Source organism: Silene latifolia, unplaced genomic scaffold, assembly GCF_048544455.1.
Source record: "Silene latifolia isolate original U9 population unplaced genomic scaffold, ASM4854445v1 scaffold_224, whole genome shotgun sequence".
NCBI lineage: Eukaryota > Viridiplantae > Streptophyta > Magnoliopsida > Caryophyllales > Caryophyllaceae > Silene > Silene latifolia.
In genome coordinates, this window is record NW_027413178.1 from 155,436 (window position 1) to 227,524 (window position 72,089).

Genomic DNA, 72,089 nt, shown 5'->3' on the forward strand with positions numbered 1-72,089 from the left:
CGTTTATTTAAGGGGATTGCAAGAAAGATAAAAAATTACAGAATTATTCTTTCACATACACTTTTTCATTACTTTTACCTGCCATGCCCTTTTCCTAAACCTAATATGTCGAGGGAATCGAAGGAAAATGTGTATGTCCATTCAACCACAATCTTTTTAGTCTCTTATCAAGATATCATCTCCTCAATCCTCACCATCGGCTCCTTGTAATCTTTTGTCATGGTATGTTTAATATCAATCAATTTACACATTATACCACTGGTTTCAGGAAGGTGACTTTAAGTAAGACATGTAACTTTCGCATTCTTGTCTATATCAAATCAACCAATAACAAGAAATGGAAAAATTTGATGTACATAGATCTGAAATAATACGACTTTACTGAAATTGGTGTAATTCGACTCGTATTCCAAATGACAAACTCGTATATGAGTAGAAATTTGAATTTACCCGCTTTAATTTGCGTTCCAATTGCTCTAAATTGAACCCTACCCTTGCTCGGAGCATAATTGAATCAACATCATCTTAATCTGATACAATTCGACCCAAACACTAAGTGATTATACATTCGATTGGGTGAGGGAATGAAAAAAAAATAACAAGGGCGGCCGGAGTGAGGTTGGCTGGCGACTGGATTGACCGGAGGTGTTGAACGGGGGTGGTGTTGGTGTTGAAGGGAGATGAGTGAAGGGAGAAAAAAATCAATTGGGCAAGGAATGAAAATAATGTTAAAGGTATAATTGTAAGAGGCGTATGTAAAAGAGTAAAATCCATATCCTAACTCTTTAAAAAACCCAAAGATGGGTTATTGTTACCACAACAGTAACTTTGGGTATTTCTGACCATTATACTCCTGGCTCTTATTGTTACTGTTTTTCGCTGCGTTCTTTCCTCTATATTTGTGATTTGTCATACCCTCGTTGTTCTGATATATATATATATATATATATATATATATATATATATATATATATATATATATATATATATATATATATATATATATATATATATATATATATATATATATATATATCTCCTCCTACCTTTCGAAGGTTTCTTTGTTCCATGGTTTTCGTCTTCCATTTCCTCCACTCATTCCCCATTTCATTTAAAGAGTATAGTTTTGATACACTTGATTCTCGATATTTTCCTGGTTTTTTAGAAGAAATCACCCAATAAGGTAAATTATTTAATTTGATTGTTTACTAGATTTCCCTATAGAATATTGATTGTTAATTAAATAAGTTAGGATTTACTTTTTGGGTGTAAATTGATTGCATGCAATAATCCATTGATGCTTATGTTAGATGTTAGTGTTAGCTATTGGGATAGAACATCGATTGTAAATTAGATTAGTTGAGCTTTAGTTTCTTGGTTTGAAATTGATTGCATACAATAATTTTGGGGCTCAAAAGAAAGTGCTTGATTATGTGCTTTTTTCTTCTTTTTTGTTAAGTTACGATGGACGATGCTATTTGTACCTCTGATCAAGCTTAAAGCTAAGTTTGATAGCCCCTTTAGTCTTCATACTGTTTGGTTAAATACTGTTATTTATTGTTCACTAGGGTCAATTTAACTATGCGTTTTTGGTTGAGCTGATGAAGGTAGGAACAGCATAATGAGCACCAATGTGATTGCTTTTACATGCGATCAAGAAAATTCTTTTGTACCTCTTCGTCTTGCTTAGTGAAAAAGGACTGGTAAACTCCCTCTCTATATTAATTTGCAATTTCGTGGTTTCTTGTATTTTCTGTCTTTGTAATATCCTCGTGTTTTTTTTATTGTTGAATGTGATAAATTCCCGTAAATTACGTTCTCACCCATCGCTCCCAAACAAGAACTTTGTATAGAACACATCGGTAATAAGTTATGATATGTGCTGGTCTTTGTGTAATGCCTATAGAACTTTGTATTGGACACTCAGCCATCGCTTGTTGCTCATTTATTTCTTTCCTTCTCCTGATTATGAATTATTCGATTTTGCTAACTCACACCAAATCATTTTGGGTTTAAGGCTCTTGATGGTTTTATCTTTAATACTGCACGTGCAAGATTTTCACATGATCCTTCTTATAAATATTGAAAAAGCAATCCTCAAGTTCTTAGTACTCATAGAGTCGTAATATAATACTGTTTCATATCACCCTTCGCGCCTTCAAGCCGATAACAAATATACACCGTATAAACATTATTGTATTATCATCCGCCAAGAATAAGTTCCATTAGAGTATTAGAAAATTGCTTTAAAATGACTTGAGTTATTTTACTTGAATAATCAAGTTGCTTATTCTCTCCCAGTTATGTATAAAATGGTGCTGCCGGAGGGAATATCATACACTCATATTACACAACATCTCCTTCATATATTTCAACTAATTATATATTAATCCCTTGCTTTCGAAATGAAACACGTCATGATGATACTAATAGTTATCACAATATTCATCCTACTACAATGTTAAACGCACGCAAATGGGCAATCCCCAAATTTGTGGGGAAAATGTTGCGCACCAACCAGCGTACTTCTTGGTAGAGAAATCGCCTTTGCCCAAAACCTCTCTTCAGCGTTTTCAGACATCACCACCATGGCGGGTCAAAGTCAATTGGATGGGTTCATGTCATATGGGTCAGGTCTGGTCGAATACGCTCAAGCCCTTTACTATTATCGGGGCGAAGGCTCAGGAATAACCACAACCCAATGCCAAGGATGTGTGGCTGACGCACAACTCCAACTCTCGGCCTCTCGGCCTACACCACCAGAACTGAAGCCATTGTATGGTACCAAGAGTGGACAATCCAGAAACCGAGACTTGCGTGGTATGCTACAAACGCAACTTTTATACCTCGTATGGGGTCTTGAAACATTTATTCTTGACCCTACTGATAGGCTCGTATTTTTACTATCTATTTAGCTTATTTTATGCATAATAAAGCGGCATTGAGACGTGGTTTCACATGAATTACGTCACATTTACCATATTCTTAATGTCGGGTTAGTAATGGAGTTTTGAGAAATGATTGGAAGTAAAAGCATATCTTGAAGTCTACCATGGTACAAAACATTTACAAGCAAGAAAGAAGACTAACTAAGACATGAAGAATTGAAAGGATGAAGCAATTGAAGATTTGAAGCTTTGTTTGCATAAGGATCGACTTCAAATAGGTATATCTTGAGTTCTAGAGCTCCTATAGATGCAAGGCTGATTGGAGGTGAAAGCTTATGTTTTTACCTTTCCAACGATAGGTCACACGCCTCATTTAGCCAAGTAACGGGGGAGATATGATCTTTTGAAAAAGTGTTGTCCAGACCAAAAACCGCACAGTGCGGTTTTCTCAGTCCCAAAACTCGCACGGTGCTATTTTCTTGCTGCCCTGTTTTCGCCAAACTGCACTAGCTTTGGTATTCGAGGCCCACTACTCCCAATTAGGTTTAGGCTATAAATAGGTGATTACATTAGGTTTTCACACATCTCTCATACCATCTTTGGCATTATTAAAGAATTAATTTGTAATTTGGAGAATTATCATCTTTTAATTGGGTTTAGATCTAGCATGGAGAACTAATCTCCTCTTCTTAATCCGACTCAAAGGTGTAATCTTTGGTTGTAAGACTCTTTAATCTTTCCTTAATTATTATTATTGTTCTTAATCTCTTGTGTTTAATTGCTTAATTTTGGAATCCTTGTTAGATTATGGTGATTAAGTGTGACTTCCTTGTTACTTAATCTTTCCAAGTTCCTTAATTTACATGTTGTTGGGTTTATTAAGTGTGATTTCCTTGTAATCTCATGTTGCAACAACTTGTTATTAGACTAATGAATGTGATTTCTTCTTGGTTTGATTAACATTTGAGAGATTAAGTTGTGATTGCGCATTAATTGTGATTTCATTGTGAGTAATTGCACCTATTAGATTCTTATTGCTTCATCTTCTTGTTAATTAATGTATGTGTGTGATTTCCACTAGAGGAATTAATAAGTTGAGTCAATTATTAAGTGTGATTTCCTTGTGATTGGCTTCTAATTAAAGGAATTTGGAGATTCAATCTCACTAATAGGGCAATAATATTGATTAGAAGGATTGATTGAGTGGTTGTATCAACTAAAATGCCTCACTTTATTGAGTCGGATTAAGGCTCTCTTAAACTTGATAAATTTCCATCTTAAAACTTGATTGCTTGATTACTTGTTGTTCACTCTTATTTGAATTTCATTTTGTCTTTGAAAACCAACCAAAACAAACCCCCCTTTTTACATACTTGTTGATTAATTTGTCACAATTGTTCTAGTTGCTCTTTTGATTACACCATTGCAAAACCCCCCTTCTCTTGGGTTCGATCCCATTGCTTGCTACTTTGCTAGTTTATAATTAGTATTAATTAGTACGTATTGTGGTATATAAATTGTTAATTTGGCCGTCTTAAATAGCGACGTTTTAGGCGTGTCAAATTTTGGCGCCGTTGCCGGGGAAGGTAACGGTTTTGTTAGTGTTTTTAATTGTGTTTTTAGAGTAGTTGTGTGTTTTGTGTGCTTTGTACTATAGCTAGTTTTTATAAATATTAGGATTAGTTTAACTAGTTTATATTGCTCTCCTGTTTGATTTAATGGCTTCTCTTGATTTTCCTCAACTTAAGGATGAACCATTTCACAAGTATTTTGATAGGTTGGGTGAGTATGTCTCTAGATGTCGATACCCTTATCGAACTTGGGAGCTTTGTCATGTGGTGTTTAATGGTTTGAATGATGAAACGGTGTTACATGTTTATCATTTAAGTGAGGGGAAATTTAGAGATATGTTTACCTATGAAGAGAAGTGGAAATTTTTTCATTAGTTGGCTAATGAAACTTATCATTGGGAGTTTCAAAACTCTCAACAACCCCCTACTAAAACTTCAACTTCTTTAGAAGATATAATGAAGACTCTTGCTACAAATTAAATAACAATGCAAAAGGAGACTCAAAGTTTGCAAGCCACCACTAAAGAGTTTCAAACCGCCATGCTTCAACAAAATCGGCTCACCAATTCTAGGATTAGCAATCTAGAAACTCAAGTGGGCCAAATTCTTAACACTCTCACCAACCAAACCGTTCAAGGAGGGAAAATTCCTTCTCATACTATATTCCCTCCTAAGGAGCAAGCAAAAGCGGTCTCTTTGAGAAATGGTAGAGAATTGGAGGAGCACCCAAGGTTCCTACGAAGTCAAAGCCTCTTCCGGTTGTTCACGAGGTGGATGATGTGATTGAAGAGGAAATTGAAGTAGTTGTGTAAAATCAAGAAGTTTCTACACCCGAGCAAACAAAGAACATTGAGCCACTCCTTTTTCCGGAGTATGAGCCACAAGCTCCATTTCCAAGTGCTCTCAATGATACTAGGGTGATGGAAAAGAAGACCTCAAGTATATATGAAATCTTCCAAAAGTGTGAGCTAAACATTCCACTCCTTGATCTTCTTAGTAGTGTACCAAAACATGCAAAATTTTTGAAAGAATTGTGCACTACAAAGAGGACCAATAAGGCAAAGAGCATGAAGAAATTGAGGGCTAATAAACATGTCTCGGCTATGTTTCAAAAGCGTTTACCACAAAAGTGTGGTGATCTGGGCATGTTCACGATCCCTTGCAAGATTGGTGAGTTTGAATGCTAAAGAGCCATGCTTGATTTGGATGCATCTATTAATGTTTTGCCTAATTACCTTTATGAGTCTCTCAAGTTGGGGCCATTGAAATCGACTCATATAGTCATTTCATTGGCCGATAGGTCCAACATCTACCCTAAAGGTATCATTGAGGATGTTTTGGTCAAGGTGGGTGACATGATGTTTCCAACCGACTTTTATGTGATTGACATGGAGCCCGAAAAAGGCTTAACACCAATCTTGTTGGAAATACCTTTCATGAAAACCTCCAACACTAAGATAGATGTGTCTAGTGGGTGTCTTACCATGGAGTTTGAGGGCCAAATGTTCAAACACAACATATATGAGGCAATAAAATACCCTATCGAGACTTCTTCTCTATGTTTTATTGAGATATTTGAACCTATTATTCAAACCATTTATGAATTGTGTGGAGGTGACATTTTGGATGTTGCCTTAACTAATGGAATGGTTGGAGAAGATTTACGGTATGTTTTATCTTGTGATTTGGAGACAACCTTACAAGATTTGGAGGCAAATCCACTCATGGAAGAATTGGTAGAAAACGAGAATGTTGTGGTTCTTGAGGATGTTGGTTGTGACCCTTCTTTGGCTAAGAAGTTAGTGAGTATGAATTTTAAAGAGAATGTTAAGAGGGTAGAGAACATGATGATTGTTGAATTTTTGCCACACACAGAGGAACCTCCCCTAGTTTACATGAAAGAGCCATCCATTCTAGTTCCTAAAGAACTTCTTGTGTCCTTTCACTCTTACTTGATTTTTACCAAGTCCAAACCCTCTCTTAAGGAGCCTTATCGTGACATTAATTTGTTTTTTGAACATGAAAGCTCAATGAATCACTTGTCATATGCATATGTTTTCATTGTTCATGCTTGGTATGTCTTGACTTTCTATTATTGTCACTTTTCTTGTTTGTGGGCTAACATGTTTGATAGGTTACTAAGAGCATTGAGTTGCTCCGCTCTTGACCATTGGTAGAAGATGAAGCTTGAAAAGGCGTCGAGCAAGCGACGGAAATCAAAAGCGCTTTACGGGAGGCAACCCGTACTCCTTCTAAAATGTTTTTATTATTGTCTTTTCCTAATAATGGATTATGAGTTATTACTTGTGTGTAAAACTCAAGTTCTTGAGTAGTGCACATAAGGTGTTTGTGAAATGGTGCAAGTGATTTATTAAAATCTTTTGATAAATCCTTGCTTGAGAGTAAAAAGTATCATGCTTGACAATTCCACCAATGCTCCTTATCAAGCCCATTTAAGCTACCCTTGTGCCCCATTATTCCCAAGCTCACTTTTTGACACAATCACTACATACATCACCACTCATATTTGCCTAAATGTCTAAACACCTTATTTCCCTATCATTACCTCAATCATGTGGAATCACCTACAAAAGAATTCTCACTTTCACTCCCCCAAATCAAACAATGAAAAAGAAGCAATCAAAAGTTCAAATATGGAGGAGTTTTGTTGGAAAAATGGTGAAGTATGTTGAGTTATCATTTTGCCCATGATTTGTGCTTGGTACACCATGATAATACCAAGTTAAGTAGATGAAGAAGAGGATGTAAGGTGTGAATCTTTGAGCTCATCATCGAGAGTCGAGGGTGTTGGTGGTGTTAGTGAGCTTGTGAGATGGAGTTGAACTTGTTCTAATTTGAAGAGAAAGAGGGTGCCTCAAGTCATTTCATTGAGGTTGATTGTGATGTTCACCTTCACTTTGGGGGCAAAGTGAAAAACAAAGTGTGGGGTGGACATGAGTTGGTAATATCTTGTACTCCCTCCAATTTCATATGTTGTTCCCTTTTGTTTTTGGCCCAAAAATTAAGGGAATCAATTTGGACCACACAATATACATGACCCCACATGTAGTTGATTTTTGACCACACAAACTTGTCCAAATAAGGAAAGAGGGAACAACAATGAAATTGGACGGAAATGGAAAGAAGAACAACATATGAAATTGGAGGGAGTATTATATTTCATTCCATGCATTGCAAAAAAAAAAAAAAAACAAGAAAAACCCGGCTAGGATGAAAACCCGAAAGGGCATCCTAGGCAAAAATGGGAAAGTGGCCGAGGTCGGAGTGAAAACCCGATAGGGCATTCCGGACAAAATGAAAAAAATGAGTGCGAGCCACGAGAGATAGAGTGAGGAAAAATGCTAAACTGAAAACTCGGAAAGGGCGCGGTTTAGGCAAAATGAGAGAGTTAGGAAAAGAAATGAAAATGAAAATGTTGTTATGTGGATCTATTGTCACATATTATACTACTTCCTACAAAGTATTGGTGACATAAGAGGAGTCAAAGAAGGTTAGAAGGGTAGGTTAGAAGTGTGCCAAGGCTAGGAGGGGGAATTGGAGGCCTATCTTATGACTAGCACTTGGTGCATTTGGTGTTTGAGTTGTTTGGATGATATTGTGGTGTTGTATGATTTGTCATGTATTGTGTTGAAGTATTTTTGAAGGATTTTGAGGTTGTCTAATTATTGAGTTTGGAGGTGTTTGATGCTAAATAACCTTCTGTTTCAAATGGATAGAGTGATAAGGGGGAGAAATAAGGAGAATGTTATGTTGGATTGTGAAAATGAGAATGAATTGGTGGATATTAGGATGATTTTAGATGAGGGGAGAAACAAGGAAGACGCGTGAGAGAAGAGGTTCATTATGGAGGCTTTTGGTCACTTAATTTTGTGATGATGTTGTAACGAAATAGTGACCATGTTGATAATGTGATGAGGGTGACATAAGTAGGATGAGGTGTGAGAGAAGAGGGATGAATCGATTGAGCTTACCCATACTTACTTTGTGAGCCTTTTGTTGATTGATTAGTTATATAATAGTTTGCTCGGGACGAGCAAAGGCTTAAGTATGGGGTATTTGATAGGCTCGTATTTCTACTATCTATTTAGCTTATTTTATGCATAATAAAGCAGCATTGGGACGTGGTTTCACATGATTTACGTCACATTTACCATATTCTTCATGCCGGGTTAGTAATGGAGTTTTGAGATCGAAAGTAAAGGCATGTCTTGAAGTCTACCATGGTAAAAAACATTTACAAGCAAGAAACAAGACTAACTAAGACATGAAGAATTGAAAGGATGAAGCAATTGAAGATTTGAAGCTTTGTTTGCATAAGGATCGACTTCAAATGGGTATATCTTGAGTTCTAGAGCTCTTATAGATGCAAGGCTAAGTGGAGGTGAAAGCTTATGTTTTTACCTTTCCAACGATAGGTCACACGCCTCATTTGGCCAAGTAACGGGGGAGATATGACCTTTCGAAAAAGTGATGTCCAGACCAAAAACCGCACGGTGCGGTTTTCTCAGTCCCAAAACTCGCACGGTGCTATTTTCTTGCTGCCCTGTTTTCGCCAAACTGCATTAGCTTTGGTATTCGAGGCCCATTACTCCCAATTAGATTTAGGCTATAAATAGGTGATTACATTAGGTTTTCACACATCTCTCATACCATCTTTGGCATTATTAAAGAATTAATTTGTAATTTGGAGAATTATCATCTTTTAATTGGGTTGAGATCTAACATAGAGAACTAATCTCCTCTTCTTAATCCGACTCAAAGGTGTAATCTTTGGTTGTAAGACTCCTTAATCTTTCTTTCATTATTATTATTGTTCTTAATTTCTTGTGTTTAATTGCTTAATTTTGGAATCCTTGTTGGATTATGGTGATTAAGTGTGATTTCCTTGTTACTTAATCTTTCCAAGTTCCTTAATTTACATGTTGTTGGATTTATTAAGTGTGATTTCCTTGTAATCACATGTTGCAACAACTTGTTATTAGACTAATGAATGTGATTTCTTCTTGGTTTGATTAACATTTGAGAGATTAAGTTGTGATTGCTCATTAATTGTGATTTCATTGTGAGTAATTGCACCTATTAGATTCTTATTGCTTCATCTTCTTGTTAATTAATGTATGTGTGTGATTTCCACTAGAGGAGTTAATAAGTTGAGTCAATTATTAAGTGTGATTTCCTTGTGATTGGCTTCTAATTAAAGAAATTTGGAGATTCAATCTCATTAATAGGGCAATAATATTAATTAGAAGGATTGATTGAGTGGTTTTATCAACTAAAGTGCCTCACTTTATTGAGTCGGATTAAGTCTCTCTTAAACTTGATAAATTTCCATCTTAAAACTCGATTGCTTGATTACTTGTTGTTCACACTTATTTGAATTTCATTTTGTCTTTGAAAACCAACCAAAACAAACCCCCCTTTTTACATACTTGTTGATTAATTTGTCATAATTGTTCTAGTTGCTCTTTTGATTACACCATTACAAAACCCCCCTTCTCTTAGGTTCGATCCCATTGCTTGCTACTTTGCTAGTTTATAATTAGTATTAATTAGTACGTATTGTGGTATATAAATTGTTAATTTGGCCGTCTTAAATAGCGACGTTTTAGGCGTGTCACCTACTCAGGACTTTAGCGGGCCTACTAGGACCCTTGCATTCGATGTAATGGACAAGGCGTCAAAGGACACTAAGCAGGAATATGCAGATGTGTACATTTATATTTCATAATTTGTTGCCCGTTCATTCTTCCAGTTCATTTGTTATGAAGATTATACTCTGTTGAATTTTTTCCCGTTTGCATGTGTTGTTGTGTTAATTGAACTTGCGAGTTGGGATGGATAAGTCACTCAATAGTGTCAATTGATCTGTGATTGTGGGTGGAATTGCGGATTTTACGCTTTTTTCCTGGATAAAAATGGTTCTGGGTGTAGTTAGTTTAGGGCTTTGGTGTTATGCTTCTCGATTTGTCTTCACTTTTTGGGTTTAGATAGATGCTTATTATTATTAGTAGTGTTGTTATTAGATTATTATAAGTAGTGTTGTTATTAGATAGATGCTTAATTCAATCCTGACATACCTCCATTTGCAATTGGTCCATTATGCTCCATATCTTCTTTCTGTTTAGTCTTCAATGGTCCATTTTTTGGTGGAGTTCAGACGCATCTCTCAACATCTCTTTAGAATGTTGGTACTAAGGTCAAGTTCAATCAAACCTTCCCAAAGATCAAGCTTTGAAAATTTAGTATTGTGTGCACTTCCTATAAGTGATACATAGTACGTCATGCGTTCATCTGAATAGTACACATTTTTCAATTTCTGGAGCAGAGGAAGTACGAAGTACTTTGTAGGCAGATTGAAGCAGGTGAGCATCTGCCCTTGATTGTGGCTTAAATCGTAGTCGTGTTAACCAGGTACACGCATTTTCGCTTATTGCAATAATTTCCGCCAATTTTAATTTCTGGTAGCTATTAGTCAATGGCGTTCAAATTTTGCAATTCAGGCGTACAATTTTTGCAATTTCCCATACAGATGTTGGGACTATGTCTGGTAAATGAACGAGAAGGTTGAACAAAGTTTTCAGGGGTTTTCTTTTAATATTCTTCAATTTTCATCTAGGTTTCCTGGAGAGATAGCTGGGATGCCATCACTGAAGTGATTTTGAGAAATGGACTAGCAGCGGGCTGAACATATGAAAATGCATTGTCCAAGCCTATGAGAAACCAATAATTGATTTCGAAGCTATTTTTCATTGATTTTATAGTTTCCAAACTCATCCTTGCCGACCAGTCAGTCGGAACTGGATTCAGCTACACTTCTGATGACAGTGATCTTTGCCACGATGAAAGCGGCGTTAACAATGATTTGTATGAATTCTTGAAGGTAAGTTCGATTTGGTTATCACATTTTAGCAAAAATAATACTCACCACTTCATTCTCAGGAAAACTATGATGGTAAGAATGAATACTGGTAATTGGAACGCATTCTTCAAAGCACATTCTGAATATGCAAAGAATGATTTCTTCATAACCGATTAATCGTAAGAAGGACATTTCATCCCTGCATTTGCCTCTAGAGTACACCATGGAAAAAAGGCTAAAGAGGGAGCTCTTTTAATCCCAAGGTATAATAATCTTCTACTCTTCTCTATCGACTTTCTTCCCCATCTCTCCTTGGTGAATTTACGGGTGGAATTTTTGCCTGTGATCTACACAGGCTACGCTAATTGGTCGGTATGATGACATGACACACATGACTTGGTAAATGAGTAAATGTATGACAATAACAAAAGGTGATAAGTCGGAGTAGAACTGTTTGACAATCTGTTTCTAGATTACGGAGCATTTAACGGTTTGTTTGAATAAGATAGTAGAAGAAAGGGAGGGGAAAGGGATGGAGTTATGGTCTTTTTTTCAATTTTTTTCTCTGTCACAAGAAATTAAGGGGTTAATGACTTAGATTTACCTCCTATTAGGTAACATGGTAATACTTGTAGGTTTATACTATAGTTGATATAATGGGGCATAGATTCTTTCTTTTAGGAGGCTGACATGGTTTTCTTGTAGATTAATATTCGGTCTTGTAATGATTTGATTTATTCATTAATAAGAACGACGACCTTTTCTGCAAAAAATAATATATAATGGGGCATAGAGTATAACTTTGTAAAATAAACAACAAATCATTCGCGATAAACTATTATCATTTTGAAAACAGTAACATCAAGGGAGTGGGGCAGCGCCGCAGCGGGAGGAGGAGCAGGTGCAAGGGAAGAAAATGAGACAGTGGGGAGGAGGAGGATGAGGAATAGGGGAATATTTTTAAGTTTGTCTATTCTTTGGTCATAATATTTGTGATGCTTGATGCTTTTTATTGGCAATCATTCACTTTCACTTGGTGCATCATATGTGGTGTCGAAATTTAACTCCTTTTTCGATTTCTCTTCAATGGTTTTTTGTCCTCTTACCTATTACACAATTGATATACTCTAATAAATTTCTAACTAGATGTTGCACGAGAGCCACATTATCTATGGGACATACACCAGTTTATAAGACAACATCACACTGAAATAAGAAATAGTTGTTGCATGAGAATGAACCGCGTTACCTGTAGTAAATTTTATGAAGCTTGCATATGACATACTTTCTGACTGTGTGGGATCATCAGTACATGCTCTATGAGCCTTTTTTAGCCGATAAAAGATTCAGTTAGTCTTTTACTCTCCCAATAAACAGTCTCGTATTAATATATTGGGAGCCCAAAGTATGTGACCAAAGCATCATGACCAATGTATTGTATTGATTAATTTCTCAGAGAAAATTTTTTTGCTCCTTCAAAGCTTTCGTATCATGAACTTCGTGACTCTTAAATATTTATGTGCTAACTGTTGTAGATAGCTGATACTAAGGAAGACGGTAATGTAGAATTCGATGATGGGTCATACGTTCAGACCAGCATAATCATGCATTGCACATGGGAATTTTGTTTTAGAGAGTGATTTGTGTATCTCAGTTATTTAAATTTTGTAACCTTAGCATGTTTGCCTACCTGATTTATGGCATCAGTTGTATGTGCAGCGTACTTTTACATGCAAAGGTTCACAACAAAGGTAGAGTTGTTTATCAGGTTTGGTTTTTTACAATTTTGACTGCATTCTTTGTTTTTTGTTTTTATGTTAATTGCTTTCAATAAAATTAGTCTATCTTGTGTTATTCCTTATTCTTTTGTCATATGGGATTAAGGCTCTAATGCCGTTGTTGTCATCGTCATCGTCCTGAAATGCAGAATTTGTTTGAGACGGTCTCACGTGAAAATCCAACTTACAGCAGTCTCTATATATTTTTCATTTAATTATAGGATTAATGAGTTGGTTTTAGAGGTAAGACTGTCTTGTATGAGTTTTTGCAATGTGAGAGGAGTATTAGGAGTAGATGAAGTCATTTGTGCTATGTTTTCATTGGATGTTATTTTTTTCAAGTGATGTAGATTGGTCAAGGAACATACAACAGTGTTTTTCGAGCACGTGACCTTTAATTAGGGAAAATATTTGCGCTAAAGCAAGTTCGTTTCGACAATTTGGTATTAGAATGTCTAAATTAGTTATGATATTAGTATGTGTACTTGAGATGGGTAGGCTGCCAAATAGTTGTCCGACAAGTTGTAGTTTTTCAAAGTGTTCCGGGCGTAATTCCAGAGCAAGTATAGTTACCACCCGTGGCTTGTTGAATGATGTCCTGAGTTGGATTCTCCCTTGGTCTTAATCGTTCCTCTCTGCCTCTCCTGCAACAATGAACGAAATGAGGGCTTGGCTTTGAGCCAAGCGTACCCACTCCGACGCCCAAGTCAGTAAACTTAGATGTATAAGTTGTATGCTAATTGGCTAGGAATATATTGTAGAGAGATAAGGAAGATTATACCAGATGAATAGTGTATTTAGGTTAAGTTGTATATTTCTGGATTGGGATCCTTTCCTCAATGAAGGTTGAGGAGTATTTATAGACTTCACCTTTTGTCACGTAGTGGCCAAGTTGCCAAGTGGCTAGCAGGTGAAAAGACTGATCTACCCCTCGGCCGAGGGACCTATGGCTGGCCGGCGGGCCATGTCGACTCACCGCCGAGGGGTCTTGGATATGAGTACGCGGATATGTGCCCCGGTGACAAAGGTTGCCATGCGGGAGGACCAGCCGACAGCCGATACGGTCGCATCGGCTAGTCATTTGTCTAAGATGTTGACTTGCTGTGGATATCTTTGACCTTGTCTAATGTGTTGACTTGGTCAGCGGTGCAGAATATGCCCCATCAATTTGCCCCCAGCGTAGTCTATGCCGTGGTATGGGCTCCGATGTACGTCTGAGCGTATATTCTGCGCAAGTAGTTTGTAGAAAATTTTCTGCATCGGCTTCTTCTGCGGCGGCTTCTTTTGCCTTTGCCTGGTCTTTCTTAGGCCGTACCACATCCCCCCTCCACATGGATGTGTATTGGGCATCCGATGTGGATAAGAAAGGGACGCTGGCCGAGACAGGGGTTGAGGCTCGGTTATTTTTATTGCCCCCGCCGGCGGTGTCTAGCTTGGTTGATCATGTGGCCGGCGGAGAGCAGATGCTTGGGAATTTGTTGAGGAAGGTGAATAGGCGGAGAGATTTGAATAGGCGTGTTGAAGACGTTTGGTCACTGTTGCATTGATTGACACAACTGTTGCAACGATTGACATCCCGTGGTTGCATGTCCGACACGTGTCTGTACGCTGATTGGTTGACGCTTCATGAGCTGTTCTCTGATTGGTCCTGCTTCATGGGCTTTTCCTTATAAATAGGGCAGTTGCTCCGTGAAATTGGTCACCAATTTCATTCACCAAAATTTTTCCTTCTCTCTAAACTTTCAAGGGCTCCTGTCTTCTATCATTCAGAGTTGTTATTCCGGCGAGTGTTTTTCTTCAAGGTAAACAAACAAACTTCTTCACTTTTTATTTCGTTAAATAATTGTTGCTATTATGTCCTGCACTCGGCGCCGGACTAGTACTTACGCGCCGGAGGATTCCCCGTTGCGTCTTGATGGGGAGGAGATATTAGACGCCATTCCGATAAGGTTTGGGGGCCCTAGGTCTCCTTCTCCCGTAGTCGATCCACCAATTACGGAGGGACGGGAGGATGAGGGTGAGGATCGATGAGGATGAGGGACCCCTTCGATGGTGGGAGGTCGTCTGTCCCGGATCATGGCGAGCCCCGCACGATCGGTCTTGAACGTGGCTGGTCCCATAAGTTCGCCGATTGTTCCGGCGAGACATATTTCGGGAGGCCATTTCTCGTTCGGTGAGGGGTATAAGATCGTTATTCCTAAAAAGGGTCAGAGCGATCTGTTGCCCTCCACCGGTCACACCGGCGTGTACATCGGCATCCGGAGTATGGGTGCGGTTTCCTCGAATAAATACGTCGTGGCCATTATCGAGCTATGAACGTCGCGGTGGCCCAACTACATCCGTGGCCATGAGGACGATAGTTGGCTTTGTGTGGCTTTGTCTCTTTAGGGGGAGATCCCGACAGTCAACTTATTCCGCCGACTCCACAGTCTTCGACCGTCAATTGCCGGTAAAGTGGGGTGGTACGGCGTACTGACGGAGCTGAGCTATGTCTCCGTGAACAAGCTTACTTCCCGCAAAGACTCCGGGGTAAGGTGAAAATGGACGCTTGAAGGTTCCTCTTGCGAGGATGAGGAGCGGGCGATCTGTTGCTCGATCTTTGAGAAGGGATGGCTACCCCAACTCAGATTATTCTTCAAGATGAGCCGCTCTGTCACGTCGGCCTCATACCGGCCCTCGGCCCGGGGGTGAGTGGGGTCGGTGTGAGGCCCATTTTCACTGTTATGCTCCTGTTTTTAGAGCTATGTTCTATTCTGTTGTGTAATTCTTGTTTGGTTTTTGCAGACCGGTTTGGCGTGGTGTCCGAGAGTACCTTGAAGAGGTTAGGCCTTGATCGGGACGGGAAGGTCGTTGAGCGAAGATCCTACGGCTAAATCGCGCGATCGTAGACCGTCCCCCAACGAGCTCATGGATAAGCAGTTGAAAGGGGTAGATCCGGTGGCGGCCCAGGCAAGGGTTCTCGGAGGCGTGCCAAAGAGAACGAAGAAAGCGCGTCCGTGTCTGGGGCGGCGTCGTGCGGCTCCTCTTCGACCTTGGTGGTTCGAAAGGAACCGGTGGAGGTCGTTGATATTCTTGGGGGTCGGTGACCGTTGCTAAGGAGCCACCGCTTGCTTCCCCGTTGTCGGGAGAAGAGGAAAGATCCGCCATCTACCTCCACCGTTGGCGGGGAGAAAATCGGCCCTTGAGCGAAGAGGGTCCAAACGGGTACGGATCTAACTTATGGTTCGGATTTAGCCGGTTATTTGGATATCCCGGATGACCGGCTTTACGATGTGTCAATTCAAGGTGACATGGATGCTTTGTGTAAATTTTTTGTAGATCCTCCCTCGGCGACCGTCGTTCTTATCGAACGGCAATCGGGAAGCGACTCGAGAGGGCTTTCGAGAAGGCGGTGACGGAAATGTCATTGTTGACTCCTCCGCTCGGAAGATCTCTCGCCTCCGAGCTTGTGGCGGAGGGTGTGAAAATGTATAAGAGGCTGGCGAAGTGGACCCAACAAGCCGGCTCCTATATCGCGGAGCAGGAGAAAACCATGGCCCAAGCCGCGCCGCTGATGGCGAAGCTTAAACTTGACCTCTCCGCCGCGAAGGGGGAAGCCGCGAAGTTTAAATGGATCTCTTTTACGCCAAGAAGCGCGTGGAGGAGGTTGAGACGCCGTTTGGGGGCCGAGAGGGCCAAAGTTGAGGAAGCGATGGCGCGATCGCCAAGATGATGGAGGAGCGGGATAGGTACAAGGGTGCTTATGACGCCGTGGTTGCCAAGAGGGATCAGTGGAAGGATCGTTCGACAACCAAAGCGGAGGCGCTCGTGGACGCGCAGCCGCCGTCGCCCAAAAGGAGAAAGACATTGCAATGCTCCAAGATGAGCTTCTCCCTAAAATGTGCGCTCAATTAGGGACCAGGCCGAGGAGGCGACTAGGGAGGCAATAAGGAAGCTCGTCCCCGAGGGCTCTTTCCCGTGGGATAAATTTGAGCGGCTTTTGGACGAGATGGCTGAGGCTGCGGAGGCGGCAGGTGCGGAGAAGGCGGAGGCGGCGAAGGCGGCTCGATTGCCGAGGCCAAGGCGGTCTATGATGCCAAGGTGAAGGAGGGTGACGCGCTAAAGGCACTTGAGAATGTCGAGCCCTCCTCCGAGCGCCCACCGAGATCGCGCGCTGCTGGCGATGGAGGACAAAGAACGGGCATAGGGAGACGGGCGGTCGTCACCGGACTCACTGGCGTTTCGGATAGCTTTAGTCATTCGGGGCCAATTATTGAGCCTTCTCTCTCCTGCCATCTTTTGGCGCTTCAAATCCCAAGTCCGTAACCTTTTGTTTTTTTGTGTTTCCTTGCTTTTTGTAAAGCTTTGGTAGGTAGAGTTTAGGCTATCCTCATGGGGGACGGCCGTCGTCCGTACTCTCCTTGCAATCATTTTTAATAGAGTTTTATCTTTTGGTCCTTGGCTTTGGCCGGGACTTTGATTATCATTCTTCACTTGTCTCTTTGCGTTATTTAATTGAGTGCCTTCGTTTTACCGTCGGCATGGCGAGGCGATTAGAATGCATATCTCAACCGTGTTAACGTCTTTAGCATTTCTTCTAGCATACGGTCATTGTGTCCCGTCGCTCTCGGCTAAGGCCGAGGTAATCGGGTTATGGCTCGATAGCGCGTATCGGTCATTGTGTCCCCGTCGCTCTCGGCAAGGGCCGAGGTAATCGGGGTTATGGCTCGATAGCATTCGTAGAATCGTAGGCATATTGACCGCCGGACTTGCGTCTCAACCGCACCGAGTATATGTTTCTTCTAGCATATCGGTCGTTGTGTCCCCGTCGCTCTCGGCTTTGGCCAAGGTAATCGGGGTTACGGCTCGATAGCGCGATCGGATCATTGTGTCCCCGTCGCTCTCGGCTAGGGCCGAGGTAATCGGGTTTATGGCTCGATAGCATTCGTGAATCGTAGGCATATTGACCGGGCTTGCGTCTCAACCGCACCGAGTATACGTTTCTTCTTCGGGTGGTGACCGGTAGCAACTTATGGAGGGGACAAGCACTTTGATGGAAAATTTAGGTGATTCTTCATTTGTTATGATTACGCATTGGGGTGTCCACAATGGGCTTGGACACCTCCGCCGCTATACAAAGTACTTTCTTAAGTTGTCGGTGTTCCAATGGCTCATCAAAGGCACACCCTCCATGTCCGTCACCGCACGCACCCGGCCTCATCTCTTCAACCACTTTGTAGGGACCTTCCCGGTTGGCCGTCACTTACCGTGAATGTTTCCCTTGTTAGTGGCGTGACTTTCTTAGGACTAGGTCTCCCACTCTTAGGTCCCTTTTGTGGACTCTTCGGTTGTAGGCTCTTTTCATCCGGTTTTGATATACCGCCAAGTTGAGGCGTGCTGTATCTCGGCTTTCTTCGACTAGGTCTAAGGAAGCTCTCATGCCTTCCTCGTTTTCAATCGGGTTAAAGGTAGCCGTTCGAATGTGGGCACCGTCGCTTCAATCGCGGAGGATCGCCGGGAACCGTAGACTAGGTGGAAAGGGTGTACCCCGTTGCTTCTTTCTCCGTGGTTCGAAGGGACCATAGACGAGGGTAGTTCATCGGCCCACCTTCCCTTAAGGTCTTCGACTGTCTTCTTCAAACCATTGAGGATCGTTTTGTTGGCCGCCTCTGTCGTGTCGTTGCTCGTGGGTGGCGGACGGAGGAGTATGCAAACTTGATGCCAAGCTCTTCTAACCAATTCATTATCGGTCACTCCGAACTCGGCCGTGGTCAAATACTATAACTTGGGGTAATCCAAAACGAGTTATAACATTTTCCCAGATTACCTTTCGACGACGCTGTGGTCTTCGCCGCATCGCTACGACTTCAACCCATTTGGTGAAGTAATCAGCGACGATCAAGAACTTCCTACCTCCGGAGGTGTTGGGAATGGCCCTAGCATGTCCATCCCCCACCGTGCGAAGGGAAGAGGGCTAAGCACGGTTGTAGGTCCCCGGAGGGAGCGTGTATTACGGGGCATGCATCGACGATTCGTGCACTTCTTGGTCTTTGTTCGGAATCTTGAAGCATGGTGGGCGAAGTAGCCGGCTCGTAGAGCTTTGTGGGCTAGCGTTCTTGCCCCCATGTGGTGTCCACAGATGCCTTCGTGAATCTCTGTCGATGATCGCTCTGTTTACCGGACCGACACACTTCAAGAGTGGTCTTATTAAGGACCTTTCGTACAGTTCTCCTTCGAACACTAAGTACCGGCGCGATCCGTTTTATTTTGGCCGAGGGATTGCGGCCCTCCGGTAATTCACCTGTAAGTTTGTATTTCATTATTGGAGTCATCCACGTTGTCTCGGCCTCTACATTGCCCACCATGCCGTCGATCTCAGTGATGCTCTTCGCATTCCTGATATCTACCAGCACGGTTCGGCTGACGTTCTTGATGGTTGAGCTAGCAAGTTTGGAGAGGGCGTCGGCCCGGTTGTTCTCGGATCTGGGAACGCATTGGATTTGGAAAGACTTCAATTTCGCTATGTCGGCCTTTACCCTTTCTAGGTACCTTACCATTCCGTCGTCCCGAGCCTCAAACTCCCCTCTGATTTGGTTAGTAACCAACAATGAGTCTGTCTTCAACACAATGTGCTCTCGCTCCAGACTCTAGCTAGCTCGACCCCAGGTTATCACCGCCTCGTATTCGGATTCGTTGTTCGAGGCCGAGAAGGTGAATTTCAAGGCGTACTCGAACTCGTCCCCATTTGGGCTGATGATGAGGATGCGGCTCGAGCCGTTCGTCGTGGAGGAGCCGTCGGTGTAGACCTCCCATACGCCTGGGTTTGGCTCTTCTTGATACGTGCATTCGGCCAGGAAATTTGCAAGTGCTTGCCCCTTTATCGAAGGTCTTGGTTTGTCCGAATGCCGGCCGGAGAGTTCCACCGCCCACTTGATGAGCCTCGCCGGATTGTTCGAATTTTTCCAAAGCTTTCTCTAACGGCTGATCGGTTAGGACCGTCACGGGGTGCGCGTCGAAGTAGGGTTTTAACTTCCTCGTGGCAAACGATTTACGGCGAAAGGCGCTTTTTCGATTAGTGGGTAATTTTTCTCTCGGCGGGCAACAGCGTATGGCCGACAAAGTAGATTGGGTGTTCTTGTTTGTCTTCTTCCACGATGATCACCGCACCGACCGTGGCCGAGGTAATCGCAATGTATAGGTATAGCGTCTCCCCAAAGATCGGCCGGGACAGAGTTGGGAGAGTCGAAGATGAGCTTTCGAGTTGTTTGAAAGCCGTGCTCTGTTCCTCCCCCAGTGAAGTCTTTATTCCCTTTCAACACTTTGAAGAATGGGGTGCTCTTGTCGGCTGACCGAGAGATGAAACGGACGAGAGCCGCCATTCTTCCCGGCCAAGACATCATAACCTCTTTTCGATTCCTTGGCTCCGCAGTCTAGGATTGCTTGGATTTTGTCCGGATTTGCATCGATGCCTCGCACCGACAAGTACTCCGAGGAATTTTTCTGCCGGACCAAGTTGCATTTCATTGGGTTGAGCTTCATCTTGTATTTCCTTAGTGAACAAAATGTTTCGTGTAAATCGGCCAGTGCTCATTTGTCGGACTTGCTTTTCACAATAGCATCGTCGACGTAGGCCTCAATGTTTCGCCCTTTTTGATTTTGGAACACTTTGTCCACCAACCTTGTATACGTTGCGCGGCGTTTTTTCAAACCGAACGGCATCATTTTGTACATGTATGTGCCGTTAGCGGTGATGAATGCACATTTAGGCATGTCTTCCTCAGCCATGAAAACCTGGTGATATCCCGAGAAGGCGTCCAGCAGGCTCAGCATGGTGTAGCCTGCCGTGGCGTCGATTAAGCTATCTATCCGAGGCAGAGGGTAACAATCTTTGGGGCATGCTTTATTAAGTTGGGTAAAGTCCACACACATTCTCCATGCCCCCGATGATTTCTTTACCATCACAACATTGGCTAACCACTCAGGGTAAGTGCAAGGCATAATAAAGCCCGCCGTAAGCAGTTTATCTACCTCGGCCTTGATGGCCTCATCTTTCTCGACTGAGGAGTTCCTCATCCTTTGCTTGACAGGGCGAGCGGTGGGGAGTACGTTCAGCTTGTGAATAATTACCTCCCGGCTCACACCTGGCATCTCGGCCGGCCGAGTAGGCGAAGACGTCTTTATTTTTCCTTAGTAGGTCCAGGAGTTCGGCTCTGAACTTTGGTTCCAGGTTGACACCGATGGTTATGGTGCGGCCTGGATCAATCTCCACCTCCTCGGTCTCTGCTCCTTCGACCATGCTGATGGTTCGGTCGCTCGGGCCTGGGGGAGTATCTTTGTATCGGAAGGATTTTAATTTTGAAGCGCCGGCTCTCACCCTCTCTAGATACCTTGTCGTCCTATAGTCCCGAGCCTTGTACTCTCCTTTGATCTGGTTGGTCACTAGGAGCGAACTGCATTTTCACTACGACGTGCTCCGCCCCGGCGGTTCTGGCTAGCTTGACTCGGTTATTACCGCCTCGAACTTGGATTCGTTGTTTGAGGTTACGGAGGTAAGTTTTAAGGCGTGCTCAAACACGTCTCCGTTTGGGCTAACAATAACGATCTTGGCTTTCAAGCTACCCGTCGTGGAAGGGCCGTTGGTGTGTATCTCCCATACGCCGGGTTCCTTCTCTTTCTTTGAGGCGAGCTTATCGCTTCCCCGGTCCGAGACGTATATCAATGTCAAGGCCCGGATGGAAATTACGGCGTCGGTCTCACTCAAAGTGACCCGGCCTATGAGCACGTTGTGGGCAGATGCGCCGTCGATGACTATAAATTCAGACATAACATTCCTGGCTGCAGTTCCCTCGCCGAACCTCACCGGCAGATCGACCGACCCTGTGGGTACCAGCCGACCCCGGAAAAAGTCAGTACGGCGGGTTAGTGCGGGGCTCAAATCTTCGACTCTCGAGGCCGAGAAAGCATTCTCTGTACATAATGTTTGTGTAGGCGCCTGTGTCAATCAGGCACCTCTTCACCAAGTGGTTGGCTATGTCTAGGTGGACCGTAAGTGGGTCGCTGTGAAGAGCGACGACTCCCTCGTAGTCCTTCTTCCCAATGGTCATATCGGGGATGTTGGAAGCGGGGGTGGCTGTGTTGGGCACAAAGTTGATGGTCTGGCATGGTTCATTCAGGTGCCGTTTGTGCCCATGAGCGGACCCACCATTCCCGTTGCCCTCGATGATAGCATGGATTACTCATATCCGTTCGAAGACGGATTTGCTGTTTGACCCGCCGGCATTCGGTTTCTGGCCTTTGGCAACATATTTGCCGAGGCTCCCCTTCCGGATCAGCTCTTCAATGGCGTCCTTCAGATGTCGGCAGTCGTTGGTTAAGTGTCCGGTGTGGCCGTGGTACTCACAGTACTGGCTCGTGTCACCGTCACTCCTCGGCCTAGGGGGCCTTTCCCACTTCTGGCCTTCGCTCTTGCTCAGAGCGAATACCTCGGCGGCCGACACGACTAGGGGGTGTGATCGTTGTACCGTTTTTGACTAACGCTCCCGAACTCCCCCCGGCGCCCGTCGAGTCCTGTCTCCTGGCAGATTTGTCAGACCGTGGCCTATTGTTGACACGGCGTCTTTCGTCGGACCGTGACCCGTTGTTGTCACGACGTCTTTCATCGGGGCCGTCCTCCCGACGGCTCTTCTTTTCTGAGTGCTCGGCCTCGTTGGGGCCTAACCACGTCTTGTGATAGTCTTCTATTTTGATGGCCTGTTCGGCCATTTTCCTGGCGGCATCCAACCCCAGGCCTCCGCACTTGATGAGCTCATTTTTTAAATCTCCCCTTGGGAGGCCCTTCATCGCCGCCACAAGGCCGCCGATTCGGGATTGATCTCTCGAACTGTTGGACCTTTCCGTCGAACCTCTTCATGTAGCTTCGTAGAGACTCGCCCCCTTCCTGTTTGATAGTTAGGAGGTCCGATGTCTCCACGGCCCTTCTCTTGTTGCAAGAGTCTTTGGGCTAAAAAGGCGTCCCTTAGGTCGGCGTAGTAGTACACCGAGCCGTCGGGAAGCCCCTTGTACCAACTTTGAGCCATCCCATGCAACGTTGTTGGGAAAACTCGGCACCACACTTCATCGGGCTGCTCCCATACCGACATGTGAGACTCGAAAGCCTCAGCGTGGTCGGCTGGATCACCTTCCCCTTTGTATGATATGGGCGGCAACTTGAGCTTAGTTGGCACCTGGACTTCTAGGACGTAGGCGCTGAGGGGCTGTCTGATCACATGCCGAATGACACGTGGCGATCGGCTCCTCGCATTCCTAACCCGCTCCTCTCCTCGTAGCGGGAGGGGCTCCTTCTTCGACTTGGACTTCTTCTCCAACTCTGCTGAGTCGGGCTTATCTGGCTCCTTTGGGGTAAGCCTCGTTCGTCCGCGGGGACGCCTGTCCTCCCGTGAGTACGGGAAGGACTTAGGTCTACCACGCCCACTTTGGGCTCCCCGGCGACTTTCCGGGTCGCTTCTCCTAGTGCTCCGTTCAAATTTCTCGGAGTCACATTTTGGGACCCGGTCTCCGGGACGGTTTCCGCCGCTCTTGTCGGCGTGACGAGTGTGAGCGGACGTATTACTAATTAGGTCCAGGACCATTTTCGGTTTTTGCTATGTCAACCACATGCCCCATGATGGTGACTGGTTGGTTCGGGTAGCGGCGTGTATGCGGTATTATCGGCATCCCGAACTCCGGTTGGATTACCCCGCCGGTGGAGGGCTGCACGACTCCAGAATTGTTGAAGGTATCATCTTGGTGGAACGCGGTTTCGTCGGTCACGACTGCGTCTTGTTGTTTCGACATCTTCTTAGCTTTTTGGGTGGGTTTTTGTGTGTGTTTTTTTTTTTGTTTTGGGAATGAATGTGACTAGCTTCTAGTGTCTTTCCCACAGACGGCGCCAATTGTTCCGGGCGTAATTCCAGAGCAAGTATAGTTACCACCCGTGGCTTGTTGAATGATGTCCTGAGTTGGATTCTCCCTTGGTCTTAATCGTTCCTCTCGGCCTCTCCTGCAACAATGAACGAAAGGCGAGGGCTTGGCTTTGAGCCAAGCGTACCCACTCCGACGCCCAAGTCAGTAAACTTAGATGTATAAGTTGTATGCTAATTGGCTAGGAATATATTGTAGAGAGATAAGGAAGATTATACCAGATGAATAGTGTATTTAGGTTAAGTTGTATATTTCTGGATTGGGATCCTTTCCTCAATGAAGGTTGAGGAGTATTTATAGACTTCACCTTTTGTCACGTAGTGGCCAAGTTGCCAAGTGGCTAGCAGGTGGAAAGACTGATCTACCCCTCGGCCGAGGGACCTATGGCTGGCCGGCGGGCCATGTCGACTCACCACCGAGGGGTCTTGGATATGAGTACGCGGATATGTGCCCCGGCTGACAGGTTGCCATGCCGGGACCCAGGCTGACAGGCCGATGGGCTGCATCAGCTAGGCTGTCTAAGATGTTGACTTGCTGTGGATATCTTTGACCTTGTCTAATGTGTTGACTTGGTCAGCGGTGCAGAATATGCCCCATCACAAAGGATTATGCAATTTGACCATCTCAGCTCTTAGATGAATATATGCACTGCAGGCTGTTGAAGTTTTACCTGCTTCTAATAGTTGTCCGACAAGTTGGATATGTTTTTCTCAGAGTAATTGCAGCACTAGCAAGGACTATGGTTGTCTCAAACACATTCAGATCCTTTGCCTTGCTCACATTCTTCACTTTCGGTGGTTTCGTTCTATCGAAAGGTAAATCTTATACACGATTGATACAAATTTTTCACAACATTAAAATCAATTTCTTTTACTTCAATAATCTACCGAGTAACCACAATATATTGTGAAATAAACATCACTTGCTTTTGAAACAAGTATAAACATAATTGTACCATGCAATTATAAACCATACAACTACCATACGTTAAAATAATCAATCATGATAATAAATGAGCAAAAAGAGAGAAAAACATATTGCGAGTTTGCAGTCAGATGATACAATCTATTCACCGTTGATGATGTTTGTCCCTTTTGTCATACCTTCAACTCTAATAACTATACTGATATCATTAAAGTTCAGAACTTTGACGCACCACACTTAAGTACAATCTGTTTGTTATTGGTAGCAGAAATTTGCAATAAGGGTCATCAAAATGTAGTCGTAGAATCATCAGCCGAAATGGGTCCTAAGAGAAATCAAAGGAGAAGAGGACACTTAAGGTGTGTTTGGATATCAAAAGTGGAGGGAAAAGGAGGGAAGGGTATTCTACACTTTTGCCGTGTTTTTGCTTTTTGATACATTAGTTTTTCTGAATATTTCTTGTTTCTTACTTCCTCCATTTCATTCAATTCCATACGTTTGCCTTTTTGAACACTATTCATAAGCATGGAGAATTTTCGATACAACTTCTAATCTATAGCATAAAATATAGTCATGTGAGATCTTGTTTTAATTGTCTTCCCGAGTACATTGTAAATAATTTTTTTTTATAATTTTTACTAATATGTAATTAAAGATATGAACAAAAGAAAACGAGCATTAATATACGTGTATAAAGCAAATGTATGGAATTGAATGAAATGGAGGAAGTATGTATTATTTCCTTTAATTTTCAGCAATGAGTTTTTGGTAAAAATGGATGTGGATTTTGAAAGGAGAAATGGTGTAAAGGTGCTCTGGGTATTGACTAGAGAATGGGAGAAAGTGAAATGTGACGGTAAGTTCCCTTTTAAATATTTTGAAGGGGAAAACTGAAAAGCATTGCGGAAGCGAGACAGCGATAACATGCCATTTTAGGCTTTTGAGTGCATTTTGTTTTTGGGAGCTACCATCATTTGAAGGAGAAACTCTTATTCAGTGTATTCTTTGCACAAGATATTGCAGGCAATTAAGATTTCATTGTATATTTCGGTGCTTATAGATACAAAGCATCAACGATGATTGGCAGGAAGAAAAAAACAACAAACAATAATTGCCCACAGATTCAGGATAGCACACCTTGAAAGAGATTCAATCATACTCAGTATCTTGGGTTTATCTTGCCAATTTATATGTTTTGCTAAAAAGATAGATTTATTTGAAACTTTGCATTGTAATTTTATAATGATGAGTGAATGAGAAAAATTACTGTAAACTTTTGTATAACTAAGTGAGGTAGACTAATTTTAATGACATAGATCTAAATTTTACCGTCTCCATGGAGGGAGGTCGGGAGGGACAAGTAGAACTCTTTTAAGTGGTGGAAATTATGAAACCTCTTAGGGTTTATGAGAATGTATTTTTCATGCTAATAAGCTCGAGTATAGGAGAATCAAGATGACGATTAGATGCTCCCTTCATGTCGGATAATACCACGGAAAACCATCACTCACTGTTGCTATACTTTCGATCTACTTTCGCTTAGCATTTCACCAAATTGAGGCACCGCACCCGATAGACTGCGGTGCAACAACTAGTCTGAAAAAGCACATACCAAAATTTAAAGTTAAATAACGGGAAACAAAAACAAGGAAATGAACCTGAGAGGCTGAGACCCATTTAGTTGCGCGCCCAATAAAGTTAACTCGACAGAGTCGACACTGCACTTTCCACAAAACCCTTTCCCTCAATTTCCTTTAAATTAAATTATTATTATTACTAGTCCTCGACGCCGACGACATTTACCGGCGAAACTTTCATGTTCTCCGTCCAATAACTTCCCAAATTAGTACAACAATTAGGGTTTGACAAACCCGATTGTCAAAATGAGTACGGTTGACAAAATGCTTATCAAAGGAATCCGGAGCTTCGACCCGGAAAATAAACATGTCATCACCTTCTTCAAACCCCTTACCCTCATCGTCGGCTCTAATGGCGCCGGAAAAACTGTATCTTTTTTTTTGTTTCTCTATCCTCTTTTTTTTTTTTTTTTTGTTAATGGCGTTTTTAAGTAGTATAGTACTCTATCGGTTCGGTCATTTGTTTACCTTTGATTGAGGAATAAAAAGAAGTATACAAATGATTGAGACGGCGGAGTATATTGTTTTATAGTGTGGTTTAGTTGGTTAATTGTGGTTTTGTTTTATTGATAATAATGTAGACTATAATTGAGTGCCTGAAGCTGTCTTGTACTGGAGAGTTGCCCCCTAATGCTAGGTCTGGTCAGAGCTTCATTCATGATCCTAAGGTTGATTTTTATTACCTGAAACGATATTTACTGTTTATTCATGCAATTATCAATGCAATTTTCATTTTGGTCACTTGGAAACAACCTTTTTGGTAACGTTGCGGACATTTGAAGCCGTAATTTGCAATTTGCTGGTTCCTTTGCGGCATTTGGGTGACCTTGTAATTGCTGTTGTAGTGTGGGTTTGGTTAGTTTTTGTGACGAGGGGTTTTGAATTTGGACAATAGGTTGCGGGAGAAACTGAGACGAAGGCGCAAATTAAGCTGCGATTTAAGACAGCAGCGGGGAAGGATGTAGTGTGTATAAGGTCATTTCAGTTGACTCAAAAGGCTTCCAAGATGGAGTATAAAGCCATTGAAAGTGTGCTTCAGACTATTAATCCAAACACTGGGGAGGTAATGCTCTGTCTTTTGCTCGTCCTCGTTTGTCACCGCTTTTGTTTGTTTGTTTGTTTGTTTGTCTGCTTGCTTGCTTTGAGTTCCTTAGAGTGAAGGTGTCAAAGGATTGTTCATGTAGTCAATCTCAAATAGTTTTGGAACAAGTGTGGTGGTTGTTGCAACAAGTGATCGAGTAATGAGTTTTTATGCTGTAGCTCTCAATGTTAACTATTGTGTTGTATGTTGAATTCTGTTACATTTATGAGATAATGGCAAGCTAAGAGAGTGTTAAACCGCACAAAATTTGATGTAGCAGTCCTGATGCAATTCTTGACATAACTTTCATGTAGAATACATGTTTGCCAATGATTCAATACTCCAACAATGAACAACCTCTCGATGTTAGCAACATATGGGAGGCAAGAGAAGGGTAGGTTGCATAGAAATTTGCGAGAACCCTTAGGGCAGCTTGGTGATGCTTTTGCCGCTTTTGTTTTGTTGTAGGAAATGTTTTTAAATATGCCGAAATCCAACCACCTATCTCATGGTGGCTGATTGTCTGTATATATTCACTATTTTCAAAAATTCACTTTTGTGAAAAAAGAGCTCTTGTTACACTTTTTTTTTGTTCATTACTGTGGTTATGTTGTGTTGGAGATTGCAAAATCGGGAATAAGATCTTTAGCGCTCACAGATCATCCTTTTGTTATTTTTCAGAAAGTCTGTCTCAGTTATAGATGTGCTGACATGGACAGAGAAATACCTGCACTGATGGGTGTATCCAAGGCTATCCTAGAAAATGTCATATTTGTTCACCAGGACGAGGCTAATTGGCCATTGCAGGATTCCTCGACTCTCAAGAAGAAGTTTGATGATATTTTCTCTGCCACCAGGTGTGCTTAAACATCTCGCGGATTCTTTAAAGTATTGTTTTATTCTGTTTTGGAGCAAAGATATATGTCTAGTATCCATCACTCTCTACTATCTGCGAGCTGCAACGTGTATGATGAAAAAATTTGAAGCGACTTTGTATACTCTGTTGTTTCCTGGACTAGTGGATGCGATTAATTACCTATCAAATCCCGAGTCGACTTGCATGAATTACTAATCCAAATTACATTGAATTCTAGTGTTTGGTTACCATTTTTCGAATTATGCTCTATTTTGAGCGAATGATGTATTCATATTACGAATTTGAATCCGTTGTATTACAAATCTGGTAGCCATGGTTGTTTCTAAGTCTCACATTACCATGTCCTTCATTTGCTTTTGGTTTGGCCTTGGTTATGTCTATTATATATTTATATTAAAAAGGTAGATTTTTTTGGCTGTTAGACTACTTTCTATCAAGACAATAACATTTGTTGTATATTTTTTAATTAGCGGTAAGAGATTGTCTAAAGTCCAAATGTAGCTAGGCTGGAGCAGGCTGATTCAGATGATGCGTGTATTGCAGTGGGGAAAAAACATCCTGAGGGACTGGCTATGTTGGACTCATAATTCATAAACCATACCATGTTAGTTTATATATTTAGATAAGGGAAAAATTTAACAAATAATACTCCATACATATTAATTTCTTCAATCTCAGTCTGATGGAATCTATGATCCAAAACATGGTAATGTGTGCAGTACGTCATTGGAACCTTATGTCAATAGGCTTATGCAACCATGCTTAGTAGCTATTCTTTGATGTTTTAATAGAACCTAATTCTTGTAGCCATATTGCTTTCGTGCTAAGTTCAACTCGGAGCAAATTCTTACTTGTGCGCTTTGACCAGATACACTAAAGCGTTGGAGGTCATTAAGAAGCTTCACAAGGAGCAGGCACAAGAAATTAAGACGTACAAGCTGAAGTTGGAGCATCTTCAAACGCTGAAAGATTCTGCATATAAGGTCTTTTCAGTAGTCATCTCGAATCCCGTCATGGCTGATCTTATGCTCCTTTTTTTTCTATTCTCTTGATCTTTTGGATGATGAACAGCTGCATTGCATACGTGGCTTTTAGTCTGTGTGTGAAAAATCGATTAAAAAATAGACAAGCTTGTTCAAATACATAGTTCATTTGTGTATTAACCTCATGTAACTAATTTGGTTTAAATTTTGTTAAGACCAAAGTGATGCGTTTGCAGTTTTGTTGTAGGTCAAGAAATCTTTTGATTGCTGGAGTACCCTTATCCTTAAGCTTTAATTTATTTCATGTACTTTGGCTATGCTTGTACTAAAAGCCATCCTATTTCCCTCTATTTTATGTTTCTCTTACTAAAGTTATCTTTCGTGCCATGCAATCATAGGCATGTCTACCAATTGCTCCTAACACTTCTTGCCCTAATCTATCCACCTCTACCAAAAATTAAATTTTCAGTAACTTCCTTGCTTCAGCCTTTTGCGTTATCATTTTCGTTTTATGTCCCAAAAAATCAGATCTTGACGACTTCACCATGCGTGATTATTGAAAAGTTAACTGCTGGGTGCTACTGGTAGAAGTTGTTTATCACTTTCCAGAGTAAATCAGCTCTTGACGAATTCACCATGCGTGATTTTTGAAAAGTTAACTGCTGGTTGCTACTGGTAGAAGTTGCTAGCAGGATCTAGGAGCACGGTATGAATGGGGTTTGCAGACATCTAGATTGAGGTAGAGATGAGGTTGAATATTGTTTATTACTTTGGTTAGTGGCAAAACTATTCCTTGAGGAACAGGATTATGGCAGAGTGGGACTGGGAGGGAATTAGTGAAGTTAAAGCAACGGCAGATCATGAGTTTCACCCCACCTAGATTCCTAGGTGGTCTAGGTTCAGTTCAATGAGAACACGAAACAATGTTTCTTTTGGAGATTGATGAATGCTCAATGAAACGCTTTCCTAGATGCAAGTTTTCCAGTGTTAGCTTTCAACCAATTGTTTAACCTTTATATGTTTATTTTCTTATTTAATGATGCCTTAGATAGGTCTATATTTTGTGGAGGGTTTATTAGCTCGTGTTGAGACTGTTACCTGTCTTAAATTCTCCTCTTCTTAGCCAACTGTTATCAACTTCTCCTGCTGCTTCAATTCTCTTGAGCAATTTTCACGTCTGTTCCCTATTCCTGAATTGGTTATTGAAGGGGCTTTCTTTCAAGGTTGAAGCAATTTTTTTTGAGTATTCAAGATGACATGTGTTTTACCGGATCCCTGCAGTTCCGTGAAAGTATTGCTCAAGACCAGGAACGAACAGAATCTTTAAAAATCGACATGCAGGATCTTGAAAGGGAAACCAGAGAAGTTGATGATAAGATACGTGACACTGAACTCAAGCTTAAGCATCTGCAAAAATTACAGAATCAAATAACTGAAAAAAGTGCCTCAAGAGCGGCTTACTTAACAGAGCAAGAAGAACTTTATGCAAAACTTGATGAGGACATTGAAGGTATACCACACTTTTGATTGAATTACAGTTGGCTTATATTCGTCTTCTCAGTTCGTTATTGTTATTGGCTTTCTTCTTTTTGTTTATTTTTTAATTTTTTTTTTCATGGAGTAAGCATTGGTACATCTCTCGTGTACTTTTTTATTTGGCAGATTCTGACGAAGAACTGAAGGTGTGGAAGCAGAAGTTCGATGAGAATATTGCTCAGAAGGATGCGGAAATCAGCAAGCTTCGAAGAGAAGGAGATGATCTGGAAAAAAAGAGTAAAGCTCTTGAAGATAATAGAACAGAGTACATAGTAGAGATCAGCAAGCTTGAAGCTGAAGCTAATGTAAAATAGTTTACAAAGTTGGATCTATTTACTTTTACTATCTGCGTGTTATTTACAGATTTTAGATTTGTTTGTTCTTTTACCCAGGCTCATGTATCGCTGAAGAAAGATAGAGACTCTATTATCGAAAATCTCTTTGCTAAGCACAATTTGGGATCTCTTCCATGTGGTCCTTTGAGCGATGAATTGGCTTTGAGTTATACTAGTCGCCTGAAGAAAAGAATGTCAGACTTGGAAACGGATTTGCAGGAGAAGAAGGTAAAGCTTTTTGTACATGGTTTCGTGCTTTTCCTATTTTCTTCAAGTGCAGCCATGCACTACAGCTCTTGATATGAGATCACTTTTTCGTACTCTTTTTTGAAACATTTTTTTTTAATTGTTTGCCTTAATCTATCTGGCGTAGTCGTACATTTATAGACTATCGTGAAGGGCTGGAGGCTCTCTTTCTCTATCTATCTCGGTCCTCTTCAATGCTCCCTCTACCTTCTTTGACGGGTCACTTTAAAGTATGAACCGGCAAACGATTGTAATTAATGGGTGAACCTTTCTTCTGTCACTAAGTAGTTTTTAGTTAGGAAATGGTTACTGAGTATGATAACTTGGATGGATGGCATTCTCCAGTCCTCTCATGCAATTGGACAAATTTGAGAGGAGGCGGGGATGTGCTAGGATGCTCTCTTGATTGAAGAGACCTAATTTGTTTCTAGAGGTTGATTCAAAGACCTGTATTCTTTTTGAGGGTCATACATTGGCCATCTACATCCCATGGTTGTCAACGGACAGAGTGCCTACAGTTAGCTTGATAGGAAATATATATTTTACCATGTGATGTGTGTTGGCCAACTCACTTCAATGTAATCATTGTATTACATCTGGGGTACCGTAACATGAAGGAGCTATGAAGGTTATCCTGAATGCATTTTGAGGCGGTATTGATCGTGGTTATGGCACAATAACCAAGATAAGGGTGCGATGACACTTGCAAGTTCAAATCTCTAACCGAAATCTAATGTCATAGCTATAGGACTTGTTTGTCGTGAAGGGCGTGAGGTGAGGTGGTAGTTATAGCCTATAGGGTCGATACAACTTGCTTATAGACCATGAAATATTGGCAAACAAATAGTCAAATACCAATCCAAGAATGGCAACTGATATATTTAGAGGGGATAAAAAAGTCCGCATGACCTCAGCCCACAAAGTACTTGGGGGAAGTACTACACATTCTCGCATGCAAGCTAGGGCGATTGTTGTACTTGGTTTGAAAAAGTGCTCCTGAAGCCTAAGATTCAGCGAGTCATTAGCCAAAATGTTTTAGTTCGCCTTGTCTAGTTGTCTATAAGGCACAACCACCAAGGCGCACTACTATCCTATTTCAAATTATTTTCTTCTAGTTTTGTTATTACCCCGTTCTCTTTGGCACATTATCCCTAGCGTTTACTAATTTACTTGGTAGCCCTTTCTAAAATCCAAAAAAGGGAAATATTGCACAATTTTTTTAGAATACCAATTTGTTTGCAGAAAGTGAGCCTAGTTTCTGTAAGGCATGCACTTTCACCTTGTGCCTTGCCTTTTGTTGCTACGCCCCTTGCGCCTTTAAAACTTAGCTGCGGCATGTGTTGCCGTGCGCTCAATTCGTGATTTCATCAGAGTGGTTTATAATCTTATATCACACTGAAGATGTCTCCTGATGTTCTAGGAGCCCAAACAGTCTATTCTTCTGATTAACCTGATCTACATTTTTGTATGCGTTGTGGGATGCAAAACGGAAGACCCTGTATCTTTAACAATTGCTCTCCGCATTTGTGGCTGGATATATGCTTTTATTTTTTACCTGAGTCAACTTTCTTATGTATGTCATTCCTAGCCTCTTGATAGTTTAGCGTGCAAATGGGTCTGGCAACCTTGTTAGAGGTCTAGAGAGAGTGTTGCATTTTCTTCCACAGGGACAGATCTGCTACAAAATGTGGGAGATCTATAGCAATTTGTGAGAAGGATATATGTCTAATCTTCTTCCACAAGTATCAGGTGGAGAAATTTTAAGAATTACTAGTGGTGAGAAGAATTGTGTTACTGAGGCTCGTCTGCTAGTTGTGTTATCACTAAATTGAGGAGTGTCAGTTAGCTCAAAAATAAAATAAAATTTATCATTATTCTCATGTGATGCAGCGAAAATGCATGGTAACTGGTAAGTATGGTTTATTCGATTGTAATACACTTAAAGGTAGCCTGCCAAATATTTAACAATTTTTTTAATAACCTGAGCTATCATCGTTGCCTTTCTTGTCTAATATATACTAGCCTGCCAAATATTTAACCATTTTTTTTTCAGAGACTAAACGAAAATGAAATGGACACAGTATGGGATCGCTATAAGAAGGCCGAAAGCCACCAGAAGGATCTTGAAGCTAAAAAAAAAGCTGCGCAAGGCGTGAAGGTAGTTTAATAGGAATATATCTTTTTAATATATATATATGCTTATTTTGTCCCTTCTATTGACCTTTTCTTGTTGCTGTGATATCCTTAACAGATAGGCATTTTGGAACGCATTCAAAAGACAGAGAATGAACGTGAAAATTTAGAAAACCAGATTTCTGATGTGGATCTCTCTTCTTTAGATGAAAAAGAGAAGAAAATGGTGCCTGATAAGCTTGCTTTTTCCTGCATTGTTTAATGATTTATCTTATGCACTTTCACCGTTTATTCTTCATGATTATAAATTTGTTTGATCCAGCAACTTGAGTTGGAAAAAAAGACAAACCAAATTGGCGAGAGAAATTTTGATTCAAATGTAGACAAAAAACAAACTGAGATGTTCAAAATAGATCAGAAGATCAAAGTGCTGAGTCGTGAGAGAGATATCCTGGCTGGTGATTCTGAGGACAAAGTAAAGTTGTCATTGAAAAAGTCTGAGTTGGAGAATCTTAAGAAGAAGCTCAAGAAAATGTACGTTAACAAGACCTTGAGTGTTGCAAGTTGTGTGTACATTGGGTTTGTGTCTCTCATTCTTGTATGTGTGTCTGACATTTTCATGCATTTCAGAATTGATGATCACAAGGATAAGATCAAAGCAGTTCTGAAAGGTAGACTCCCGCCAGATCGCGAATGGAAAATGGAAATAACCAAGGCTCTAAGGTTGTTTTTTCATCCTTAAAATTGTAGCTTATCTTGTTACCTGATCTACTTTATTTTCCTTATCACATCCGTTTGAAAGAGTAGTGTATGATTATTTTGTCGCTTGTTCTGTTTTCTCAGTTGTCGAGTGATATATTACCATTTGCAAAGTAAGCACATAATTCTATTTACCTCCCTCTTTTTTGTTGAAGGCCATTAGAAGGAGAGTAAAAGGAACCTTTTTTTTTTATTTCAAAATTATAACTTTTAGTATAATGGGCTGCTTTTCAGACTTATGAGGATAACTTTCGGAGTTGTCTCATACAGTGAGAGTCTCATACTAAGCATTAACTGATATGTACTTCTAACATTGACCTATGGGAATTTATTTTTCATTTCGAGAATGTCGGCATAGATGTGGTTGGAGGATATTAAGCTAGCTTATCACGGGCATCTACAAAACACCAGTTTTAACTAAAAGGCTATTTTCTGTTTGTAATTTGTACAATTTTGCACATAAGGTGCTCTTAAATTGTTGCGTTGTTTCAAAATATCATGCTCAGGTCCTGATTATCTATCCACAACTATGTTTTAAAAATATGTCAGGTGAATTTTGAAAAGTAAGGAGGTTAAATTGGAAATGACTGATAGTTATTTTCAAGAGATGTCAGGGGCTCAGGGCAGCTCATCAGGGGAACATGAACATCGTTTTGTGTTTTCATTTTTGAGTGTTAGGGTTAGGTAGAATCATCTGTTGTGGTCTTTGGAGTTGTGGCCTGTGAGACACCATGACCTGGTGAATTTCCTCTTTAAATAACTGCTTGAAATATGTGAAACGAGTAGTAACCTTATTTGGCGATAAGCTTCAGACTGGAGGTGCTCATCTGTTGTGGTCTTGTGCAGATGACAGTATGACACCAGGTGAATATTTTTTGAAATGACTGCTTGAAATATGTAATACAAGTGGCAGCCTTATTTGGCGATAGGTTTGAGACTTTGAGGTAATTGCTCATTGTGATGTGCCACAAATCACAAAAAGCATACTGTACCCTGTGCTGATTTTGAGCGAATTGAAGGGAAGAAAGTTCCTTATACACTATGCTAATAGGCAATTTCTGTGACTCTTTGGGTATGAAAGAATGATTGGATACTGCTGGTTTGCTTATGTTTGGTGTTTTATGAGAATTCTCTTTCACGTAGCGTAGGATATTATGGAATTTGATTGAGGTATCTGTATGGTCTCAGAGGTCTTTCTTTCGATGTATGTTTTCGTCCAAAATATTTTTTATTTCTTTGAATTCACTACCTAGGGTGGCTGTTGATTGATTTTGATGTTGGATGATTGCAACTACAGGTTAATACGTGAGGAGTTTGATTTCCTTACCCAGAAGTCCCACGAAGCTGAGAAGGAAGTTAACATGGTACAGCTGAAGATTGCTGAAGTCAGCCATACTCTTAATGAACATCACAAAAATCTGGAATGTAAGTATCATTTCAAACATTTTGGATGGCTTACTGGTAGGATGGGTTAATCTTTTGACCCCTGCTATGAATTGTTTGCGGAAAGCATTTGAGTTGTCGTCCCTAGGCTAAAAATTTTAAGCGTACCCTTTGCTAGCCATCATAGCTTATTTTGACTAGTCCCTCAAAATTAAATACCAAAGTTCTGATGTACATAAGCTCATTCAGCTGGTCATGTCAGTCTGTTTATTCAAGTATTATCATGTCATCTCATATTCTTATAGCTGCAGCAACTGTTATTGTTCACGATAGATTATGTCTTATACTTATTCAACCAGGTCTTTTGGAGGTTTGATTCATACTAGATTTCAATCAAAGAACCTGTCTTTAGTTGTTCTATTTAATGATTTAAGGGATTTTAGCCAGTGGTAGATGCAAGAGTTTAGCATAAGGGGGCACAATTTTATCTTCAATATATTGTCTTTCATTTTGAATGCATTTTGTATTTTTATTTTCTAAAGAAATGTTGTACAAAGGTAAAAAAAAAAAAAATTCTCAATTGGATGTTTTTATAAAATAATGTTCGTGTTTTTAGCATATGACTTGGGTATAATGAACACTTGGTTTGAGAAAAGGCATTCTCATTTGGTGACTTATAGGAGTGGAGGAAATGCTAGTCAAATCGACTTCCTTTTGGTAAGGAATGTGTGGAGGAAAGAGTATACCGATTGTAAGGTCATACCCGGTGAAAGTACCGCAACACAACATAGGCTAGTGGTGCTTGATTTTCGGGGTAGGAGAGGCTTGAGGAAGAGAAAGGTAATCGTTGAGGCACGAATCAAGTGGTGGAAGCTACAAGGGGAAACCCACAAGCGTTTTTGGATAAGGTCGGAAGTAGCGATATTTGGTCGGATTGCAAAGAGAAAGATATAGATGCAACGTGGGATAAATTGGAGCATGTTGTAAAGGATTTTGCGAGGGAGGTGCTTGGGGATCTAAAGGAAATAGACCATCAAGTAAGGACACATCTTGGTGGAACGATGAGGTGAGACAAGCGATAAAGACAGAGCGTGAATGTTATAAAGTTTTGGAGAAATGCATGAGTAATGAAAACTTTGTAAAGTACAAGGAGGCTAGACGAGCCGCTAAAAAGGCAGTGCGTGATGCGAGGGCCAAAGTTCACCAAGAAGTGTATGCCAGATTGGACACGAGAGAAGAGAAGGATATCTATAAACTGGCCTGCATAAGAGACCGAAAGACGGGGGATATTGGGAGAGTTAGGTGTGTGAAAGATATGGACGACAAGGTTCTGGTTCATGATAATGAAATAAAGGCTAGATGAAGTTCTTACTTTGATACTTTATTCAATGGACATCACGAGCAAGGTTTTGGGGATGTACAAGTAACACCAAGCATGGTTAATTCGGGAATTTGTGCGTAGAATACAAAAGAGTGAAGTTAGAAAGGCGTTAAGGAAGATGGAGTCAAAGAAAGCAGATCGACCAACTGGTATACCCTTAGAAGTTTGGAGGTGCTTAGGGGAGAAAGGAATCGAATGGGTAACCATGCTCTTCAACAAGATTTGGAGGATAAACAAGATGCCATGAGCTTCGAGGATAAGCACTCTTGTCCCTTTGTATAAGAATAAAGGTGATGTTCAAGAGTGTTCCAATTATCGGGGAATTAAACTTATGAGTCATACGATGAAGTTATGGGAGTGGATAATCGAGCAAAGGCTTAGGAAATGTGTAGACATCTCGAATAACCAATTGGATTTATGTCTGGGAGATCAACTATAGATGCGATTTTTATCATGAAACAGTTGATGGAACACCATCGGGACAAGAAGAAAGACCTGCATATGGTTTTTATTGACTTGGAAAAGGCATATGATAGGGTACCGAGAGAAGTACTTTCGTGGGCTTTGGCGAGAAAGGGTGTGTCTCGAAAATATATTGACTTCATAAAGGACATGTATGAGGGGGCTAGTGGAAGTGTTTGCACTAATGTTGGGAGAACGAAAGAATTTCCCATTACCGTCGGGGTGCATCAAGGTTCCGCACTTAGTCCTTTTCTCTTTGCTATAGTTATGGATGAGTTGACAAGGGATATTCAGTACATCCCTTGGTGTATGATGTTTGCGAATGATATTGTGTTGATTGATGAGACGAAAGAGGGGGTTGAGAGAAAGTTGGAATTGTTGAGGCATACTTTGGAGACTCATGGGTTTAGGCTAAGTAGGAGTAAGACAGTGTATTTGAAGTAACGTGGCGGGGTCAAGATCAACAGAGGCGGGGAGTATTATTTTCGATTGAAATGTTATTTTCGATTGAAATATCTAGGATCTATTATTAAAAAAGATGTGCACTTAGACGGAGATGTGGCTCACAGAATTAAAAGCGGGATGGTTGAAATGGAAAAATGCTAAGGGTTTTTAGGCGATAAAGATATGCCCCAAGGATTGAAGGGAAAAATTTATCGCACGACGATTAGGCTTGCCTTACTTTACGGCTCTGAGTGTTGGCCGTGAAACATTGTCACATTCAAAAGATGAGCGTGGCGGAGATGCGTATGTTCAGGTGGATGTGCGGCCATACAAGTAAAGATCTATGGAGGAATGAGGTGATTAGGGAAAAGGTGAAAGTGGCGCCAATAGAGGACAAAACGATGGAAAACCAACTAAAATGGTTTGGTCATATGAGAAGGAGACTTATGGACGCACCGGTTAGAATAGGGCAATGATGCATGTGGTTTTTTAGTATTTGACGTTATTTGAAATATTTAGTGTTTTATTTAATTTTTAAAAATTTATTTGTTTTTTTCGGATTTATTACACCTTTTTAACAAGAGTTTTTTGTCAGAAACTACCTTTTATTTAGGGTCATTTGTGAATAACTACCTTTCATTTTATTTTTGGCTTTCAACTACCTTTTATTTCTTCATTTTGCGAAAAACTACCGAAATTCCACTTCGGACGAAAAAAAGTCAACTCTCCGCTTTTCACACATACGAGTATAACCCATATTTCTCCCTTTGTACACCCAACGAAATCCGAAAAAGTTTGTTCAAGGCAATACCAACCCTCTCAATCTCCATCTCCATCTTCGTCGTCACCTTTACTACCACTTTCACCTTCACCCTTACATTTCAACAATCTTATAGACTACTAATGATTCATCAACCTACTGTCCATCTAAGTCACATTAAAGTACCCTCTTTCTCCCTTCATGGTAAAGATGGTGGGTATGAAACTAATGAGATAGTAGCACACAAGTGATTCTAAGAGTGAATCCATAATTATTTTCGAATATTTAACACTAGGAGTTAATTTTGCCCGTAAGGCCATAATAGATCATTATTGTTGAAGAATTATTTACCATGTTCAGATTAATATCAATGATGATTTTGTTTTGGTGATTAGGACTTTGATTCGGGTAAGAGATAGACAAATTGAGGTGATTAATGTTGTGTTTAATCAATCTTTATCGTCGATTATTAGGGTTATGATGTAAAGAGTTAGATTCAACATGAAATGGTAAGTCAACGCCGGAAAGTTGACTTTTATCGCCGGAAGTGTATTTTTGGTAATCTTTTGCAAAATGAAGAAATGAAAGGTAGTTAAAAGCCAAAAACAAAATGAAAGGTAGTTGGTTACAAATGACCCTAAATAAAAGGTAGTTTCTGACAAAAAAACCCTTTTAACAATTTTCTTATATATTAATACTTGGTTCACGTTTAAGGTATTCCGGACCATTAAGTTTTACTTCGGTTTTCAAAATCATTTTAATCTTTATTCTCGATTTAAATTCTAAGTTTTTATAAAAAAAATCCGGACTTCGATTTTAAAACCTATAAGTTCACCTGACTTTTGTATTATGTTTCACTCCCCTTTTGTTTTTCAATTTTTCTTTTCAATTTTTTCGCATTTTGAGGTGTGCGTTCACCCTTGGACGGTACTAAAGGAAGATTCATGTTAGCCGATCCCAAATCATTTTGGGTTAAGGCGCTGATGTTGTTTTTAGAATATCTTAAAACTTAAATACGCCTTTTATATTTATTGACGGATTTTTGCTTAAAGATTTGAGAAATTTCCAATAAATAAAGAAACGGTAAATGATGTGTTGATGTCTACTTAAATAGTTGAATGTCGTAGATATCAATATCTTACATGAGAGGTCTAGGTATCAATCTGTGGTAATTACATAGTTTTTGGCTCTTAGTCGGGAAAATAGTGATCGTCATATTCCAAAATAATTATAATAAATCATAAGTGCACCTACGGGGAATGAACCTGGGATGGCAGGATTGCAGACTGAGACCTTATCCACTAATCTAAAATCATTCTGATGCTAATAATCACCACCGAAAACTGATTATTCTCATAAACAGACGGGAGGCATTTAGCCCTGATGCCCCTTAAATCCGCCCCAGATATTGGTTCACTAGCCTTTTGGGGTGGTTACATAGTGCAATGGTATATCTTTAGCATGCCTGTTTGGCCAATATTTTAATGATTTTATCACAAGGTTGCTGGAGGAACGAAAATATCTTGTCATCACCTCAATTGGCGCTTTATTTAATCAAGGTTGCCACGTCACAAGTGACAACCTGCACCACCACCCCATCACCACCAGCGCTGTTATTTCACAATCAACGTTTCCACCGTATAACCAGAGCCGTAAAACCATTGCAGCCCCATGTGTAGTGTCACCTATCTTGTAAACCACCGGTGTTGCATCTTGCAATTATCGGTGACATCCACACTATCCCTAGACCTGTCAAAAATTTGACCCGGCCCGTTTTCCAGGCTCAACAGCCGTAAATCTTTGATCCGTGACGGAATCCAAATGACCTGTTAATTTAGCGTCAAAGTCCCCAAAGATAAGTTTATGTTAAATGTGAGTTATAAAATATATAAGAAGGCAAAAAATGATAATATTAGTATCTATTTCAACTAATTTTATTAGACATAAATACCACTCCCTCCAAGTCTCTCATTTCTTCCCTCTTTCCTTTTTCATTCAAGTCACCTTTTCTTCCCTCTTTCTTTTTTTTGGATGTGGGATTGTGTTTTGTGTGGTCCAAATTCAATTGCATATGATTCAATTGCATATGAGGTTACGTGTTTTGTGTGGTCCAAATTCATTTCCTTAATTCTTGTGCACAAAAGAAAAGGGAAGAAATGAGAGACTTCAGGGAGTAATTAATTTGTGTTTTTTGATTTCTCGGGTTGGATGAGGGAATGGTGACGGAGAGGGCACAATGGAGGGCAAGGATACATGTGGATTTTTAGTATTTGACATTATTTGAGATATTTGATGTTTTTATTTAATTTTTTAAAAAAAATTATTTGTTCTTTTCGGATTTATTACACCTTTTTACCAACAACTTTCTTATATATTAATACTTGGTTCACTTTTAAGGTCTTTTCGGACCCTTTAGTTTTACTTCGGTTTTCAAAATTGTTTTAATCTTTATTCTCGATTTAAATTCTAAGTTTTTATTAAAGAAATTCGGATTTCGATTTTAAAACCTATAAGTTTACTTGGCTTTTGTATTATGTTTACTTCCCTTTTGTTTTTCACTTTTTCTTTTCTATTTTTTTGCATTGAGGTGTGCGTGTTCATTCATGGACACGATTCCAAAGGATGATTCATGTCAGCCGACTCCAAATTATTTTGGGATTAAGGCTATGATGATGATGTTACAAGTAAAAAATCAAATTTATAGAACTTTTATACTCCCTCCTATTCACTATGATGTTCCAAATTGCTTTTTGAGTAGTTTTATACTCCCTCCTATTCACTATGATGTTCCACATTGCTTTTTGAGTAGTTTTTAAGAGAATTGAGATTTGTGATGGAAAATTGAGGAAATGGAAAGTAAGAGAGAAAATGTGGGGTATAAGTCCTAAGAACCACAAATTATAGACTAATAAGAAAAGTGAAAGATCTTAGTGAATTTGTCGTTTTAGGAAATGTGTAAGATGTTGGAGAATAGGAGGGAGTATCATTTAAGAATCAAATAATTATTAAAATAACTAAATTTTGTATATTGTTTCAATATAAGTGATATAAGCAATGAATATGACCCCGACACTCCGACTTGGGACCCCACCCGCTCAACCCGTTTGACAGCACCTGGCACTACTGCCCTTTTCATTTTGCAATGCCTATCCAAAGGGGAGGAGAAAGTGAACTTGACCGTTGATAACAAGCATGGATGTTATCTACTAATGACAAACCAACAAACTTCACCAAGGTTGAGCTTGAATTTTCAGCAACACCGATATCTGATGAGTAGTAAATTAGTAATCTTGTTGGCTTGAACAAATTATTGTGTTTCTGTTCACATATTTCTATTGTTGCACCTGTTGCAGATAAGAAGAGGTCAATTGAATCAAAAATTAGATTATTGGACCTTAAATCATTCGAAGCAAAGTTCTATGGTATTGATTCATATATTAAAGTCCTGGAGGAGGCAAAGGATAGAAGAGATGACCTGAAAAGGTTATGGTCATTTATATGTTGCCTGCAGATATGTTTCTGTTAGTGTTTATGCTCTAACTGTTCCTGTTACTGCCTGCAGTTTATCCGGAGAAGCTAGTGGCATGCGCCGAATGTATGAACAGTATCAAAATATTGCCCGGAAGCATCATTCTTGTCCTTGTTGTGACCGCCCTTTTTCTCCTGAAGAAGAGGATGCATTTGTTGAAAAGGTTACCTATGTACATTGCTTTATTTTTTTTAGGCGAGTGTAGGTGGTGAATTAGACAATAAGTGCCTTGTGAATTGTGATCAAGGGTCCAATAAAAGCAGCTCTGTATGATCTCAGGGGCAATGCTGTGTTTCTCATTTACGTGCTGCAGGTGGGAGCCTAATGAGGGGAAGTAGGGTAATTAGGATAGTGACATGGTACAAAGGTGTGTTTATTTCCAAGTCCTTTTTAAAAATCATATTGATTCCAGAAAAAAGATAAGCCAAAATTCCGACTCTTTCGGAAACTAACTTTTGTTAATACTAATTTTTGCGATCTTCTTACCATGTTTTCTGGAAGACACTGCAATGAGAATTTATGGTTAATTGACAATGTGCAAAAGCTGAATTCTCTTATCCTCTCCATTTTTTTCAGTTTCCAAAACAGCTTCCAAATCTGAAATATCCTTTTTCTCTTCCTCCATTTGGAACTCTAATCACTAAGAGACAAATGTTTTGGCAATCTCACCTTTTTTCTTTTTGCTTCTTCAAATTGAAATCTGCGAGTGTTGAAGTCTTTTACAAGTTTGGTACTTTGGGGCAAAGTTGAGTAGTCTGACAAAAAAGTTTGTATTAGATGGTGACTCGCAATATGTGCGAACATTTAAGTACCTTTCAACAAAACTAATAGATTTTGGTAAGTAGCAACAGTTAAAAGTATTTTTTTACAACTTATTTTATCAGTAAAATTATGTAGGGTAGTTCACAGAATTAGTAATGTACTTCTGCCTTAAAGGAAATTCCCAATACTTGTAGAACTTGTAAACGGGTTTGGGAATAGCAAGTAATGCCCAGTACACCCATCCCCATGATATAATTGCAATGATCAGTTTCGATTCATAGCTATGTTACTCCGACTCTTCTAATTTCCTCGCGTACCCGTGTCCGACCCTCGACACTCGGACATTGGTGTGACACTTAGACACCTCATTTTAGACCAAAATATGCATATTTTTCAAAAAAAATAGCCGAGTCCGACACTTGGACACGTACCCGTGTCGGATACTTTTAAACGAGTCCGAGTAACATAGATTCATAGTAATGTTTCCGTAGCTTAATCTACTGGCTGTTCCCAGTTCTACCCAAGTTCCTTAACTGTTTTTCCCCTTGCAGTTTTTTATGTGCAAAATGGCTTATTGTTCCTGTATGAAATGACAGCATAGAAACTTACATGCCAACTCTGGAAAGCAAATGACGTCGTCAGATGCAAAGTCGTCTTCTGCTGACTCCATTTTTGAGCAGCTGGACACACATCGAATAGTGTACGAGGAGTATGTCCAACTAAGCAAAGAGACCATTCCTCAAGCTGACACAAAATTGGCTGACCTAAAAGGGGAATTGGATCCGAAGATGCAGGCTCTTGATGATGTAAGTTTTTGCTCCAAATACGCCATCTTTAAGCTATTTCTAGTGTGGATGTTAAATTCAGAAATGTGTCTGGGCCACACCCACAAATAGGAGAGAGAATCCACATTATAAGACCAAAGGAGGTTCCACCCCAGAGCCAATTGGCAATTGGTAGAGTAACTCATTGGTTTATAATTTGATCAACTCACTGTTTCTATAAAGAATGTTCTTAGTGTGATACTCCCTCCTATGTTGAGGTGTGCGATCACCCATGGACAGTTCTAAAGGATGATTCATGTCAGCCGACCCCAAATCATTTTTGGATTAAGGCTCTGATGTTGTTGTTGCTTCACTTAGGACTTGTACAATATCGTTGGATTTGATAGCGATTTTGCCTCCTTAAGTACAGTATATATAATTTAGTACAATACTCTCTGCTGCCTATATTTGCCTTACCCTTAGAAAGTTGTAACTGCTCGTATCCAAAGAAGAATTGACTGTGGCTATGAAGACGTCCGAAAATTTCAGACTAGATAAGGTGTGAAATATTAGTTACTATGGTTTATGGATATATTGCTTGACAATTTTATTTGTTTGCATGTAGATTCTAGGTACCGTTGCCCAGGTAAAGGCTGACAAGGACTCAATTGAGGGCTTGGTGCCACAAGTAGAGATAGTAGATAGGTATTTCAAAGACATACAAACCATCCAAAAACATGTTGATGAGCTGGAGGAGAAGCTTGACAGCAGGGGTCAGGCTGTCAGGTCTATGGAGGAAGTTCAAACAGAGATCAATACTCTACAGAGTACAAGGTAATCTAACTGTCAGTTTTTTATCGGTATTTGATGATTGGTATGGCTACAGGAGTAATATGTATTTTTTTACACTGAGAAATTGTGGTATTGGTGGTGCAGTATATCTCCAAACATAAATGGCTAATTCATTTCGTTCTCTAATTGTTTGAAGTAAAACAGCATTTTGGTTATTTATTTCTTAACTGACCTAATGAACATAAATGAAACTATGAAAGGTCATTATGAGTTATTGCAATATTAGCTTGACAAACATAATAACCAAGACTCGATTGTTTAGTAGCCTCCTAAATATCTGCAAAAGAAAATACCTTGTAAACTCTTATAAGTGATAAAACATTTTGAAACTTTTTAAAAATGGCAATATAATATGTTTGCTGGTAACATATTTTCCGACATATCCAAACCATAGTTCCATTGGTCTTTTTGCGATCACAGAAATGACACTTTGATCATATTTTCCTCTATTTAAATCACATTTCTGTTCATGTTGTCATACAACAACAACAACATTACCCCATGGTCGGATGTACTTTGCCTTACACTTGTGTTAGAAGCACAAAGAGGCTATTTCCAAATGACTCACGATGAAAATTGTGTCGAGAACTGCATTAAAGGAATGCTACTTCACAATAGTGAGAAACGCAACCATTTCAGTGAGTAATTTTACTTTGTTCCATTGCTAAATGGAAAATATTTTTTTTAATCTATTAAAGGTCATAGTTATTAAAGTTTGATCTTAAGGGAGTAGTTGTGATTGTCTACAGTATCTTTAATTGTTAAGCATAATGAAGGGTAGTTAATCTCTTATGCAGAGGTGAACTTTACCCTCTCACCTCTACAAATATCGCCGCACCAAGCTCTTATACCATAAAAGATACCAATCCTTGCCTTTGCCTTGATTCAATGAATAGTTTTTATATAAGAAGGTTTACACAATATAAAAGCCTATAATTTAGGTAACAAGTATATTTACATAGCAAACTAGAATATTTCATATTCTATTAGGGAGCAACTATATTCCGCAGGCTCTGTGGCTAATCGGCGAAGTTGTGTGAGAGGCAAGTGTACCCATGCACACGTGTGTATTACACGCGTTTCTCACACAACTGTGTGGATTGGCCACGGAGCGCGTGGCGGTAGCACTGCCTTATTTTTATTTTTCTTATTTTCCTCTTTGTCCTTTCTTTTTCTTGTTTTCCTCTAATATTAGGTTTCATTATGTATATATTTATTTTGATCTTCCTCTTTGATTATCTATCATGCCACTTTCGCGCATTGCCAAGTCCGCATCTTCAGCTAATGCTTATCTGCTACTTTGTCTTCACCAGGGATCTTTTGCAGAAGGATATAGACAAGTTAAGAGAAGAACAGAGGTACATGGAGAGTGATCTACATATTGCTGAAATACGAATGTATAGTGCTCGGGAAGAAAAAATGAAAGCAGTTGTTGCTGTGAATGCTCTTAATAAAGCAGAGAAGGACTTAGAGTCTTTGATGGATGAGAAAAATCAAATTGAGATTGAGGATAAGGTACTCTTTTCAATTGTGTTCTTTGGTTTACTTGTATTATCTGTTACGTTACTTAAATACTACTTCATAATTTAGCAGTGTGTTGTTTGCCCAACACTTGTGACACGACATGTCACTTCATTTTAGTTCAAAACATGAAAAGATTTCATGAAATAGCCGTGTGCTATAATCGAACTTGTGTCACGTTTGACGGTTTGACCTTTTTTTGAGAAAGATAAGTGCTTCTCTTGACGAAAATAGTCTTGTGGCAAGCATGCCTAGGGGAGTCCTCAGCTACATGTTACTTTTTTTAGAAGTGAAAGATTCCTGCTATTTCACAATCAACTTCAATTCGTCATTGATGAGGTTTTAACCCGGTTTCCCGGTATATGTGGTTTGTTTGATCTCCAAATTGTCAATGGATATTTGCCTTTTGTTCTCATATGTGAAACTCTGTCTTGGGGAGGTAATACACTTATTTAAAAATTCATTTGGCCTGGCTTGTTTGTTTAACTAGGTGCATCCTGGTTCACAGTTAAAGTTATTTTAATTTAATTAATGGAATTAGAAAGGAGAATGGAAGGGTTCTCTTTGACTTGCGGTTTATACTAGGTGTGTTCAACTGCAGTCCTTTGCAGCGGGATCCCTCGAAATATCAGGAATTGTTAACCCGATCCCTTCTTGTTTGCTGCTGAGGGACATGTCTAAAAAAAAGAGTGGTGTCTATACTAATCCTACTTTCTGTCAGTTCTTTTTTTTTTCCCCTGGTATGACCGTATGACCTGACTACACAACCAACCCTTGTAGCGCTGTGTACCTCTGAACCTAATTTGGTTATTCTTATTGTGCAGCAACTAGTTGAGGCTATTGTTCCTTCAGCTCGAGAAACGCAGAAACTTTTGAGTAATTACAATAATTTGAAAGAAAGACTTACTAAGGAATACGATGATCAGGCTGAACTACTAAGAAGTCAGGGGCAGGATGTTGAAGAACTCCATAGACTTAACTCTAAGATTACACTGTGTGAACCATCTTGTGCTCATATTTGTAGATATAATTAATTGTACGCTTGTTCAGCTCTTTTTCATTTTTTACCCTTGTATAGGTACAATGAAGCAGAGAAAGATAAGCGCTTGAAGGAACGCCAGGTTAAAAAGTCCGAGAGAGAATTTATGCTGCAAAACTGTAACCAAAGGAAGAAAGAAATCGCTGACGCACTGCAAAGTGCCGTTGAATCAAAAAAATCTCAGGAATCAGTGAGACGTAATATTGATGACAACATAAAGTACAGGAATTATAAATCTAAAGTTGATAATCTTACTCATGAACTTGAGACTCTTGAACAAAAGCAAGTTGAAATTGGAAGTTCTAAGGTGATTGAAGCCGATATATTGAAGTTAAATCAAGAAAGAGACAGGCTTCTTTCAGAGGTAAATATCAACTTTTTGCAGTGGTAAATTAATGTCCATTTTTCTATTCTTAATGCTAAATCATATTCTATATGTAGTAAGATTTATATATACTCATCCTCTGGTTTGATGATTGATTGTTTTTTTATGCTCAAACTAAATGAAAAGTACGGGCATGCCAGATGAGTGAAGTGTTGGGTCATGTGTTTGAAATTATGAAGTGTTAAAGATGTCATGTCTTGGCCATTATGAATGTTAAAGGGGCCATTAGTAGATACATCATGACTGCTGCACATGCCAGTTGTGATCATAAACTTTTGTGACAGAAGGGCTTTTGACATTTGCATAGTGGTTCTTCTCTCAGAGCTCAGTGTCCCTTCAGTTACTGGTCCTTTACCCTTTTGATTCGTAAAATGCTGCAAATTCTGTTTTATTGTTGCTACATCTAGGATTTCTATTTCAGATGGAGCATACATTCACTTTTTACATATTGGCTTTCTCAATTGTTTGCACTTCTTATAACGTGAAAGTAGCCGTCTTCTGTCCACCAGTGCAATTCCCAACACAAATTTTGTTATTGGTCATCCTGAAAGTATCTAAACACAGGTAACCCCTATCCTACCCTAGGCGAGAGCTTTTGAGTCTTACGATAATATTGTTATATTGTTGGTGGTCTGTCTAGTTTTCTGCTATCATTCCTTGATAATTTTCCTAGGAAGTATATTATAAAGATAGCATGTTTTGTACAATGAGAATTTTTCTGGTTTATCTTTTTGTTGAGCTCTCTACGTCCATGTTCAATTTCTTACTGGCCAAGTAGAATAAGATGAAATGGGAAGGAAAAAGCTACGGCGGCAAATAAGATTTCATTACTGTGTTGTGCAGCTGAATAGATGTCGTGGAACAATGTCAGTGTATGAGAGCAATATATCAAAAAATAAGATTGATCTTAAGCAGCCACAGTACAAGGATATAGACAAACGCTATGTTGACCAATTAATTCAGCTCAAGGTAACCTTTTCTGTGGGGGTTTCCTTCATGCACTTTGCTTGTTATTTTCACTGTACTCTTGACTGATATTTTTTTCATGCAGACTGCAGAAATGGCGAATAAAGATCTTGATAGATACTATAATGCCCTTGACAAGTGAGCATAATCTTCAAACTTGATTTTAGTTTTCATCAGGCTTGATTCTCGGAGTTGATTCTATGATCAAGCAATGTTTTAGTCTTTATTATACGAAGTAATTCCTCTTTGCAGTTGCAAACTTGCAATTATAGCTCTAGTTCTGCTTTAGTTTCTAGTCATTTTAGCAAATATTTCAACATCATTATTTAAGTTTTCTCGCTGCCAAAAAGTTAGCATCATACAGCAGAATCAAATATTCACATGATAGATCAAACCTTTTTGCGTTGTGTTTTTGTGCTTTCTTTTGTTTGATGTTTTGATATTTTCTAGTTGTTCTTGATCAGTGCCGGCGCGACGGCACGTACACTTGATGATATGGAGTTCCACAGCTATTGTAAAGCATATTTTTTTGTCATTTTGCCCAACTTTTTACCAATATTTTATAACTGAACTTTTTCTAGGGTTTCTAATTGAATTTTTGTTAGTGTATAAGGATCACGTGAGCCCACCCTATATTTTTGAGTCCTAGGTCCTGAACCGTTTGATCAAGATATGAAGGGCCTATATATTAAATACTCTCGAATTATTTCAGAGCTCTTATGCGCTTCCACAGCATGAAGATGGAGGAAATTAATAAAATTATCAGGGAACTCTGGCAACAAACATACAGAGGTCAGGACATAGATTACATTTACATACATTCAGATTCTGAAGGTGCTGGAACTAGATCTTACAGCTATAAGGTAATAGCATTTTCTTAGTTCTTATTATACTTAATACTTTGTTATACCCCGTGGCACATATTGAATTTCTGCAGTTTCTCAGGTGCTCATGCAGTCGGGTGATGCAGAGCTAGAAATGCGAGGAAGGTGTAGTGCTGGCCAGAAGGTGAGCTAGTAAAAAAAGTTGCCCCGTCTTCTTTTGCCTTCAAACCTATATTGCTCTTATTCGATTGAAACTTGAATGTGATAAGAGACTTATGAGTTATGACATGAGACGATCATGAGCGCTAGCCATGGCTATTTTCTGAAAAACTTTCATGCTTTTGGTCTACAATAAAGTGTCAAAATACCTTTGTCGTGTCAAATTGTTGGAGTGACGGACACACACTCCACTATCATACTGTGGTGAAGTAACATAGTTTCAAATCAGTATCATATTTATTTATAGCGTGTCATTATCTAGGTTTTGGCTTCACTCATTATACGGTTGGCGCTAGCCGAAACATTCTGCCTCCATTGTGGAATATTAGCGCTCGATGAGCCAACAACAAATCTGGATGGCCCTAATTCAGAGAGCTTAGCTGCTGCTCTTCTCAGGTATGCACCCCCAAAATTTGCAATTAATGTCTGGTAGACCTATCTAACCAGTCGAGTGGGACAGGTATGGCCGGGTCAAAGTAAGGTTTCTGTGAAAATAAAAATTGTTGCTGCTTCGTCAGTTCTTCTCATATTTGGTTCACTCTCTAGAATCATGGAGGACAGGAAAGGCCAGGAGAATTTTCAGCTGATTGTAATTACCCATGATGAGCGGTTTGCTCAACTAATTGGCCAACGACAACATGCGGAAAAATATTATCGGGTTCATAAAGATGAGCAGTAAGAGCCACCCCTCAGTTCACTCGTTATTTTTCATAAAACGATTTTCCACCTTTATTGTCTTTTGCTGTTTATATCTGGTGACTATTGATAAATTGACAATGTTCTTTTTATGTACCTTCCTTTGCAGTCAGCATAGCATAATTGCGGCTCAGGAGATCTTTGATTAATGTGCGTAAATCGGTGATATCTTCCTCCTCGAGTTACTACTTCCCAAGGTCGCATGCTGCTTACCTTACGAGGCTAAGATGAGTGTACCTCCAGCTTAGAGAGGTCATGCTCAGTTTACTGTATTAGGAACCATCTGAAACGATATAAAGTTTAGTAACGTCTCATGATCTTCACATTCTAAGGATGTTTTAGCGAATGTCCGGTATATAGGCATGAAAGATTTGTAAATTGTCCCGCATTTGTACTTTCTCTCATTTTATGCAAACATTAAAACATCTAATCGTAAGTTCTACTCAATTACAAATAGAGGTGGCAATCGGGTCACTCGGGTCGGGTTTGGGTCGGGTCACGTCGGGTCGGGTCATCTCGGGTTCGGGTCATATCGGGTCAGCATACCCTTTCGGGTCGAGTCGGGTCGGGTTCGGATCGTTATCGGGTCGGGTCATTTCGGGTCAAATGATATATCGGGTCGGGTCGGGTTTGAGTCGGGTCATTATCGGGTCCGGTAACTTAACCGCATTACTATAATTTTTTACCATTAAATTTAGTTTTTAACCTATTATTTGGTTTAATTAATCTATTACTAAGTCAAACATATCAATCTAAACACAAAATCACTTTCATTTTGATCAATATTAAGCTTAATAATTGTCGGGTCATCAATTTAATCGAATTCGAAGATCGGGTCGGGTCAATATCGGGTCGGGTCTGGGTCGGGTTCGGGTCACTGATAATCGGGTCGTGTCGGGTTACGGGTCGTCATCGGGTCGGGTCGGGTCGATTTCGGGTCACAATATTTTCGGGTCGGGTCGGGTTTGCTCGGGTTCGGGTCGGGTCACTCGGGTCGGGTCAGACTTGCCAGCTCTAATTACAAAGTAAACAAAGTTAAGTAAAATCAGATTAAGGTGAGACGGTGCTCATGTTATTTGACAAAACCAAATTAGGGGAATATTTTACAAGCCAAGGATGTTGCTTTTATAGGCTTACGGGAAAACTTTTTTTTTTGTTTTTTTAAAATTACTACTGAGAAGCGTTTTGGTAAAGAAATAAACGCTTCTCGGTAGTAATTTAAAAAAAAAAAAAAAAACATCTAATTGTAAGTTCTACTCAATTACGGAGTAAACAAAGTTAAGAGTAAAACCAGATTAAGGTGAGGCGGTGCACATGTTATTTGACAACCAAATTAGGGGAATATTTTACAAGCCAAGGATGTTGCTTTTATAGGCTTACGGGAAAACTTTTTTTTTTTTTTTTAAATTACTACCGAGAAGCGTTTATTTCTTTACAGATTGCTACCTTTGATGATCTCCGGTGGTGGAAATTTTTTAGTTTTATCGACATAAATTTGGGTTTTATCCAGAACTAGTTACAACATTTGCAGCCGGGCAGGATTAACATTAAACAGAATAAGATAGTCCTGTGAATGAATTAAATAATACTGAAAGCGACTGTAAAAGTCAAAACTAAAATGGCGCCAATTATTATCTAGAGTAAACTAGTAATAACGACAATGAAAAATCAAAAAATGAAAAGAGTGAAATTGACCTATTTAGAACTTGGCTCGATTGTGTTTTTTTTTTTTTTTTTGATAAGGTAAAGAAACTAAATTGATTGAAAATCAACCTATACCATCCTTGCGGATGAGAACGGTAGAAGAAAATCACAGATTTTCGACATACCAGTTAACAAGAATAAATGAAAGGGCATCAATAGGAAACTCTTATAATGCAAGAATGTCACTTTAAAGCCCATAAAAAATAAAAAAATAAAAAGAACTTAAAGAGAGAGTCTTCTAACAATCAAACGGAGTAGCTAGAAGCCTAGAAACAAGGAAAATCGGAGAGTATGAAGAAAATACAGATGTATAATCATGTAAAAAGTTCAACATCCCCTCCTCACTGTTTCAACAACAGTAAGCCATCCCTCATACCATTTTCCCCAAATTCACCTCAAGAACAAATCTCTTAAAACAGATCCCTTACTACTGATTTCAATAGAATTATTGAGATCTAAAAAGAAGGTTCAAACACATTATCATACTTACATTCTAATATCAACAAAGATGTGATACAATCAAACAAATTGAACATAAGTTCTTGAAGAAATACTCTTTAATTCTTGATTTAAACCTTCTTTAGCTAAGACATATGACTAAAAAGAACTCTCCTAGGCTAATGGAGAGTAATTTAAAGTCTAGTCTTTGAGAAAGTGAAAATCAAGAAAGAAAACTGAAAAAAATTTCAATTAAAAGACTAAAAAGAGACAAACAATCTACGTAATCATAAACAAGAGGAAGATGATTATGAAGAAGGAGATATGAAATGCTAGAAAAAGGAAATGAAGGAAAAAAATTCAGATCTAAAGTTGAGAGAGAGTTTCTCTCTCCACTTTCTCTCTCTTCCCATCTCCTTTCCCTATCTTGTAAAACCTTGTGGTGTATAGATCGAGTTATCTGTGATTGTAATAGAGATGAGAAAAAAATATGGAGTAAATTCTAATTGGCTTAATGTGGTCATGACTTGAACAATCAGAAGTAATTCACTAAAAACAACAAATTTGGTGATCAGTTGATCACTACATTGTCATATTGATAAGTGAAAATTGTTAATAACCACCCAGTATTTGTCGTATTTTACAAATTACCACCATGTATTCGGTTTATTACAACTTACCACCTATATTACATTGTACATATCCGATCTACCACCGTATTTCATTCCCGAATCATCATTTTACTTAAATCCCGACTCGTTAATATAAACAATAATATAATTAAGTGAAAATTACAAATTACCACCTAATATTTATCGTATTTTGTAAACTACCACCTAGTATTTCGTTTATTACAAACAACCACCTACTTTTTGCCGTATATATCCGGACTCCCACCGTATTTTATTCCGATTATCATTTAACTTAATTTCCGACTCATTAAGTGAATAAACTGTAAAATGACCAAAATACCCCTATTTTTACTAACTTCAAAGACTCATTACCATCTAATTAAAGACAAACAAAATCAAACCTAAACCCAATTTACAATCAAAATTTATTTTATCTGTTAAGAATAAAAATCCAATAATCAAACTCATGTTTCAAGAGAAGCAACAATCATTCATGATCCATCTTACACAATCTCAATAATGAATTTGTATGTAATTTACGTTGAATTGCTATAAACATTCCACAAAATACAACTCCACCACCCCCTCTCCCCCCTCTAATCCACCTGACCACCGCCAACCATGCCATCGTCGGCCATCATATCGGCCTCATTCCTTCTCTTCCTTTTTCCATCCTCGGCATGCTGCCTCCGAAAATGACGAGCACCATGACACCGACAACGGTGGTTCTAGGCTCGTAAGCACGGCGGTGTCAGGTTGTTTGAGGTCCGACGAGTTGGTTGTCGACCTGGGTTTTTTATGTGCTGGTGTTCAATGGAAGAGGCTCAATGGTCGACCATGGTGGTCGAGGCTGCTGTTCGGAGTTGTTTAGGAGTTAACAAGGATGGAGCCCGGAGTTGGTGGTGGTGATGGTGGAGTAATAAATTTTTGGTAATTTAAGGATTTTTTTTTTGACTGGGCAATTTGATGGTGATGAATGATGATGAAGAATTATTAGGGGGTTGGTGATGAACTTGTTGATCTTTTATTTTTAGTGGTAGGATGTGTTTTGAGCAAGTTGAAGTAAGGCTATTTTGGTCTTTCTATAGTTTATTACGGGGTAGTAACTTAATGAGTCGGGAATTAAGTTAAATGATAATCGGGAATTAAATACGGTGGGACTTTGGATATATATGGTGCAAAGTAGGTGGTTGTTTGTAATAAACGAAATACTAGGTGGTAGTTTGCAAAATACGATAAACACTAGGTGGTAGTTTGTAATTTTCACTATAATTAAATAAAAGTTAAAATACCCCCATCCTTTCTCCCCCAAACTCTACCTCCTTCATCTGCCACCTCTTTCCTCTCCTTCCTAACTCACCTTCTTCGATCTTCACCGCCACAAAACCACCTCGACCAACTTACACAACACCCGCTAACTCTGATCCGTCACCCGCCCCACAAGGCCACAACCCATACAAGTCACCACGAACCTCTTGCCGTCTGATTTGTCGGATTGTCAACCCCGCATCTACCACCGACGTCGGATTGTCGCATCTACCACCGACGTCGATGCAGGTTGATGATGCAGAGGGTCGTGTAATGAATGATGTTTCGGGTGAGTAGTGAGGTGGTGGTATGCGGCGTTGGTGAGTAAATGGTGGGAAATGTGTAAGGTGGCGATGGTGAGCTTTGCTTTGAATGTGTTGTTGTTCATGGTAGTTGGACATTGCTTTGAGTTTATTGTTGTTGATGGTGGTGGGATATTCTGGAAATTTGATAAATTAAATAATTGATGATGGTGATGAATTTTGTGTAGGTAGTAGTATACCCCGTATGTCTTTGAGGGAATCAAACTAAGGGTGTTTTAGTCATTTTATAGTTTATTAGTCGGGATTTAAGTAAAATGTTGCTCGGGAATGAAATACGGTGGTAGATCGGATATATACGGTGTAATGTAGGTGGTTAATTGTAATAAATAGAATACAGAGTGGTAAGTTGTAAAATACGACAAATACTAGGTGATTACTAACAATCAATCAATCAATACATATATATAAAGCAGAAACTTTTCAAGCGATATTAGAGAGTCCAACTTTTCAAGAAATCCTAATAAGTGTAGATCTAACTTTTTGCTCTTAATAATTTATGAAAAAATTATCCTAATGAAAGTAGATTTAATAATTTATGAGAAAGTAATCCTAATAGAAGTAAATCTAATAATTTATAAGAAAAATAATACTATAGAAGTGGATCTAATAATTTATCGAAAAATCAGTGTACGATAAATATATAGAAAAATTGTGAGAATTATATATAATCTATTATTATATCACCGATTTTTTTCTTCAAACTGGTTTCAAATTCATATCAAATCCATAATAGACGTTAAACATGTATTGAATCGCCAAATATACAAAAATTATGCGGTTACATCCATTTTTACTTTCTAAATTCCAATTCATCTATGTGTTTTTATTCACTTAATTATTTACAGCGGTTTGCGTATGACTGGTTATTAACTTATTACTTTGTCATGTACTGATTGTATATTTAAACGTGCAATAGTTTTTATAGTAGTTTTTCATAGTTTTTTTTTTTTTGGAAAATTTCCATTTTGGTCCCTGAGGTTTGGGTTATTTCCACTTTAGTGCCCTGAGTTTTGCATAATTGCACTTTGGTGTCTTGAGGTTTCGACTACTTCCCACTATGGTAACCTGAGTTTTGAATAAAATTTCATTTTGTTGAACTAAAACATTTAATAGTCAACGTTTATCTTAATTACATTTTAAGTAAAATAAAGTGCAAAATTGGATATTAAACTGCATACAAAATAGTATAATCAACATAATATTGCAAAAAAAAAGGGCTTTATGTTCAAAATATTTTTTTAGTACTCCTCCATTCATCTTTTATATTCCCATTTCAATAAAATGTTCCCCACATATATTAGAGAAATGGGAAGATAAAAGTTGAATGGAGGGAGCATAAAATACAAAAAATGTTATGTATAGCCGTATAGGCCACTAAAGTGGGAAGTAGTCAAACCTCAAGGCACCAAAGTGGAATTATGCAAACGTCAGGGCACTAAAGTGAAATTAAGCCAAACCCCAGGGCAACAAAGTGGAAATAGTCCTTTTTTTTTGTTGTTAATGGTTAACTATGAGATATTCCATATGGGTTTTGTTGAATATATATAAAGTACTCCGTAGTGTAATAAATTAGGTCAAACTCATATATATTGGTTAAGAAGTGAAACGATTGTACATATATATTTAGTAATTTGAAGCCATTTTCTTAAAATTGAAACTCTTTTCTGAAAATTTGTTCATTTTGTTATTATAAATAAAGGTAGAATAAAAATGTCAGATAATGAGACTTGATTTTGTTAATAAATAACATTTCAAATAAACAAAAATGAGTTATAATTTTAATAGAATTAATCTAAAACTAATCCAGTTTAAGAGTAGTATCCTAATATCCTACTCCCTCCAATCCACACAAAACTCCTAATTTGTTTTTTGGAGGTCAAACTTTGAAAAGTTTGACCGTTAATTCACTCAAAAATATATTTCACATCTAAAAAATTAGATTTCGTATTATATATTTCACATGAAATTCAAAGGGAACAATCAGTCTTAATGGTAGATAGGCAAAAACAAATTTTTATTGTTTAGAAATCTAACAAAAATCCTCCAAACAGGCTACATATATAATTGAGATACATGTTGTTTTGCATACCACCATTCACCATTTACACTGTCGTATGCTTACAAAATGGAATATTGCTAGATGTTGTATGTTAATCTAATTTGTGAATCTTATAAAACCAGTCTCAGTTATCACGTGTTCATTTTATGGAATTAAACAACATTTTTGGGAATGACGTTTTAAATTAACTAAAATCGGTGGCGGTGCGTACAACATCAAAATTAGGTAATTATATTATACAACTGTGTCTTCGGGTGCTATACAACTGATATAATTAATACAAAAAAAGTAGTTTTTATGTTAAAAGGACTGATTATCCATCAACAATTAACTAAATCAACCCAAAAATTTTCTGTGTTCCGATTTTCAATATAGTTGGACTTTTTGTTTATCAACTTAGTTGACTTCTACTACCAAACCATGACAATGTAAACCAACATTTGAATTCTTAGAACATTCAACATGCATATTCTTAAAGATGATCCTAATGGGAGCCTCATGCATTACTATTGATACCCGTCGTTGTGAGTACCAAAGATAAAATTTATAATTCCTATTAGGACTAACCTAGGCTAGTGGTAACAGGGTCGAACCACAAGGAGGTAGTTGTAAATTTTAGTTGATTTATGTTCAGTCTGAGGTAACTATTGTGGGGGTTGAATTGAATTGGTCTACAGCTAAAAGTGAATAAAGATAATAAACTAAATAAACGATTTAGACAGATAAAAGAAGGGTACTAGGATGGTCGGTTCATTATAGCTTCGGCGGCAGCAAACTAAGTCGGTCTGAATCAAACACAGGTAAGGCGGGAAATAAAGAGGTCCTCTCGATCCACTCTTAACAAATAGCATCTTTCGATCTCGCTATAGGTCCCTAATATCACTAATACTAACTTTCGTCCTGAAAAGTGACTAACGGTCTAAACTATACCTATCTTTCGATCTTAGCACAGTCTAGTCGATTTAATTGATGGTCTAATAACTTCCCCTATCTTTCGATCTAATGGGTCGGTCACAAAATAGGTATCTAACTGGTCGCATGCATTCGATTCGTTAAATACAAGATTAAATTCAATTAAAACGAAGGAAACCCTACGAGGTCAGTCGATCGACCGACAATGTCAGTCGATCGACCGACACGCGAGACAGTCCGTGTCTAATCCAATGCCGCCTTTGCCATAAATCGCCTACATCCTAGCACTAAAGAATTAGCTACTCATGCTAAGGGTAAAAACAACAATTAAACTAATAATGATTACTGAATTCATGCTTAAAGTAGATAGCAAATAGCGATAATGCGATAATTGGCTTTGGGATACTAACTAACAAAACAATACTAATGATGAAAGTAAAGCAATAAACTCGAATTAGGGCAGAAAGAATACCGAGATTTCAGATGAAAGATTAAGAACAAGAGCAGAAATCCAATGCTAAAACGATGTTCCGAACCCTAATTACTCGAATGAACCAAACTGAAAATTACTGTATGAAATTGTGATAAAACTTCGATCTAAAACTGAGATAAAAACTTCATTCTAAACTGAATGTTTTATGTTACGTTATATAGCAAATAACGTAACATCTTATTTCCTAAACCTAGTATCATGGGCTTGCGCTTTCTCGGTCTTCTAATTCTCGCCGGAATAGCAATCGGTCGATCGACCGACAAGGCTGGTCGATCGACTGCTCCTCAGCAAACAGTAGCTTCTGGAACCCGAACATTGGTCGATCGACTGAGGATGATGGTCGATCGACTAATGGAGCTGCTATTGACTTCTTTTAACTCGTGGACTTGTCTTTTGGGCCTTGGATTGCGCACCAAGCTCGTTCCTTAAGTGATTCATTTACGTCATTTGTAATGCAGATTACTCGGGGACGGATTTGGCTTGATTTCCCGTTGAATTCTCCACATTTCTGCAATAATGTACAAAATACGGAAGTAGACGGAAATAGGGAGAAATGCAGCATAAACTACAAGAATGAGCTCTGAAATGCGTGTAAAATGGGATGTAAAACATCATATAAATAGCACGCATCAAACTTCCCCAAACCAAACCCTTGCTTGTCCCCAAGCAAGAACTAGACTCGATCTAATGACCTAATGGAACGAGTTCAATCTCAGAGCGAAATGCAAACCGAATAGCCTAAACCAATTTAATGCAACAACTAACAATCAATTAGCAATGTGAATCATGCAAACGAGTTATGTAGTCGTTAAAAAATCTGAACCAAATCAACTGTAGAGACTTATCAAATTGGACTCTCACGGGTCGCTCAAATCACTCAAATAAGCACAGGTGAATAATGTATAAGATAGAAAGAAGTAATTTTGTAGTGACTCTCACCTAACTACGACCTATGAAAACATGCCAGCAATAAAATATGAAAATGACCTCTACGACCGTACATACGCATTCCAACCAAACAGATGACCAATGACACATGCCGAGGTATGAATATGGAAATGTGAGGTATGGGTAAGAAGAGGCAAAACGTTTTATGGTAAAGTGGAGGTACAGGTGATCAAGCTAGTACCAAAACGGAACCAAATGGCAACATCCAACTTCTTGCTCATAATCAACAGAAACGGTGCTATAGCAAGCACAAAACTCACAATCTCCAAAATACTAAATCAATAAACTCCCCATAGGATATAAATGAAACATGGGAGCAAAAATCGCCAAAAGATAAAACCCTGAATCATGCGAATTGATTTTTCCTTTTTCTTTCTCTCGAACCTCAGTCGATCGACCTATAGGGGGCAGTCGATCGACTGCTTCTACAGTACAGAACTCTTTTTATTATTTTTCTCTTCTTTTTCGAATCAATTTTTTTTCATTTTTGTTTCTTTTTGTTTCTTTTTTTTTTTTTCCATTTTCCAGTCAAAATCTCAAATAAGAGCAAATGCTACCAAAAACTAAGTAACAATCCCAAGAACATAGACTACTAGCTTGACAAGGGACAGGCTAAATGTAGAATGTAGTAATGGGACAAAAAGGGGTATTTTTGGCAGTGTGGGGCTTATGGGTAAAATGAGAAAAGGAAACCTCTACCACATGTGTCAACAAACCACAAACCGAATGCATACAGGTATTAAGTAGATCAAGTTCATATTTATGCAAATTAAGGAAACATGTCTCATAAGGAGTACTACTCACATTCCTAAATAAACCGGTCATGAATGTCACCAGTTATGGGCTCTAGTTCTCGGAAAGTATAAGTAGTTTGCCAATTATTAAAGTCAAGTCTCAAGTCCAGCAAGATAATTAATGAAAACTCGTAGATATGCATTTACGATTCTACTAATAACATGTTGATCTAGCAAGGCTCAGGCGAAACAGGCGCAAATGCAAAATCATCATAGAAATACTACCGTTCCGACTCGACCTATATGCTAAAAATAAATGTGCATTTTATGGAAATTTTTTGAATTTTTTTCAATTTTTTTGAATTTTGATGTATATGAAGAAATAAACAACAATAATGCAAAACAAAAAATAAACGTGAATGCAAGCAAATATGCGACGCAAAACCCTTCCCCAAACCAAATCGCACAATGTCCCCATTGTGCAAAATCATATAGTGAAGAAAAGAGAAATGGGAATTTGCGAGGATATAAATAAGCAAGACACAAAGGAAAGATATGGAACTCACAAGACTTTAAGCGTTAAAGAAAGGAAACCTCCCAAACCGGCGTGAGCTAGGAGGTTGCGAGAGCTAGCTAAAGTGCTACCAAAAAGAGTGCCTGAAAGACAGAAAATACCACGCATAAGACTGAGAAAACAATTTTGAGGCGGTAAAATTGTGCACAAATAAAAGAACTTGAAGAAAAAAGTAATATGACGTAAAAAATATAAAGCGGAGTAGAAAACTCCCTTAGGTCCGCATATCGACCAAACACAGCAGGGGAGAGGTCGTGAATGGATATAGCAGCAGCAGTGGTCGATCGACCACTGAGATCAGTCGATCGACCAGGTGGGCGTGAACAGTAGCTCGTGTAAACCTGCAAATCAGTCGATCGACCATAAAGACCAGTCGATCGACTGAAAACACTGCTGCAACCTCCAATTTCTTCGTATTAGCTCAATAATTTGAGCTAACAAGCTCTAAATACCTGCAATTGCACCATAAAACGCGCCCAAAAATTGCGCACAACCCAGAATAAAGCCTAAAGTACTTAAAAATCCTAAGCAAATAAAATAAAAGCGAAGTTTTCGCACACACAAAAGCAATAAAATTGTCTTAACAAAGCAAATAAAGAGAAGTTCGTAACGATATTGATCAACTAATAGTTGATCAAGAAGGACCACGGTATGGCCCACTTCGTCGGCTTCTGGCTACTAGAGGTAGCCTCAATGGTGCTCATCTTATCAGTTGCACCCTTCTTAGCTTCAACAGTCGGAGAGCTCAATGGATCAACTTCGTCATCCCCCCAATCAAAGGCTCCCTTGGGTTCAACGGAATCCAAGTCAGACCGTCTCACCTTGGTTGGCTCATCTTCCACTTCCTCATCGGTCCCATAGCTTAGGCATCCAAGGCCTCCTCTTTGAATGATAGGCTTCTTTACAGTTGGCACAACTTGTAGCACTTCCTTCCCCAAACCAGCTCCTGCATTATTTAAAACAACATATTCTTCCTCCTTCTTGCTCCCAATCTGGGGCGGAGGGGTTAACACAGCAGCAGTAGTAGAGACAGGTAATTCAGGAAGCACAAAGTACGATTTCTTTTCAGAGACCGTATTACAAGTAACAGGCCACATGGGATCCTTCTTTTTAGCAGGTTGGGCAAAAATAATAGAATGTTTCCCAACTTTGAAGGTCAAAGTTCCAGAGCCTACGTCAATAACTGCACCAGCAGTGTGCAGAAACGGCCTTCCTAAGATGATCGGTATATGGGCATCCTCAGGCATGTCAAGGACAACAAAGTCAACAGGGAAGAAAAACTTCCCTATTTGGACGGGTATGTCCTCTAGGACTCCTATAGGCTCGACCGCAGATCGGTCAGCCATCTGAACTGTCATGTCTGTGATAGCAAACCGGGTCAACTTGAGTTTCCTAGCTAAATTCAAGGGCATGACACTTATACTAGCCCCTAGGTCACATAATGCCTTCTCAATTGAGAAGGTACCTATTTTGCAAGGAACAGAAAAGCTACCCGGGTCCTCTAACTTATGGGGCGCAGTGTGAGACAGATAAGAACACGACTCCTTAGTAAGTGCGACAGTGTGCACTGTTTCAAGTGACCGCTTTTTGGACAACAGTTGTTTCATAAATTTAGTATAAGCGGGCACTTGGTTAACTAACTCAAGGAAGGGGACTTGTACATTCAGACTACCGATAACTTTCTCAAACTTACTGAAAGATACCTGTTCCTTGGTCGGCACGAGTCTCTCCGGATATGGGGCTGTGAAGAGTACCTTAGCCCTCTCCTCCAATTCACACGCGCCGGCGTCCTTGGACTTAGGCTGAAAGTCCGTCACCTTCTCTTTGTTGAAGCTGGACCCCTCCTCAGATCGTCTCAAATGAGAACCATTAACCGTCATTGGGTCGAACTTGGGCGGGACCGACCCATCAGCACTCGGTCTGGTCCTAACACCTTCGGATCGTGGTACCTCGAAACAAGTGGTCTCGTAGGTTATTTGGCATTAAAGGATGAAATTCTTGAAGATCGCAGCCGATCTCGGTCGATCGACCATCGTCCTCGCCGATCGATCGATGGGATATCTGATTCGAGCTCAGTAACCCGTGCTTCAGTCGATCGACTGGGTATATCAATCGATCGACTGAAATACCTGGCAGACGGCTTTTTCTTTGATTTGTTCGTTGAAGCTTTCTCTTGACTTGTTTCCGGCTCATCTTTTTCATCAGCGTCCTCAACCATGGCAGGACCATCAAGGGTGGACCCGCTCCTCAAAGTGATGGCATTTAGGGTCTCCTTTTGTTCAGGTTGAGTCGGTAAGTGTCCGGGAGCTCGAGTGTTACTTTTGCTAGCCAATTGAGCTATTTGTCTCTCTAGTAGCTTCATCCCGGCCTCTCTCGCTTGGGACTCCTTTAGCAACAGATTTTTAAGCTCAGAAAATTCAGAATTCTGCGATTGTTGCTGCTGCGGCACATAAGGAGGTTTCGATATTCTTTGTTGCTTTTGATGAGGTGGTATATAAGGTTGTTCTTTGCGGTGGAGCTTGAGTTGGGTTAAGGACATTTTGGCTCCTCCAACTCAGGTTCGGATGGGTATTCGGCTCATAGTAGGTGTTGGTCTGCCTATAGTGTTGAAAGGCAGCACAAGATTCGAAGGGACTGGGGCAGTTTTTCGAGACATGGCCCTCACCTCCACACCTTTCACAGACGAAAGGACCGTCCGACACAAAGATTGACTTGGTACATCCCCCTTTAGAAACTCCTCCTAGCTCATACTTGTCAAATCTCGCAGTGAGAGCCTCAAGTGCAAAGAACAGAGGAAGATTCAGACTCTCCTCGGTTCCCTCTAGAATTCCCATACTCGGCCTTGTGGGTAGCTAGATCGTCAATGATCTTCCACCCCTTGGTTGCTCCCAAATTTTCAAGCGAATCTTCCATTGGTGCAAAGATCCAAAATGGCTCTCGATCGTCGTACAACCCATTGTAGAAATGGTTGCACAAGCTCCACTTTTCGAACCCATGGTGCGGTATGGTTCGCACCAACTTCTTGAATCGGACCCATGCCTCGTGGAAATTCTCATCTGGCCCTTGTTTAAAGCCCGTGATTTGAGCTCTAATCGCAATCGTCCTTGAAGAAGAAAAGTACTTCTTGTAGAATGCCAGTGCCAATGTATTCCAATCAGTGATCCTTGAACAACTCGGTCCGATCTCTATACCACTCCCTTGCAGCATCACGAAGGGAGAAGATGAACATGGTCTCCTTGATCTGGTCCTGGGTCATGCCAGCTGGTGGGGGTATGGAACAGCAGTAGTCAATAAAGGTCTCCATATGTTTAGCTGCATCTTCATTTGCAGCTCCCCCGAACTGATTTCTCTCGGCCATAGTAATGTAGGCAGGCTTTGGTTCGAACTTCCTGACATCTCCCGGTAGTTCGAACCCCTTGTATAAATTGTCGGCTGTCGGCTCAGAATAACTAGCTATACTTGCTTCCTCGGCCATGACTGGAATTTCCGGAGAAGTAACTGTCTCGGCTGAAGAAGTGGAAACGGGCGAAGATGGTGGATTATCTTCGAACAGTTCGTTCTCGTAGTAGCTTGACAGAGTACTCAGCTCTTCCTCTGTCGGTAATACTCTTTGTGTTCGCCTCAACTCGCGCAAGGATCTTTCAAGCTCAGGGTTCAACGGTACTAATTCTCCACCCTGTGACCTGCGCATAAGAAGAAACTACAAAAAGAATATAAGAAAAGTTTAAGGAACAGATGTCCCTTAAACTAAGAAAGACTAAAAATAAAAACAACTAAAATTAGGACTATTGCCTCCCCGACAACGACGCCAAAATTTGATACCCGTCGTTGTGAGTACCAAAGATAAAATTTATAATTCCTATTAGGACTAACCTAGGCTAGTGGTAATGTGGTCGAACCACAAGGAGGCGAGTTGTAAATTTTAGTTGATTTATGTTCGAGGTAACTATTGTGGGGGTTGAATTGAATTGGTCTACAAATAAAAGTGAATAAAGATAATAAACTAAATAAACGATTTAGACAGATAAAAGAAGGGTACTAGGATGGTCGGTTCATTATAGCTTCGGCAAAGAAACTAAGTCGGTCTCGAATCAAACACAGGTAAGGCGGGAAATAAAGAGGTCCTCTCGATCCACTCTTAACAAATAGCATCTTTCGATCTCGCTATAGGTCCCTAATATCACTAATACTAACTTTCGTCCTGAAAAGTGACTAACGGTCTAAACTATACCTATCTTTCGATCTTAGCACAGTCTAGTCGATTTAATTGATGGTCTAATAACTTCCCCTATCTTTCGATCTAATGGGTCGGTCACAAAATAGGTATCTAACTGGTCGCATGCATTCGATTCGTTAAATACAAGATTAAATTCAATTAAAACGAAGGAAACCCTACGAGGTCAGTCGATCGACCGACAATGTCAGTCGATCGACCGACACGCGAGACAGTCCGTGTCTAATCCAATGCCGCCTTTGCCATAAATCGCCTACATCCTAGCAATAAAGAATTAGCTACTCATGCTAAGGGTAAAAACAACAATTAAACTAATAATGATTACTGAATTCATGCTTAAAGTAGATAGCAAATAGCGATAATGCGATAATTGGCTTTGGGATACTAACTAGCAAAACAATACTAATGATGAAAGTAAAGCAATAAACTCGAATTAGGGCAGAAAGAATACCGAGATTTCAGAGGAAAGATTAAGAACAAGAGCAGAAATCCAATGCTAAAACGATGTTCCGAACCCTAATTACTCGAATGAACCAAACTGAAAATTACTGTATGAAATTGTGATAAAACTTCGATCTAAAACTGAGATAAAAACTTCATTCTAAACTGAATGTTTTATGTTACGTTATATAGCAAATAACGTAACATCTTATTTCCTAAACCTAGTATCATGGGCTTGCGCTTTCTCGGTCTTCTAATTCTCGTCTGGAATAGCAATCTGGTCGATCGACTGACAAGGCTTTGGTCGATCGATCGCTTCCTCAAAGAAACAAAGAGCTTTTCGGAACCGAACATTGGTCGATCGACTGAGGATGATGGTCGATCGACTAATGGAGCTGCTATTGACTTCTTTTAACTCGTGGACTTGTCTTTTGGGCCTTGGATTGCGCACCAAGCTCGTTCCTTAAGTGATTCCTTTACGTCATTTGTAATGCGATTACTCGGGACGGATTTGGCTTGATTTCCGTTGAATTCTCCACATTTCTGCAATAATGTATAAAATACGGAAGTAGACGGAAATAGGGAGAAATGCAGCATAAACTACAAGAATGAGCTCTGAAATGCGTGTAAAATGGGATGTAAAACATCATATAAATAGCACGCATCAACTATACTCGAAATTAAGAATTATCGCTTGTCATTATGAACTGCGGAAGAAGTGTTAAATACTGTTAAGTACGATGTTAAGACTATGTAAACAATATGAAGATGAATACCACAATTGAAATATTTGTTTTCTCTCCAACAAACATCATTTTTCCCTTTAAATTCATTTTATATGACTCCACTTTATCTTCAACATTCATCTTTTACCCTTCTTCTCAATTTCATCGTCAACATTCATCATTTACTATACATAAGGGGTATAAGTGAGAATGAATAGGAAGTTATAGGGTATAAGTGGACTTTCCTGAAAAGTAGAGGTACAAGTGAGATTAACCCAAAACAGAGGGGTACAAGTGGGATTTTCCCTTAATTTTATTGGAATTTGGTATTGATTTGATTTTACGAGAAGTATATAAAGAGCAAAATACTCTCTTAATTGTAGACAGTAAAGATAAACTTATGCTTTAGGAGATCTAACATTTTCTATAAACATACTAAATATAGATAATTATGATACCTGTTGCTTTACGTAACACCATTTAGTTTTGCGTAGTTGTTATAGGTTAAAATAATTTGCAAAGCTCATTAAGGTGTGTCCCAGTTATTAAGGGCGGTTCATTAGGTGAGTTGCACTATGTTTATGGAGATAACTATTGTATTTAATTAAAACCAGTAATACCTATAACAATAATGGGAAAACTAATTACATACTCTTACTATGTTACTTGTTGTTTCACAAGTGAAATTATAACTACTAAATGACAAAACTTCTATCTTAAAAAGACTAATAGTTTCATTGATGATCAACTACACCAATCACTTAACTTTTGTTTATCAATGATTTAAATATTATTGCACTTCTTTTATCAACTATGTAATATATTTATACTGAGATTTTCTAATTTTAACCCCGTACATCACACGGGCTTTTCAACTAGTTTTCACTATTGATAAATGATCAAATATTCAATACAACTTGTACACTAAACTACTAAAAAAAAGTTAAAATCATGAAAACGTGAAGAAAAAACGATCATCCAGAAACAACATCCTTCTTCATCTTCGACATGTGTGCTTCAATTTCATCACCAAATTCCGACGAGCTCCTTCTATAAAACGTGAATACTCCATTTGACAGCGAGACTGGAGTACGCACATCATCATTCTTCCGTGTTCTCGAAACAATCGTCGAATGATTTCGAGCGTGAGCTTCCACTTCAGCTAATTCCAACGAATTTTGACGGTAAAAGTAGACGATTCCATTGGAGAGATAGATCGGACTTCGTACATCCTCGTATCTACGTGCGGGTGAGTTGGCATGAGAGGACGACATTGTTGATCACTTGGACTTCTTCAAAGTTGAACTTGTTTTTTTGCAGATAGTATAACAGAGAGATAGAGAGAGATGGAGGGATAACCGGATAAATGTAAGGGGTTTTATTTATTTATAGGAAATTGAAAATTATGGGGTTGTTGATTTATGGAAAGTATTGATTTATAGAACGTATTGATTTTTGGAAAGTGTTGCCTTAATCCTTGTTTTTTGGTCTTATACAAGGATAAATTGCAAAATACTACCTATTATAGCTGATATTTTTCAAAATACTACATATTATATTTAAAATTTTAAAATACTACCTATTAAGTTACACATCTTCCTAAGCTACTATCTAATAACTAGGCTTAAGACTTAATTGCTCATTAGGAGGTGATTTTCATTTATCCAATTAGTTTTTAAAATGGTCTACCAATTATACCCTTACTAATTTTACCCCTTTCTTAAAATTTTATTTTTCATCTTCATCCACCCACAACTCCTTTAACAGCCACCACCATCTCACTCCAAGTGGTAACTATTATATCACAAACCACCATTCCAAACCCCATCTCACCACCGCATTCTCACCGTTGCCACCATACTCAATCACCTTTCTCCACTATAACCTCACCATGGCTTGTACCTTACACTACGACACTTTCTTAGCTCGTCATCGTTGCTCCAGAAACCGTAATCCTTAGATCTAGGATTTTTATTGATGGTGGAGGGGGTTTCATAGCTGGAAGAAGTGTCTTAGATACTTGTGGCGATTAGGATGGTTTTGGTTTTGATGGGGTGGTTTGTGGGTAGATGTGGGACTTGGGTGGTGCCATAGTGGTGGATTAGGGTGGAGACGGCGTTCGGTGGTGCGCATGACTCGATTAGCGTGATAATGAAGGCGAACTTAGGTAGTGATGTTGGTTGTGGTTAATATAAAAAATGGTGCGATTGGGTGATGGCAGTTGTGGTGATGGCGGAGCGGTGGTGATTGGGTGATGGTGGTTGTGGTCAAGAAGATGATGTTGAGTGAGTGGTCAACTCAAGACTCAAGAGGGGTAAAATGGGTATACCAAAGTAATGTATGAGTTTTTGATTATTTTACACTAATTACGCTCTAATTTAGGTTACTAGGTAGCAACTTAGAAATAATTGTAACTTTGTAGGTAGTACTTGGCAAAGAAAAGTATAATATGTAGTATTATGGAAAAAAAAAACTATAACGGGTAGTATTTTGAAATTTGGCCTACAAGATAGGATAGATATGATATTGATCTGATTTTAGGTAAGTTATTTTTAAAAGACTATTATATTAGGTATTAATTTATAAAATAATGAATATAAAAGGTACGGAGTAGTTAGTACCGATTTTGCCTAATGGACTCTATTTAATTTTACCAAGGGTAGTAAAACTCTTTCTTAGAGCTTGTTTGACATGAGAGTAATTATTCACCTCCTGAATCTATTAGTCTCATCAAAGGGTAATACATTACCCACCCTCCCCCCTGGATAATGCTTAAGGGAGTAAAACATACTCTAAGTAATTATTACCCTTATGCCAACCTATCATCAATGAACTCATTACCTAAGTAATAAACTTCCCCAGTTTATCACCCAACTAAATTTTACCCCGAATTATTCCATAGATTTCAGGCAAGTCCTAAAGAGTAATCAACATCATGTCTGTCAATAGGATGGGTATAGAACGTATTCAAAGGCATTCACTCAATTTTAGGTAACTTAGATCCATATTGAATTTGCCAATCAATTTTAAATGGCTTATATTATTTTACGTGCTTGATTTATTCAATCATGATCATGGAGGAGATGGGCCTAATTGGCTAATTCCATGTGTTTTTTTTACCTTAATCCTGTGAAAACCTTTCTGAGAGTCGGATATGAATGATGTAACCTTTCTTTACTGCTGGCAAAAAAAAAAAAAAAAAAAAAAAAAAAAAAATCCTGTGAAAACCTGGCTTCTGACAGCATCTCCAATGGTTACCCAGGATTTGCTTGCAAATAAAAAAAATTTTAAGCTACTTATTTAACCATTAGAGCACTCTTATTGAACTAGCTTAAATTAGCTCAAATGATCCTACAAAAAAAAATCTGCCAACTAAACTAATACACGTGGAAATGGGCATGAAGTACAATTGCATTTTCAGAAATGTTGTGCATATGGGCCCATCTAAGCCACAACACTAGTAACTTACCATTATAGTAGTTTATAGTTTAAAAATGTTGTAGCTTGAAAATCTTATGTGGCAATGGTAAGCTAGTAGCCATCGGAAAAACCAAGTCCATTGACTCAAGTAAAAAGGGATTTTACAATTTTATTCAATACACAAAAATTCAACTAAAATCAATTGAAATCTGCTAAAACAAATTCCACAAGGGAAAAGCAAGACAAATCACCAGTACATTAATCGAAAATTTGTAATTCTAGGCCTTGGATGCATCAACTACTTCCTTTTTGCTTCAAATCCTTACTTCCCTCCGTCTTCAAACGAGATTTGGATGATCAAAAAAAACCTAACTCTTGTATTTCAACTCGGACATCTTGAATCCAGGCATGTCGAATGAAGAAGCAAACTTCTCGACATCGGCCTTGAGTTGTTCGATCTCCTTGTTGTTCACCAAACCTTTGTTGAAGTCCTTGAGGAGCTTACCATACTCCTTTTGGATACTCAGAGTGAGTTGCACCGACCTGTGCAGGAACTCTCCTATCTGCTCAAAGTCTTTCTCCAACAACCCTCTTGAAGTCATGGCAGGTGTACCTGTTTAACAACTAACTTGTTATGCAACCACTCTTTACTCCAGTAAAATTCAACCAAATCTTAGTTTAATTCAAGTATTTTTATCTTCATGTGGATAATGGTACAATTTTGAGCTGTTGCCCGAAACATAAATCAATATCGTTAGAGTTGAAGTTTGGTGGAGGAATGCAAAAAATAATATCAATACTCCAAATGACAACAACCAACTTCAACTCTATATAAGAGGTATCGGCGAGGCCTGTCATTTCAATCTATCATACTTCACACAGCAACGGAACTAGGATTCGGAAATGGGAATTCAAAATAGATACTCCCTCCGTCTGAGCTATTTCACTACATTTCCTAAAATATGTGAGAGATTTAGAATTATGTAGCAAATTGACTTAAACAGAGGAAATATATAACATATTAATAGAAGAAGAAAAAACATTTTTCATGTAAGTAATGTATTAAAATCAACAATGTATAATTCTGTATAGTATTTCTGGGATTATGGCATGAGAAGCATACCAATTCGTACACCTCCAGGAGCCAAGGCACTGCTGTCACCAAAAACAGCATTCTTGTTGACAGTGATGTTGCACAGATCACAGAGCTTCTCTACCTTGTTTCCTGTAGAAACATTGTGACGAAATACATGGGAGTAGTAAATAACATCACATGAGTAAAAGCAAAAAGATAAATTTACAGATTTATTGTCTGTAAAATGGAAGTATTTTAGAACCACTTGTAAACCAAATTCTATGCAACAATTACAAAGCAACAACATTACTTCAATACTCCTATGTCTCCCACAAATTGTTTGGTGGGAGAGGTCACAATATGCGTATAATACTCACTACAGCCCAAGAATGCCAGAGAGAACAAGAACAATTACCAGTCAATCCAAGAGGACGAAGATCCCACAAGACAAGATGGTTCTCGGTTCCACTAGTGACAAGGCTGTACCCCTTGCCCATAAGATAGTTTCCAATAGCAACGGCATTGGCCCTAACTTGCTTGGCATAAGCCTTGAAACCAGGAGACATAGCCTGTTTCAGGGCGACAGCCAAGGCACCAATCTGGTGGTTGTGGGGACCACCTTGGAGCGAAGGGAAAACTGCAAAGTTAATGCGGTCCTCAAAGTCATACACAGCACCCTCAGGTTGACCCTTCTTTGGTGGCTTGGGACCTTTACGGTAGAAGATCATACCCGCCCGTGGGCCCCTAAGACTCTTGTGAGTAGTGGTTGTGACAATGTCACAGTAGTCAAAAGGGCTAGCAGCTTCCTGCATTAAGATTGCTCACAATGTATTAAAAGCCTTGACATCATGCAAACAACCTCATCCACTTAATGGAAAGATTGTTTGAAACATAAATAAAATACATAGCCTTGCATTAGCTACAATTTTAAATATCGGTAAGACACCGATACCTGATCGAGTTATAAAGGTTTTGGAGTTAATCACGACAGCATTTTACCGTGATTTAAGGTGATATTGACCGTATTTGGCGAGATTAGGCTGCGACAACCGCAGCCAAAACTGATATTTAACATTATGATTATCAAGGAGTGTGACCTTGCTTGCATTACCAACAAGTCCGAAAGGGGTAAATATTAACACCAAGATGCTAATAGATCCTCGATTTTTTTTTTTTCCGGAAAAATACAGATCAAATTGCAACCAGCCAACGAGTACCCAGATCCAAACTTGACAGCAATAGCAACAGTGTAAACACCAAAAAAAAAAGGTTATACCTCAGCAGCAACAAGGCCACTGATATGAGCCATATCACAGAGCAACAAAGCACCACACTTGTCAGCAACAGCCCTAAACTTTGCATAATCCCAATCTCTAGGGTAAGCACTACCACCGCAAATTATCAACTTGGGCCTAAAGTCCAAAGCTTTCTCCTCAAGCTTGTCATAATCAATGTACCCAGTTGAAGAATTCACCTTGTAAGGCAAACTCTCAAAGTAAATTGAGGTTGCAGAAAT

At 39.4% G+C, this 72,089-nt stretch overlaps 2 protein-coding genes across 2 annotated transcripts in view; one reads left to right on the plus strand and one right to left on the minus strand.

Moving 5' to 3' along the window:
• The first annotated feature begins 26,494 nt into the window (after window positions 1-26,494).
• Window positions 26,495-50,983, plus strand: LOC141638905 (DNA repair protein RAD50). The gene is made up of 27 exons (XM_074448085.1): window positions 26,495-26,985; window positions 27,198-27,284; window positions 27,512-27,679; window positions 28,379-28,554; window positions 29,443-29,557; window positions 30,839-31,067; window positions 31,220-31,398; window positions 31,486-31,656; window positions 33,728-33,832; window positions 33,926-34,033; window positions 34,130-34,341; window positions 34,438-34,530; window positions 35,864-35,991; window positions 42,350-42,479; window positions 42,559-42,688; window positions 43,884-44,093; window positions 44,677-44,885; window positions 46,217-46,418; window positions 47,249-47,418; window positions 47,503-47,827; window positions 48,692-48,817; window positions 48,900-48,952; window positions 49,527-49,677; window positions 49,760-49,822; window positions 50,120-50,253; window positions 50,404-50,532; window positions 50,663-50,983. The coding sequence occupies exons 1-27, from the start codon at window positions 26,863-26,865 to the stop codon at window positions 50,700-50,702; spliced, it is 3,966 nt and encodes a 1,321-aa protein (XP_074304186.1). The 5' UTR covers window positions 26,495-26,862; the 3' UTR covers window positions 50,703-50,983.
• An 18,632-nt stretch (window positions 50,984-69,615) lies between these two features.
• The window catches only part of LOC141638899 (serine hydroxymethyltransferase 4), a 6,088-nt gene continuing 3,614 nt past the window's right edge, over window positions 69,616-72,089 (minus strand). The window contains exons 2-5 of the mRNA XM_074448079.1: window positions 71,850-72,089; window positions 70,989-71,379; window positions 70,622-70,723; window positions 69,616-70,111 (exon numbers count right to left, since the gene is read on the minus strand). The exon at window positions 71,850-72,089 is cut by the window's right edge and continues 44 nt beyond it. Coding sequence (XP_074304180.1) covers window positions 69,867-70,111; window positions 70,622-70,723; window positions 70,989-71,379; window positions 71,850-72,089 — 978 coding nt within the window. The 3' untranslated portion in view covers window positions 69,616-69,866. The remainder of the gene's footprint in view (window positions 70,112-70,621; window positions 70,724-70,988; window positions 71,380-71,849) is intronic.

Excerpts from the sequence above, each read along its gene's own strand:
- LOC141638905 (XM_074448085.1), top strand. The coding sequence starts at position 26,863 with ATGAGTACGGTTGACAAAATGCTTATCAAAGGAATCCGGAGCTTCGAC. Across the intron at positions 35,992-42,349 it reads ACATCACAAAAATCTGGAAT|ATAAGAAGAGGTCAATTGAA; the intron begins GTAAGTATCATT and ends CACCTGTTGCAG. Across the intron at positions 44,886-46,216 it reads AATACTCTACAGAGTACAAG|GGATCTTTTGCAGAAGGATA; the intron begins GTAATCTAACTG and ends TGTCTTCACCAG.